Below are 72,089 nucleotides of genomic sequence, written 5' to 3'. Positions count from 1 at the left end.
GTCCACCATGATAGTAAAATGACATATGACACAAATTTTACTTCCTTAAAAGATAACAATCGTAAGTATACTTTAAAGAGAAGTGTGTAAAGTTGTAGTCCCTTGTGGAGCCAGGAATCTGCTGCTGTTCCATTGCGTGCACAGAGGATGTGCCAGGAGCTCCTGAGGGCCTGCCTGGCACACTGCTTTTCATTCTCACAGAAAAGCAACCTATGAGGAATGATTGTTTTTATTTAATAACCAAAAAGTAGGAACAAAAGGGCAACAATTTGAGTCACAATGATATTGCCTAATGTGTATTGTGAAATAGCACTTTTTTTTCAGCATAAGGCTTTGAAATGGTGTATCCTAAGCACATTGTGTCTCCTAATTTTTTCTTCAGTTTTAAAAACCAGACTACCTCCGATGTTGAAATAATAGAGATGTGCTCATTTTGATGGCAAATCATTGGTATCATTTGTTCAGTTGAAGGAACGTAGAGCCTATAGGGCAGCAGGATCTTATTTTCTTACCTGTAGTCAAGGCTACATTCACCCTGTTCATCATGATATGCCATCACAACACTCATTTCTTTCCCAGGGATAGAAAGAAAAGCTCCCTGGCTTTCTATGTAGAGAAGTCAGGTCAAATAAAGCAGCAATAGCAAGCCTCCAGGAACCGAGCTGTGAGTATTGTCATTTCTAACGGTACTAGCTTACCTGACTCCCTCAGTTTTATTGGGTAGTATTTACACATAATAAATTTGTCATCCTTAATGTACAGTGTTATTAGCTGAACACTGAAATAGCCTACTAGGGATCCCTAACAAGGTACTGCAGGCTGGATGTGTTAAATAATGGAAAATTATTATCTCACAGTTTCATGGTTGGTATTAATTTAAAAGAAGAAAGAGAAGTAAGCAAGTTTTCAGTCATTTACTAAATTGTGATCGTATTGGCTGAGGCCAACTACTGCAGACATGAGCATTTGGCCTTGCAGACTGGTTACTTCTGGCAGCTGTGAGCCAGAGTTGTGTATACAGTTGTGATCCTACTATTGCTGGTTTGTATTCTCTGTGACTCGTCAGCTGTGTTAAACCATTTTCCTTTCGAAGGGACTTAGCTATTTTTCATTTGTTATTATAAATCATGCAACTATTTCAACCTGATATAAAAATATTTATGTCAGCAGACATATTTATTGCATGTCAATAGATAGGTGGTTTTCTCTTAACTGCGATTTTAGTTTACCCGTTGTGCAGTTGTGAAACTTCACAGACAAGTGATTTTGAAACCTCTCCTTTCTAAAATATTCACTGATGAAAACTAAGCTTGATTTAATTTTAAAGTCAAATTAAAATCTAGTAGGGCAATTCATGAGCGAGTAAAGTTAGAAAGTGCTCAGAGCAGCCATGACGCTGGTGATTGTCTAAGATCTGCTGGTACTTTCTATGCAGTTCATATGTCACCAAAGGAAAGCTCTGACAGTTAAGAACTTTACAAAACCCCATTAAAAGAACATAAATACCTTTTTAAAAGGTACAAAGTGAAATAGCTATAGTAAGTGCCCAAACAAGAAGAGGATACTTTAAGTACAACAAGAGCCAGAGAAAGAGAAATGAGACACAGACAAGAGATAAAAGGACTTTAAAGTACAAAGGGACAATTGGAGTGAAACAGAATGTAAAGACTGGAGACAATGACGGTATTTTTAAGTGTTAAAATTCAAAAATGCTTTCAAGTGCCCACTCGAGAGCCATTTTGAGCACCGTGAGGTCTTAAGAAAATGGTAAAGCACAGGTTCTAACCTCAGAATGAATATTCGGAACAGCCTTTCCTAGAAATGGCCCCATAAACATCACTGGAACAGTGACAGTATCAGTGAAGGCGTTGATGCACGGGGGGGGGATTTCACGGAGTCCCACCCTAAACTAGGAGCCACAAGTAGGTAATGACTGCTGGGACAAGGGTGTCAGTCTCTTCCACTAATGCACCCCTATTGTTTGTCCAGTACAAAGTGGTTAATCTGAAAGCCATATACACACAAATAACAAAAATATACTCAATAGATTGTTTATATATATTTGTGTGCACACACATATGTGTAACAAAAATAATAAATGAAAAAGAGGAATGAATTTGAGAGTTGGGGGATCATTGGGAAGGGTTTTAGGTAAGAAAGGGAAGGGACAGTGATGTAATTCTATTTCAAATAAAAACATCTTGAAGAAATTTGAAGCTGGGATATGGCTCAGTTAGTAAAGCAGCTGTCATGGAAGGTAGGGTTGTGAGTTTAGATCCTAGCACCTATGTAAAAGATGAGCAAGGTAGAGGATGTCTGTAGCCCCGGTGCTGGGGTCTGGATTGGGGCAGAGACAAGAAAAACCCTGAAGTTCACTGGTCAGAGAACTCATTGGGCTTTGGATTTAGTGAGAGACCTAGACTTACAAAAACAAAATCAAACATACCATAATGGAGCATAACAAAAACATAAAATGAAGTAGAAAATAGAACAAACTTGAGGCCAAGACTCTTATGTCCACATTCTCACATGTGCTGAAAAATCACACACACACATACACACAACAAGCGCACACGCATCCACACAGACACAGATTTATTTACCCATATGATTAGGAAGTTTAGAGGCAAAGCCAGCTTCAGGGTAGGATGACATAGTAGTTGGGCAACCTTAACTATCTGGTGTCCTTACTTTTGTTTTCTCTCCACTGCATCTTTCAGTGACTCAGATCTGTTTCAATGATGTCTTTCTTCAACAGCTTATAATTATCTCAGTAGCTTCAAAAACCTTGTATTATTTTCTGTAGCTACTATAAAAACACCAGGCTCTTAGATTTATGGATCAACTTTAGTTAGTATGCATAAATCAATTCCTCGGGTGAAGGTGATGTGAATATGATAATTCTATATTTTAGTCAGCTTGCATCAGAAGTTCTGAGTCAAGACTCTTTTAAATCAAATTTCAAATATGATGGTTGTACAGTGGGGGAAAAGCTGATTTCTGTCAATTAGATGAAGGAAGTATTTGTTCTGGTACTTGGTTGACATTCAGAAAAAATTCCCTGTATAATCCTCACTGAGAGAACCAATCAAGAACACACATAACTCAATACAAATATGGCAAGTCGTGTAAAATTATGTATGCATGCAAAAGATATTTGATTACATAAAAATATATTTTTTTAATTTCATTGAAGAAAGCCCCCATTCTCTTTGTGTTATTTCTATGCTTATGTAAAAATATTTTGCTTTAATTTCATTGAAGAATGCCTCCATGGTCTTTGTGCTATCTTAGCATTTTACTAACGTTAGATACAATTTTGGAAACAGAAAAAAATATGACCATTATCTAGATATAAAAATGAATACAAGTTGAATGTTTTATTTATGTTATTAATGAGAAAATCACTGATGTGTCACAACTAATTTAAGGGAGAGTCCCAATGCAGAAATTTGTTTAAACGGATGTCAAAGTGAATGTACAAAGGAAGGCAATAGCCAGAGAAATCGGTTGAGCCTGAAAAGACAGAATTTGCATGCATCCACATTATTTTAGATTGCTATCATTTATTCCAGGTTGCATGATTTTCAGAATAACAGAATCACAGTGGATGAGGGAGAAGGGTGAGGAACAGAAGAGCACCATTTTCTGCTGAAGCAAACATTTGTGTTGTAACTGTAACCATATCTTATACATTCAGGTCAAACAAACACAGTCTATCAACTTCTTGAAAGACTATGAAGTATGCTGAATGTCTTTTCTTGCTTTCCCAATAAAGATGTTGATTTTAAGTTTTTTAAATGAAGGTTTAACATTTTTCCCATAAGACATATATATCTTTATGATACAGTAATAAAAACAGCTATTTAATCACTTTGTGTGCACATATATTATGTGTATTTGCGTGTGTGTATGTGTGTATGTGTGTAAATGAGTGTGTCCATGCATGTGTTTGTGTATATGTGTGTTTGCAGAAGCTAAAGGCCAAGTTTGTATTTTTTATAATTTTCTGTAGGTGCCATAAATCCAGAGTCTCATTGGATTGGAATTCACCAAGTTGGTTAGGCTGCCTGGCCAGTGAGACTTCAGGATCTGCCTGTCTCCACTTTCCCTGAGCTGGGATTAAAAGTGTGTGCATATGTAGGTACCACCATGCCCTTATTTTTGTCATTTTATTTTCAAATTTGGTTTGTGGATTTTGAATACAGTGCTTTGAGCTTGCAAGGCAGGTGCTTACTGACTAAGTCATGCGCTTATCTCTTATTTGGTTTAGTTTTAAAATATCAATTTTACATCTTATTTGATGCTCTCCTGTTGACAGAAGTTTCTGTCCACCTAGTCCTGCATCCATTCAGTCCAAAAGAAACAAATAGAAGTCTAATTGAAAACTGGTTGGCTTAGGCTTTCTTATTAACTAACTCTTAAACCTTATATTAACCCGTAATTCTTGTCTGAGTTAGCTACGTGGCTTGGTACTTTTTATCAATGAAGCATTCTCATCTTGCATCCTCTGCGTCTGGGTGATGACTGCAGACTGAGCCTTTTCTCTTCCCTGAATTCTTCAGTTCTAGTTGCCCCACCTATACTTCCTGACTGGCTACTGGCCAATCATAATTTTATTAAAACAATACAAGTGACAAATCTTTGCAGGGTACAAGATTATTGTCTCACAGCATCCCCCCCCCACTTTTTTCAAAACAAGAACTCTGAATTTAATCTCCTTTGTTTAGTTTTTTTTTCCCTGACCATTATCTGTAACAACTTGTAACAAATACTCTAAAGAAAGACAAAGATCCATAATCCAATTTTTATGAATGTGGGCATAGTTTTCTGGGCTACTTCCTGCTAATTGGGGGTGCTGATAATCTTATGGGACCTAAAGAAAATTTAGGATTATAATCAAGTCCTGGCTGGAATATTCTGTGAGGATTGATTACCTCAACCAGCAGTCTTGAGGCTATTCTTGATACAGAACTAAGAGGAAACTCCAACAGAAGGCCTCTGAAATGTTGGATCATCTCAGCCATCTGTTCCTACCAGAGATTTTTCAGGGGGTCTTCGTCCATCCAACCCTATTTTTCTTAAAGCAGAATGAATCCACAGCCTCCCACTGAGCACTTTTAGACCTCTTACAGCTGCCTTTACTGCTCCTACCAGGCTGAGGAAGGATTTTACAAGAATAAGTTTCTTATTTAATTATCAATAATGTTATCTATGATATCAGTGGGAAAATGTGACTCATATTCTCAGACCATCACCATTTTAAATGTTGAAAGTTTTCACTGCATTTATGTGTGACAGGACTTGGTGTCAGGCTTAAGTGAAAAGTGAAAGTGTTTTCGCTTCTATTTGTAAGACACTGGTTATTTCAGGTCTTTAGTTTGTAATATTAATGAATGAATACACACACAATTGATATACAATTTCAAATTAACAGTAAAAGGAGACATTTCAAGAAAATTCCCTGTATGGAGCAGTGCAAAATGATACAACTATGATATCTACACCTAAAATAAGAAGGCAGATCTTACTGTTTGCATTAATGGAGTTCCGTTCAAAAAGTCTTCTCCTGTACCAACAAGTTCAAGGCTATTTCCAACTTTCCCTTCTATAAGGTTCATTGTATTGGCTTTATGTTGAGATCTTTGATTCATTTGGAGTTGAGTTTTGTGCAGGATGAAAAATACAGATCTATTTTCATTCATCTACATGCATACAAGCAGTTTGATCGGCAACATTTGTTGAAGATGCTGGCTTTGTTCCATTATGAATTTCTGGCTTCTTTATCAAAAGCCAGGCATCCATAGGTGTGTGGATCTATATCTGTGTCTTCAATTTGATTCCATTGATCAATGTGTCTGCTTTTAATGCCAATATCATGCTGTCTTTATTACTTTGCATTGTTGTATAGCATGAGATCAGGAATGGGGAGACCTTCTGTAGTTCTTTTTTTTATTGTTCAGGATTGTTTTAGCTATTCTGGGCTTTTGATTTTTTTCTTTCCTTCCTTCCTTCTTTCGTTCCTTCCATTCCTTCCTTCTGTCCCTTCCCCATCTCTGTAATTTCTCCTCCACTATAGGAGTGTGCATGTGTGTGTGTGTGTGTGTGTGTGTGTGTTTGTGTGCTTGTATAACATATATGCACTTTAGGCCTGAAGACATAGGTTTTATACTCTACCTCTGTCTACCTTATTCTTTGAGGCAGGTTCTTTCACTGAAACTGGAGCTAGTCTGACAGTCTCCAAGCCCAAGTGATCTTTATGTTTTTGTTCTTCTTCCAGTGTTGCAGACACACGTGGGTCATGTCTGGTTTTGTATGTGAATGCTAAGAATTTGAACACAGGGCTCTTATGAACTGACACATCTTCTGGTACCTTGATTTTCCTTTTTAAAAAGTGGGATTATATAGTCTTTAAATAAAAGAACAAATAATGTTATCTCTGGGTCTGAAAAGAGAATATACAATAGCAACATTATATTCTCCTGTATGGTTTCTCTCCCTCTTCCTATTCCTTTGTCTGCCTAATTTCTCATCAGGGTTGTGTGTATTATCACAAACTGCCTGAAACCCTGGAAACTTTTATGTAGCTGAGGATAGCCTTGAACTTCTGATCCTACTGTTCTATCTGCCCATGGATGTGGGGGAGTTTATGACCATGTTTATACAGTCCTAGAGCCTGATTCCAGTGCTTCGTGCATGCCAGGCAAGCCCTCTTCCAACTGAAGCACATCCCTAACCCCCAAGCTATTCTTCTACATTTTTACAGCTGTTTATACCCCCATGATCTCTACAGTATTTTCTTTTCATAGGAGGTGATTATATGTGGAAGATATTGATTTACAGGAATACAGTTTCATGTGGAAATGTAGAGAGAAGAAATCTCCTGTCTCATTTCAACTGTTCTTATTTTCTTCTCTTTCTTCTTCTGATTGGCAAATTCATTCATGGCCTTCCTAGATGAAATTCTTCCTAATGGGCTCCCCAGGGTCTACTGAAGAATAAATTAGGGGGAAGATTTTATGACTGATTCACATTGAGGTGAATGAAGATGCATCACTTTGGTGGTCCATGGGACCAAATGCTGGCTTCAATAATTAGCTGAAAATACCCTTCATTTTAAACAAAAGTGGTTGGGGAAGTATAAATGGGAAAAAAGAAGAGTTTTAGGAACATTTACATCCCTTGAAAGATAATTTCCATAGGTATCATCTTTTTATTATTCCATTCTCTCTAGCAAAAGAAAATTTCCTCTTTTTCTACAGTTCTGAAGGGAATTGGTTTTGAATTTCAAACAGCTAGTGCCTACAGCAAGCCCTTGTGAGAAATGATATCAGTGTATCTTAAACCAAGCTCTATTTGGAAGCCCAAAGCAGAAAAAGGCTTCACAAGTAGAGCTAAGAACCTCCCATACACATTAGTGATGTGGTGCACACACGGCTTTTCATCTCCAGAGATGACATCATTCATAGACAATGTGATGAATAATCTTCATTATCCACATGACAGGGTTTAGAATCACCATGGAAACACATTTTTGGGTTTGTCTATGAGAATGTATTCACAGTGCTTTAACTGTGAAGGGAAAGGTATCCTGATATAGGCAGCACTGTTTTATTATCAGTTGTTTCGGACTTAATTTTAAAGAGCAAAGAAGATGAGAAGCTGTGTCCACATCTTTCCACATCCTGGTTACTGACCTGGTGATGACCAGAAGCCACATGGTCCTGCCACCACATCTTCCTTCTTCAGCCTGTGGACTAAGCAAACCGATACTTCCCAACGTGCTTTTGTCAAATAATTTGTTGCAGTGTCAGAAAAAAGTAACTAATATAGATAACAAGAGGTAAATGGGTTGCTCTTGTAGACCAGGCTGGCCTTGAACTCCCAGAGATCCGCCTGCCTCTGCCTCCCGAGTGCTGGGATTAAAGGCACGCGCCGCCACCGCCCGGCTATAAGAAAATATTTGTGAAGCTTGGTTTGGCCATGCATCAGCAGCTGTGTTAGTGCATGAATCTTCAACAGCTGTAGTATCCTCCCTATATTGTTTGTGTGTATCAGGAACACTGAATTCTACAATGCCCGGATTTCCAGATTTGTCGTTATAGAACGGCTGTCTTTCTCCAATGTATAGTTCTTGGCAATCTTTCAAAAACCATTTGCAGATGCATATCCTCTGTATCGCTGTGCATGTTTATCTCCTTTTACACTATACCATACTGCCTAGATTGCTGTTTTAAGGGCAAATTTAAAGTACAATTTGATATTGTAGGCCTGAATCCCCTGGCTTTATTTTTTCCTAACACCTCATTGATTACTTGGAATATTTTATGGCTCCATATAAATATAAGAATTTTTCTTCCTTATGAAAAATTATTTGTATTTTGATATAGAAAATATTGAATCTATAGTTAGCTTTGGGTACTACAAATATTTTGATCCTATTATGTCATGAACATTATTATACTTCATTTGTCTTTCATTTGATTTTTTCTCTAATGTTTGTATAGTCAATGTACAAGTCTTCACCTCCTTTGTTTCTTTGGTTTAAATATTTCAATAAGTTTGAATGTTTATATATAAACATTTGTTTTATTTCTAAAATTTTATTTATGATCCTATTATAAGTGTTATTATTTCATTAATTTTCTTCTCATATACTTCCTTATTAGTATGTAAAAAGTAACTGACTTTTTATATTGACTTTTGTGTTCTTTAACTTTAAGAAACTTATTTTATAAATTTTGTATGAAAAAATTTGTAGTGTTTTCTACAGATGGGACCATGCCATTTATAAACCAAGTCATTTACCTCATTTTATTGTACAATTTGTTTACTTTCTAATCGGTCTAGATTGGATTTGCACAAGTGATCAACAGAAAGTCTCTCTAAAGTGCAACTATCTATTTACCAAAACTTACAACGTTAGAAATTTGGAGCATTTAACTATGGAGATATTTATCATCTTCTTGAAAACTTACTCAAACTAAATATTTTAATTTTATTTAAGTAATACAAGTCTGTATTTAGATCTCCAAAGTATATGAAGAACTCAAGAAATTAAACATCAGAATATCAAGTAATCCAATTAAAAATGAGGTACACATCTAAACAGAGAATTCTCAACAGAAGAATCTCAAATGGCTAAAAGGCAATTAAGGAAATGTTCAACATCTTTAGCCATCATAGAAATGAAAATTAAAATGACTCTTAGATACCATGTTATACCAGTCAGAATGGCTAAGATCAAAGACACCACTGATAGCTAATGCTGAAGAGGATGCAGAGCAAGGGAAAGACTCCTGTATTGCTAATGGGAATGCAAACTTATACAACTATTCTGTAGACCAGTACGGTGGTTTCCCAGAAAATTTTGTATTAACCTACTGCAAGACCCAGCAATACCATTCTTGGGCATATACCCAAAGGATGCTCAGTTTTACTACAAGGAAATTTGTTCAACTATGTTCATAGCAGCATTATTCATAACAGCTAGAATCTAGAAACAACCTAAATGCCCCTCAACTGAAGAATGGCTGAAGAAACTGCTGTACATATACTCAGCAGTGAAATACAATGACATCTTGAAATTTGCGTGTAAATGGATGGAACTAGAAAAAAAAACATCCTGAGTGAGGTAACCCTGACCCAGAAAGATGAGCATGGTATGTAAGTGAATACTAGCTGCAGAGCAAAGGATAAGATGAAGTATAATTAATAAAAGCTCAGAGTCAGAAATTGGGGTTCAACCTGAAGATCTATAAAGCAAAACAGCCAGCCATCGGCTCTTACCTTGACCACAGACTAAAATGGAAATCCTGCCAAGAGATTGCATGTTGAGGCATGTTTCTTCCCATTTTATAATTCTCTCGAGGGCTGGGATAAAGGTGTGCACTACTATCATTAAAGACATGCACCCCCCCCCCCCAGGTTCTATGGCAACAAGTGTGACTACTGAGATTAAATCTGCATATCATTATGGCTACTGGGATTAAAGATGTGTGTCATTGTGGCTACTTGGATTAAAGATATGTGTTACCATAATGTGGTCTGTAAGGCTGACCAGTGGGACTGCTTTATTCTCAGATCTTCAGGCAGTCTTTATTTATTAAAATATAGTTGAAATTCTACTACATTTCCCCCCTTTTTTTTCTAAAAAAAAATAAGAAGGCTGTAACTAATATAAGAAAACTATATAAGATGACTATATAAAATATATACAGGCAATAAATCCATATTCAATGTCTAGTTCATTTACATTTGACAAATTCAGAGAAAATATTTCATAACTATCCTATCTTGGTGAGTCTAAAATCTTATACCTAGCTTTCCACGCTGCCCCGAGATGGGTCCATAAGGCGTTGTTCTTGGTTCCCGACATAACTTAAAGGGAAACTTATACAATGTCCCTTGATGTCCTGCAGATGAAGGAGGAGGATGTCCTCAAATTCCTCACTACAGGCACCCACTTAGGTGGCACCAACCTCGACTTTCAGATGGAGCAGTACATCTACAAAAGGAAAAGCGGCGGCATCCACATCATCAATCTGAAGAGAACCCGGGAGAAGCTGTTGCTTGCAGCTCGGGCTATTGTTGCCATCGAGAACCCTGCTGATGTCAGCGTCATCTCCTCCAGGAACACTGGGCAGCGAGCCGTGCTGAAGTTTGCTGCTGCCACTGGAGCCACTCCATTGCTGGCCATTTCACCCTACGGACCTTCACTAACCAAATGCAGGCAGTCTTCAGGGAGCCACGGCTTCTAGTGGTGACCAATCCCAGGGCTGACCACCAGCCCTTCACAGAGGCGTCTTATGTGAACCTGCCCAACATTGCCCTGTGTAACACAGACTCACCTTTGCGCTATGTGGACATCACCATCCTGTGCAACAACAAGGGAGCTCACTCAGTGGGTCTGATGTGGTGGATGCTGTCCCGGGAAGTACTCCACATGCGTGGCACTATCTCCCGTGAGCACCCATGGGAGGTTATGCCTGATCTTTACTTCTACAGAGACCCAGAGAAGATTGAGAAGGAAGAACAGGCTGCTGCTGAGAAGGCCGTGAGGAAGGAAGAGTTTCATGGTGAATGGACCGCACCAGCTCCTGAGTTCACTGCTGCTCAACTAGAGGTGGCTGACTGGTCTGAGGTGTGCAGGTGCCCTAGGTGCACAGCAGTTCCCTACTGAAGACTGGAGTACCCAGCCAGCCACTGAGGATTGATCAGCAGCTCCCACAGCGCAGGCCACCAAGTGGGTTGGAGCCAACACTGAGTGGTCCTGAGTTCCTCTGCAGACACCTGAGCAAAGGGAAAAAAGGTGGAAGGAAAATAAAGTTCCTACAAGCTGTCAAAAAATAAATAAATAAATAAAATCTTATACCTAATTTACTTTCTATTATAACTTGCTTTCTGTGTGTGATAAACTATAACTATCAAATCTTCAACTCCCTCAGAGGCTCAAGAAGGAAATAATATTTACTGAGTAAGCAGGAAGCACAAGCAAGTGACTTCCAATAAATGTGAGTGATGACAGAAACAGCTGGATGCCTGGACAGTCACTCAAAGTTTCTCTGCAATGTTGGGACATCCATCTTCAGCCTACAAGCCTAGCATATCTGACAGACTTTTCTATGAAAAAGGATATTTTGTGTCCTGCTTGTTTAATTAGGATAGCATAATGTCAGCAGTCACAGCAGGGGCATTTTCTTGCCCAGTGGCTTACTTTGCCACAAAGAAAGTAAACTCCATGTGGAGTTTCTTCAATGCCCATTGTCTTCTCTGAAGTAGATTGGTGTTTCTAGGAGCAGACATGTCTCATTGTCATAAAAAGAAGAACCTAGGTTATTAAAACATCTTAAATGCCATATTCTGTAGATCTCTGAAGTGTTTGAAGATGACTTATCTATCTACATTATATATTTATTTGACCTTGAAACACACCTAATGTGACTACAAGTTTGATTATACTAGGTGATTAGCTACCAACTTATATTTCTTTATTATCCTCCTAAACAGTTGATAATAATAATTTTCAAAGACTAGACATGTACATTACATTGTTAAATGAGTTACAATATCTTGAACAAGATTAGAAATGTATGTATAGTATGTTTTAACAAAACTAATGTCAAATTTGTATCAATATATAAAATATGTATACAATATTCAAAAGTAAAACTAATTTAAAACATTTAAAACTAATAGTTGTTTTTAAAAAGTAGATTCAATAATCTGCCTTTCTATCTTATCATATTTATATCCCCCTTTTACTTTTTTTTAAAAGGAGATCCCTGAGATTACAAAATTTACATCCCAACCCCCAACCCTATGCCAGTCATAATCAACCCCTAGTTGATGTCCCTAACCCAGAGGACAAACTTTGTTGAAAGAGGGGATGTTTTCTTCTAGAATTACTTTCTGCTATTATGGGGGTGATGTTCTTTTTTATGGAATCCTGTAAAACTAAAATGATAGTTAAGTTTCAAGATTACTACCTGGTTTAATTGCAAATAGTTTCTGAGTAGTCAATAGGGTGTTTTTTGAAGTTCTTATTTGAAATTCTGAACAGAAGATTGTAAGAAGGTGCACCATTTCAGCTAAACAAGTTGGAACCATCTTGAACAGCTGGTACCCAATACTGATCTTAAACTAGTGATATCTGCATCATAACATCATAGCAATCAGGTTCATCATTGTTGTGGGGCCCCATCGTCTTACTGGAAACCTCAAAGACTACTGCAGGAAAATTTGTTGTTCATTGTGGAAAACATGTTATTCATATAGAGATATATTTAATTAAAGGTACAATAGAGACAAAAATAGGTGTGGAGAGGTAAAATTTTTCCTAAATTCCTTCTTCTTTCTGTCCCATACCAGCTGGCTCTTGATATGAAACAGAAACTCTGAATTTTTTTTTAACAACATGCTTGGATTTAGAGAAGGATAGCCATTGTCTAACTCCAAAGTCAGTTTTGAATTTTAAGAGATTTATGTTTTTATTATACTGAGAAGTATAATAATTTTTCAGGTTCGGGTAATTAAATTTTACCCTGTAGAAGATATGGTACCATAAGTCAGATTTCTCTTTGCTTGGTGATTCTTTCTGGATATCTATCTTTTCTTCTATAGGCATCTAAATGTTCAAGATCTCTTGACTTTTGGAAGATGAGTATTTTCCTGCAAAGACAAGAACAGAACCCTACCCCAACCCTTATGAGATTTCCTTACCACCTGTATGATTGTCAACTCTGTAGATGAGCTGTCATTTTTCGGTCGCAATGGGTTTCCCATTTTTAAACCAAATCTTTATTAATTTGATGGTATCCATAGGTTTTCTTCTTAGGTGGAAACAAGAGGAAAACTCTTCACCAATGTAGTACATCTCCTGGTTTCCATTGTGAGGTCAGCACATCCTGGAAATATACTGGCTGATTTATCAGAAATTTTTTTCTATTATCCAATGTCTCTCTGCTGCTGTTGTTCCTTTCTCATTAGCATTAAGAAAATTTAAGATTAACAAAGCATTATGTAAACTATTTTGGAGGGTATTTTCCATCCCTTTCTGTTTGTTTAACGTATCTTTTATAGTTCAATTTGATCTTTCTACAACTGCCTGACATGTAGGATTGTTTGTTATACCTGTAATATGTTTCATATTATGATAAGCAAAAAACTGTTTCATTTTCTTAGAAGCATAAGTTGGACATTTGTGAGGGTATACCCATAATGGCCATAATTTCTAATAAATGTATGATTACTAAATCAGTTTTTTCTGAACTCAAAGCAATTGCACATTGAAAACCTGAATTAAGTGTCAGTGGTGTGGTGTACATATTTTAATTTTCCAAATTCTGTAAAATAAAACACATCCATCTGTCAGATTTCATTCCTTTGTGTACCCTTTGAGTTACTCTCTGCAGGTAGTGTGTTAGGTTATAGAAAGAACAAGTAGGACATCTCTTTATAATCTCCTTAGCTTGTTGCCATGTGATAAGAAATTCTTTCTTTAAATCTTTGCTATTGACATAATGTTTTCTATGAAATTCTGAGGCCTTCAATACATTTCCAATCAATAATTGATCAATTTCTTCATTACTTTGTGCTAGAAGACTTGGCTGACCCATATGGGATCAACTTTGTGTTATTCCTGATTAAGTCTTGAACCTGAATGAATAATGAGGTCAATTCTGTATCATCTGGTATAAATTCAGCAGTTTCAATATGTAAGACTAGTCTTTCTGAATATTGCAAATCAGTGACTATATTGAGAGATTCTTTAAAATACCTTAGTACCATGAGAATAACATATAATTCTGCCTTTTGGACAAAATTATAAGGACTTTGTTCCACCTTACTTAAACCTTCTGATTTGCAACCTGCCTTTCCTGATTTATTTGCATCAGTATAGAATGTACATTCTCCAGTTATTGGTAAGTCATGTACAATGCAGGGAAGAATCCAAGTAGTGCTCTTTATAAGGTTAATTCTATTGCTTTTGGGCTAATTGCTATTAATCTCTCCTAAAAAATAGCACAAACTCTTTTCCAGGGTTCACTGTCTTCCCTACTTTTTAAATTACATCAGTAGCAAAAGGCACTATAATCTCTGCTGGGACTATTCCTGCTAGTTGACAAAGTCTCAATTTTTCTTTTATAATTTATTCAGAGACTTTTCCACATAAGTTTTAAATATTTTATTTGGTTTATATGGTAAAAAGATTCATTCTAAGATGATATTTCCCCTCTTCATTAAAATTTATATGGGGCAAATTCTGGAAGGCAACATGACTAGGATGCAACTAAGATTTGGATTCACTCTATCCACATGTGCCTCCTCTAATTAAGATTTAGATTCACTCTATCCACATGTGCCTCCTCTAAGATTTGGATTCACTCTATCCACATGAGCCTCCTCTAACTAAGGTTTAGATTCACTCTATCCACATGTGCCTCCTCTAATTAAGATTTAGATTCACTCTATCCACTTGTGCCTCCTCTAATTAAGATTTAGATTCACTATATCCACATGTGCCTCCTCTAACTAAGATTTGGATTCACTCTATCCACATGTGCCTCCTCTAACTAAGGTTTAGATTCACTCTATCCACATGTGCCTCCTCTAACTAAGATTTGGATTCACTCTATCCACATGTGCCTCCTCTAACTAAGATTTAGATTCACTCTATCCACATGTGCCTCCTCTAATTTCTCTTCAATGGCAGTTAATTCTTTCTCAGCCATAGCTGTTATTTCTGTGGGACAATTTAAGTCTTTGTCACCATCTAAGGTTTTGTTTAAATGAATTATTAGATCAGGTGTTATCCCAACATCTAGTTGTAGACTGGAAATGTCTCCTAACAATTTTTGAAAGTCATTCAGAGTCCACAATCAGTCTCTCCTAATTTGTGCCTTTTGTGTTCTAATTTTCTGTAAACGTATTTTATAGCCTAGATAATGAACAGGATCTCCTCCTTGTATTTATTTGGGGGCAATTTATAATTCCCATTTAGGCAAAATTTTCTTTATCTCTTCAAACATTCAATCTAAAGTATCTACGTTTAAATCAGATACTAAAATGTCATTCATGTAATGATAAATTATAGATTTAGGAAATTGTTTACATTATTTTTTTTCCAGTGGCTGACTTATAAAGTATTGGCACAGGGTGACAATACTGAGCATTCCCTGTGGGGGATGGTCCATTGATATCTCCTAGTAGTTGAGAATTATTGTAAGTAGGCACTGTGAAGGCATTTTTTTCTCTGTCCTTTTCTTGGAAAGGTATATTGAAGAAACAAACTTTTAAATCAATAAGTATAAAAGGCCATCCTTAGGCAATAGGGAAGGCAAAGGAATTCCAGATTGTAGAAGGCTCATACATTGAATTACCTTGTTGACCACTATTAGATCTGTCACCATTCTCCATTATCCAGATTTCTTTTTAACAACAAATACAGAAGAATCCCAAGGACTAGTTGATTCTTCAATATGGTGAACATCTAGTTTTGCCTGTACCAGATGTTCTAAAGCCTGCAGTTTCTATTCTCTTTAACCCATATTGTTTTCTCAGTTAAACATTTTAAAGGAAGGGTACCTCTAAAAGTTTACTATTTGCTTTGTGTTCTTGTACAGCCTGAATGGCTGGTGACTTTTGTGTATAGTACCTTAATATATTCTTTCCAGAAACATGAGTTTCTGAGACTTCAGGAATGTTAATCTGGATAATCCATTGCTGTAGCATGTCATGAGCCCATAAATTTACTGTTCTATTAGCTGCATATGGCCTCAACTTTCTGGCCCTCTGCATTCAAGCTGTCTCTTGCTTTGTTTCACTTGAGATAGGGTTCAAATTTCTAGGAATTGAACATTTGCCTCTTGAAGAGTCCAGTTTGGATGCCAAGATTCTGGAGTTATGCCCACATCTGTTTCTAGTAACCCCTCAATTACAATGTTACTTATAAGCAAGCACTCTTAGCTTTGGTCTTTGATCATTTATAGAAGTTTGGCAAAATGTACATTTCCTATTTCCTATTGGAATTTTTGATTTATCCTCCATGTTTAATGCATTTTCCAGAAAAGTGTGGTTTTTTTTGTTTTGTTTTGTTTTTCAGCAGACACTAAATTTTTTTAACTTTCCTGGTAAGACATGTTCTCCACAGTGACTAAGAATGACTGGACCACATTTGACCTGGGACCTGTAGAGGTCCCCCAGGGAGTTTCCCAATGGTATTGGGTTGCCTTGTTTGTCTTTATTTTAATTGACATTCATTGGTTCAATGTCAGTCTTTGTCACACTTCTATAATCCAGAAGATTGAAACCTATTTTTGTATTCTGCAGAAAGGACATTATTCCTAGGAGTGCCTTGTCTACAATCCCTTCTCAGATGTCTTATTCTACCACAATTAAAATATTTGGTATTTTGATGTCTCCTCATACATTTTGAAACTGTTTTTCCTACCCAAACCTCATTATTATAGTCAAATGTTTCAACCTTCATTTTATGCAGGATCCATCGATTCATCCATTGGTGCTGATCTAACATTTAAAGGTCCAGGTATCCTCTTTCATTCTAAGTTGGCATTTTTCAAATCACTTAGTGATTCAATAAGCACCCATCTATCTCCTGGGTCTGTTACTCCTATGTGTACAGTTAATCTTTGTAAAAAGTCACCAAACTCTTCTCTTTGGCCTTGTTTAACCCTATTATATGGTTCAATTATTTTTGTGCTTCTTGAATACTGTCTCTAGCATTTAAGGCTGCTGTATGGCATAGGAATAAGATGTTCTTCATAAAGACCTTGATCTCATGGGTCAACATAAGTGCCCTTGACAAGAATTTGATTTGGAGAAGCCTCAAATCCTTTTACTCTTCTCTGTTTTTCTAAAAATTTTGCCTCTCCTCACAAATAGCATTTCCACAGTAGTTGTGGCATGTCTTCCAGTACCACTGAAACTAATTGAAGCAAGACATTTTGGTTGGCCTTTTTCCTTGAAGCCCACATTTTTACCAGCTCCCCAACAAGTGGTGAATTCAAGTCATAAGATACTACTACTTACTTGATTTTCTTTGGATAATTCATACCTATAGATAGCCATTCATATTCTTTGAAACCTTTTGGGTATTTAGTACTGGATGGTTTGTCAGAGGAGATTACAGGGTAGGTAGCCAGAAACCCTGGTAAGTCATCTCTGACTCTGACATGTACTGGCAAGTCTAAATCTTTTCTTGTACCTCTACCCCCTGCTCAACAGTTCTGATAATTTTCTCAGTCATTTCAAATCCTTTTACCACTGCCTTTTGTGAAGACTGAATCTCCTGATCTGTGAATATTTCTAATGATTTCCTCAACTAACATAACCTCTGGTTTTTGTGCTACACATATGATCCCAAGGTATAAAATTTTTCATTAATGATAACTTCTCATCCTTGGAAATTATTTGGATAGCATGTAGAGTACCTTCTTGGAGAGATATTCTATCTGCTAATTTATCATAACTTTTATACTCATTTTGATTGTTAAATTCAACAGTGAATTCTTTCAGATAATTTTTTAGCATCCTTTGACATTGATTGAATTTTTTTCTGTCAAATTAATTTTATCCTTTTCAATGGCATTAATTTTTTTCAGGTTTTGATTTTTGGTAATATAAATCTTGTCAGCTAGCTGTTCATTATTAGTCCATAAAGACTTATCATTTCTAAAAGTGCCTCATTCATGGCTCTGTTATCAAACAATTTTTAAGGATGTAATATGAAAAACAAAGATAAGTCCCAATATTAAATAAACGGATCCATCAGAAAAATCATATAAGCCTTGCAGAATATCATCCATAATATAAGCAAGAAGGTTATTAAATTCCTGAATGGTGATATGGTCTATAATTTTATAATTTTCAAATTTATTGATTTATTTATTAGTAAAATGAACTTACCTCCATGAGGAGATTTTGGTAAATTGTTATCTGGGAACACAAACTGTAAGCTGTGCAAGTCATTGTGCAGCAGGGAAAGCAGCAGGTGGGGGGAAAGTGAGTGTGAACTGGAGAAATTGCCAAATCACTGTGTGGTGGGCCCCCCAAAGGAGTAGCTCTGCGGTGGTGGGGTTTTGGGGAAAAAACACTTATTAAGTGAAATCAAGTGAGGCAAGTGGGGGGTGGGAGACCTTTGGCCATGGATCTTTTGAGCTGGTCCTGATAGGCATGGACTTGGGGTCCACATGAATTCATACTCTAAAATGCTGGGCACCAAATGAAGCATGATTAATGAAAGTTCAGGTTCAGAAATTGGGGTTCAACCTGAAGATATGAAAAGCTAAAAAGCCAGCCACTGGCTCTACCTCAGTCTGGTGATCCTGCCTCCTGGAATCTCAGAAGGAGATTGCATGTTGAGAGCTGTTTCTTCCCATTATATAATCCTCTCTAGTGCTGGGATTAAAGGAGTGCACCACTGTCATTAAAGGCATGCACCATCCAGTTTCTATGGCAAATAGTGTGGCTACTGAGATTAAAGGTGCATGTCATTATGGCTACTGGGATTAAAGGTGCATGTCATTGTGGCTACTGGGATTAAAGGTGTGTGTTACCATAACCTGGTCTGTAAGGCTGACCAGTGGGACTGTTTTACTCTCAGATCTTCAGCAAGTCTTTATTACAGTTGAAATACCACTGCAATGGAGCCTATAATCCATGACCCTAGAGAAGCTAAATAACAAGGAGAAATCGAATGGAAACATAAATAGATCCCCCCTGGGAAGAGGAAATAGCAAGATCTCCTAAGAAAATTGGGAGTCTGGGGGTGGGAAGGAGGGAAGGCAGAAGGGAAAGAGGAAGGAAGAAGGGAAGGAGAGAAGAGACCTTGAGGGAATGGGATGGTTGAGATAGGGAAAAGACAGAGAGGGAGAGCAAGGAAAGAGATATTTTGATTGAAGGAGCTATTATGGGGCTAGCAAGTAACCTTGCACAATAGAAGTTCCCAAGAATTCAAAAGGAAGTCACCAGCTAAAACCCAAAACAATATTGAAGAGGGTTCCTGAACTCGCCTTGCCCTGTAGTCTCATTGATGACTATCTTAAATTCTATTATAGAACTTTTATCTAGTGACTAATGGAAGCTGATGCAGAGGTCCATGGTAGAGCATTGGACTGAACACGCAAAGTCCAGTTGAATAGTAGGAGGAGTGAGAATATGAACAAAGAGATCATGATCATGGTGGTAATACACAATGAAACGGTTTACCAGAGCTAATAGGAGACCACCAACTCTGGTCTGACAGCAAAGGAACCAGCATATGCTTAGCATAGATATAGTGGGGAGAATCTTGTTCCCACCTCAAAGCAATGTGCTAAACTTTGTTTACTCCCCATGGGAAGCCTTACCCTCTCTGAGGAGTAGATGTGGCATGGGATGGGAGGTACAATGGGGAGGAAGGTGAAGGCAGTGGGAGGAGAGGAGGGAGCAGAAGGGGGATTTGGAATGCAAAATGAAAAAAGAAAAATTAGTTTTTTAAAAAATAATTAATAAAAAATGAATTTAATTTAAAACATATAAAATAAAAGCCAGTTCAGCCACACTTAGTTACCTGTCACTCTTTCAATCTTCTGGAGTCTGACACCAGATCATTTATTTTAGTCCTATTTAAGCACAGCACAATTTTGGGAAAAGTTTTCTGATGCTATATTCAGTCCTATGTGTATAGCAAAACTCAAGACATGTTTACATTAAAATCTTTAGAAAGTATACCTGACTCTTTCATAAAGATGGGCAATACTGACTTAGCAACAATGCTTAAAGTTTAGGGTCTAGGGAGAATGACTGAGGTAAACGTAATACCTGTGGGAGTCAGCATTGACCTGGCCTATGATAGCATAGAAGTCACCTGACTCTTGTAAACAACAAGTGATGTCTCTCATAAGGATGAGTTTTCTGGCCTAGAAGCAATGCTCATGATTTAGGGGTAAAGAGTCTGGGGTAAACAAAGCATAAATTCTGGGGGATAAAGGTGAAGCATGGATCTACGGAAGGCAAAGGATCACCAGGTTGTAAACTACAACTTTTCCCCCAGTTCTGGGAGAACAGGTAAGCATATCCTTCCTTTGAAGAAATAAGCCGGGCGGTGGTGGTGTACGCCTTTAATCCCAACACTTGGAAGGCAGAGACAGGCGGATCTCTGTGAGTTCAAGACCAGCCTGGTCTACAAGAGCTAGTTCCAGGACAGGCTCCAAAACCACGGAAAAAAAAAAAAGAAGAAGAAATAAGCTTGCATGTTTAACTTTTCCTGTCTTCTCCAGCTTATCTATGTGCACAAGGACCTCACTCTCTCTAAAGAAAGTTCATAACATATCAGCTAAAAAGCTCAGGCAAAGAATATAAATAACACACTTTTTTTTATGCAAAGGCTGGATATTTTCTGCTAAGTCTTATTGAATGGTTGCTAGTTTTAAAAATAAAATTACTTCTAAAACAATTTGTTTTCATGTAATAATCATCATCAACTAAGTGAAAGATTTAGAGCATAATGACATCTATAGTAGAAAGCTGACTTTGAGAAGTTTAAAAAATATACTATTTTAATATTTATCTTTACTTTCTGTTTAATGAAATTGGTAGTGACTTGTTTATGTTCTAGAATCTGAGAAGAAATCAAATAATTCATTTTGGGAATGATTCATCTTAAAGTAATAACTATCTCCCAGGATATTCAGAAATAAGACTGGATAATTAAAGGACTAACTTGAGGCTAATTCATCACAACAGCTTTGTGGCCAAAGTATATGAAAGCAGAAAAGGAATAATTCAATGGTTTTGAGTAACATATGGTAAAAATACAGCATAGAAAATGATAAGGAGTTATTAAAAATTTAAAGACATTTAATACTCCATTCACATTTATATGTGGATTATTGTACATAAAATTATAAAATAAAACTAAAGAAGTAGCATATTATTAATGACAATACAAATCAAAAGGACATGAAATACGGGGAGAGATGGAGTTGTAGATATAAGGATAGTTGAAGGGAGTTAGTGGTAGAAGGATGTAATCATATTTTGTATACGTGTATGAAACATTCAAAAAATGAAAAAATTTCACAAAGATACACGTAACTTATTCTGTCAAACCATTTATACAGCAATATGTAATGAGGAGTATTGTTGATGAATGAAAACATATAATGTTACTTGACTCAAAAGTTACATCACTTGACCTGAGGATATTTTGTCTGCCATATATTTATTTGTAAAAAAGAAATAGCTTTGAAAATATTAAAGACAAAGTATTAGTGTTAATTAATATTTTAGAGATGTGGTGAACTAAATAAATCTCTTACAAATACTTAGGCAGATAGCACATTTTAAAATTTTTATTGGAAAATCAGTTTCACTTTGTTGTTTGTTGACTGAAGTTTCTGTCCCACCCAGTCCTACAGCTGTTCAATTCCAAAGAAATACACAGAGGTCTACATTAATTATAAACTGATTGGCATATTTGCTCAGGCTTCTTATTAACTCTTACATCTTATATTAGCCTATTATTCTTGCCTGTGTTAGCCACGTGGCTTGGTATCTTTTTTTGGCAAGGCATTTACATCTTTCTTGCTTTGTGTCTGGCTTTCTCGGCGTCTGACTGACAATTGCAGACTGAAACTTCCCTCTTCCCAGAATTCTCATTGCCCCACCTCTACTTCCTGAATGCCTACTAGCCAACAGCATTTATTTAAAATGCAAGTGACAGTGTACAGACCATAGTCCCACAACACCCCTTCCCCCTTTCAAACAAGAACTTTGAATCATATCTTCTTTGTTTAGCTTTTCTACTGACCATATCCATAACAAGTTGTAACCAACACTCTAAACAAAGACAAACATCCATAATCCATTTTTTGGGAATGTGGGCATAGTTTTCCAGATCCCTGTGTGCTGATTGGGGTACTAATAATCTTACAGGGACCTAAAAAGTTTAGAATTATGAGCAAGTCCTGACTGGAGTATTCTGTAAGGCTTGATCATCTCAGGCAGCAGTCTTTGAACTGCTCTGGATATAAAACTCAGACATCTGGGCCATTCCTCCTCCTATTGGGGATTTCTCAGGAAGTTTTTCTTAGTCAAGCATGATTTTTCTTACTGCAGAATGAATCCACAGACCCTCATTTCCTGTGTAAACAAAACCAAAACCTCTTTTCCAAAGTAACGTATTTTTGACTTAAATTTAAAAGTCAAAGCATATATATATATATATATATATATATATATACATATATGTGTGTGTGATGGATTAATCCAGCAGCATTTATAATCAAATGTCTTTTAACAGCTTTTGTTCCTTCCTCAGTCATAAAACAATTTAAAGACAATACAATAACATACAGTATCCAGACTCTCTGTGTATTTTTTTTTATCTTTAAATAGCTTTATTTTTAGCTCTGTTTCTTTTATTTTTATTTTTGGCTTTTGGAGACAGGTTTTTCTCTGTGTATCTTTGGCTGTCCTGGAATTCATGCTGTAGACCAAATTGTCCTTGAACTCACAGAGATCTACCTGCCTCTGCCTCCCAAGTGTTGGGATTAAAGGTGTGTGCCACCACACCCAACTACTCTCCTTTTTTCTTTTAAGGACTTTACCCTTTCCCCCCAAGCCTACATATATTTTTAAACACACAGTAAACCATTTAGAGGGATTTTTTTTTGTCTTTGAATCTATCTTTACTGTATATCTCTCTTTTTCTAACCACATGAGTTTATAATTTGCTAAGCAATATGACTAGGATTGATGCTGTGGTTTTGATAGCTAGATCCAGCCCATTCCTTAGCTTTTTTCTGAGAGTCTAGCCTTATAGCAGAAGTACAGTCTGGAGCCATGTTTATTGCCACAACTCTATGGTGTTTCAAGGTTCATGCATGCCACCACCAAGAAGCATGCTGTAGGCTATTCATAAACACCATTTTAGTGTTTTGTGGCAGAGCCTCTTAAAAGGACTGCAAAGTTTTCAGATAAAGCTGAGTCAGGAATCCTCTCTTAAATGAGATGCATTTGCCTCTAGCAAACAGAGCCCACCTGAGAAAATGCTGCTATCAATAAGCCATGCTGAACTCTATTCTTTTCTGTCTCAAATTATTTCCCAAGCTCTCTCAGGCTTTCTGTGGATGCAGTTGTCCACATGTTGGGCACCATTGCTGACCGCGGTTTCTGTCCCACCTGTTTCTACAGCTGTTCAGTCCCAAAGAAACACACAGAGGTCTACGTAATTATAAATTGTTTAGCCTATTAGCTCAGGCTTCTTATTAACTCTTATATTAGCCCATAATTTTTGGCTGTTTTAGCCATGTGGCTTGGTACCTTTTTAAGCAAGCCAGTCACATCTTGCTTCCTCTGTGTCTGGCTTCCTCTGTGTATGGTTGACAACTGCAGACTGAAACTTCCCTATTCCAAGAATTCTTGTTGCCCTGCCTTTACTTCCTGCATGGTTACTGGCCAATCAGTGTTTATTTAAAATGCAAGTGACAGAGTAAAAACCATTGTTACACAGCAAGTTTTCCAAAAATTTAGTCATTGATTACTAAATGAAGAATGAGAAAGACCTGATGTGCATTAAAAACTGATTTTGATTCCAATTATTTATTAGTTCTCAGTAAATGTCATGCTTATCTTCCATTAAGAAGTTAGCTACAAGCAGGTAAGAGATATATTACAGATATATTTACCAAGTTTTATAATTAAATGAATATATTTTAAAATGTGTCATTTTAGGCAATGTGGTGGTATGAATAAATAAAAATGACCTCCATGGGCTCACATAGTTGAATAGTTTGGTGAACTATTAAAGGAAGGATTAGGAAGTGTGGCCTTGTTGGAGAAGGTATGGCCTTTGAGGTGTAAAAGTCTCCAATTGGCCCATTGTCTCTCTCTGCCAGCCTAATGCTTGTACATCAGGATGTAAAACTCTCAGCTACTGCTCCAAAACCATGCCTGCTTACCTCCTGCTATGATAAAAATGAAAACCCTCTGAAATGGTAAGCAAATTCCCAGTTAAATGTTTTCTTTTATAAGAGTTACCTTGGTCATGGTGTCTCTTCACAACAATAGAACAGTAACTAAAGCAGACACAAATATATCGATGCTTACAAGGTTTCTTTCAAGAGAGGAAATACAGGCAATGCATATCCCTACTTAGGATATAATTCTAGGCTTGATACATATCTCCTCACAATGCCATCACTTAGGAGGCTGAGGCAGGAGGACTGGCATGAGTTAGAGGCCTACATTTCAGATTGAGACTGTGCTTCAAAAATATTTTCTGAATATTTTAAATCCCCCCTTCCCAAAATGCATTCCCAGTGCCTTTTAGAGACACCAAATAAGAGGATTTGAAAATGAGTCAAAAGATGATCATTAATGTCTTTTTATTGTGACTTGCTTTTGTGCGTTTATGTTGAATATTTTCTGCTTTAGTGTCTAAGTTAGAAATCTCTATAATTTTTGTGGCTGTATACATGTGAGCATACATGCTTGTGTACATACTCCCACAAGTATTTTTATGACATTATCTAACTTAGCTTCAAATTCTTTATCTGAAAAAAAATGAGTATGTTAAGGTCCACTTTTCACAGTTGCTTAAGATGGTAATACATTATTTTCTTTCTTAAAGTTTTATTGTAAGCAGAAAGCCATAACAAGTGATACAGTGATAACTTTTACATTACCAGTCTTCATATGTTCAATGGATGTAGTCTGATGAACGCAGTCCTATTTGCACACCAATGGTACAGTCAGCATAATGCAGTAATTACTATTCTTCCCTCCATATATTTTCTTGTGTTCTTTTTGTGTATGTATTGGCAGAAAACATCTCAAACAATAAACACAGCATTAAATCCCTTCTCTTACAAAATTTGAACATAGATTTCCATATTGCTAACCACAGGCACAGCTCTGTAGCAGTCTTTAGCTTATTACCACGGTTATCAAACCTTTGCACACAAGAATACAATTTTTCTTCTTCCATTAGAGCCTCACAGCCACCATTCCTTTTTCTGATTTTTATCAGTTTGAGGATTTCGATACTTTTTACAAAAAATAATGTAGTTTGTCCTTCTCTTATGAGCTTATTTTACTTATCATAGTACTCTCCTGGTCCAAACATGTTGGAAATTGCAAGGCACATGTTGATTACATTGTCCTTTAACATGAGTAAGGATACTTCCAAAACTAGCAAACAGACATGCTGGTTGAGCCATTATATCTCTAATGTGAGACTCATAAGATGAAATGAATCAATAAAACTGTAGCCCACACTTAATGTGTAACACTGATGATGTTTGCTGTTCTAAATCAGGTTTTATGTGTGTATACAACCAGATTAGAGAGAAAGGACACCAGTTTTCTGTAATATAGCTCACTGATTTGATAGAAAGACTATGCACCAATGAAAATTTGGGAGGGGTGTAGGATGACTATCCCTTTTCATAGATGACTCTTTCAGATCCAGTCTGATCCCTTGAGTGAGTGTCTCACAAGCAGTGGTATAACAACCCAAATTAGGCCATAAATGATTTTTCTGGTCTCATATGTATGCATTCTAAAAGGGATTTAAGGGCCTGGAGAGGATAAGCCTAAAGGACAAGAGTGAAGAACACAGACAAGGGTTGAAAAGAGTACAAAGTGATTCTGCTCTTCTCTTTCTATAGAACACCAAAAAGCTTTCTCATCTATCCTTTAAGCAAATGGTGTTAAAGTGTTCCTAATTAGTTGAAACAGGATGAAACGAAGAGAGAATTGTGAGCAAGTAGTCAGAATCTGCTCCAATATAACTTCAGTCTCTTTTAATAATGGTGAAAGTTTTGTAACTCAAGGAAGCATTTATATTGCATTGACTCTGAGTCATTGAGAATCAAAATACAAATAATGTAGCTACAGAGGGAAAAATCATTTGTTTATTTACAGAAAAATTCTTTCCCCAAGATTATTTTTCTGTCCTTTATAGACATGTAACTTCATGAAAAACAATTTGATAAGTTAGATGTGTTTTGACTGATATCAATGCATTTTTCTCCACTGAGATTGGGAAACAAAATGAACAACAAACACCTATAGTATTTCAAGTGCACTTGTCTTTATGCACAGTGGGTTTATTACAGTACATGCACATTTCCCAGAGTCCCCAAACCATGCATTATAGATAGCTGGAAAAAGCTAGTGCACTAAGCTACAATCTATGTGTTTACACACAAGGACCAAAGCTTTGAGTAAAGGAAAGGTGAAAGTCATGTACTTTGAGAAGGTGTTTCTTTTATTCTAGAGTAGAGTTCATTAGGTCTTTATGAAGTTTGAACCTGTCTTTTGGTGTTCATGGTCTTTTTATTCTTCTGGATAATAAGCATCCAGGACTCCAGATCAGAGAGTCTCAAAATTCAGTTCAAGCTGCTATCACTGGGCACATGGTAGAAAGGAGATTCCAAGGCCTCATCCCAGGCCAAGTCAGGAACTCTGGGGATAAGGCCTGGGAATCTATGTTTTATCCAGCCACTAAGAAAGGCATTCTGATATACATTGAAGTATGAGAGTTGCTGCGCTTGACATGATTAATTGAAAAACAGTGATGAACAAGTGCAGCAAGTGAGGACCTGGGATTGGAAAAATGGCTAAAGAGTTATGAGCACATGCTTCTCTTGCAAAGGTACTGGTGGAAAAGGAGACTGCTCATTCATTTCCCTGCCACCTAGACCCAAAAAATCACACAGAAGCTATATTAATTACAACACTGCTTGTCCAATAACTTAGGTATTTTTCTAGCTAGCTCTTATATCTTAGATTAACCTGTTTCTTTTAATCAATGTATCTTCACAAGACTGCAGCTTATCAGTAAATTTCCTGCCTAGTGCCTTTCTTTTTAGGTAGGTACATGGCATTTTCTTTTTTCCACATACTATCTATCTCTTCCAGTCTGGCTATATTCTGTCCTGCCATAGGCCAAAGGAGCTTCTTTATTAACCAATGGTAATAAAACATATTCACAACATACAGAGGATTATCCCAAATCATCTCCATTTTTCTGTCTAAATAAAAAGAACAGTTTTAACTTTAACATAGTAAAATTACATATAACAAAACAGGCATCAAGTAAAAATTAAAGTTACCGTATTTCTTTGTGAGTCTAAAGTTTCACATTTAATTTATCTTTTATCATAACCATGAAAAACTATAATTATAGCTATCTGTCTTCAATTCTTCAAAGACCCAGAAGGATATAATATTATCTAAATAAACAAGAAGTGCATTGTAAGGAACTTCCAAAACTATAGAATTGACAGAGACAGTGCACTGTCTGGACAGTCACCCAAAGTTCTTCTGTAATTTGGGGACATCCATATTCAGCCTACAGGCCCAGAGTATCTGGAAGACTTTTCTAGGAAGCAGGAAATTTGAAAGGCTGTTTTGTCCATATTGGCAGTTTTTCAGCCACTTTCTTCTACATCCTGCAGAATGTCTGACAGACTCTTTCATGAAGTAGAAACTCTGAAGGACTGTCTCATCTTTTGGCAAGTTCAGCAGTTGTTTTTCTGTGGGTCCTGCATGTCCAGTTCATATACCATACCACCAAGCAGTCCAGGCAAGAGTTGTTTCTTGCCTGAATGGCTAGCCTTGTCACATTGAAGGCAACTTCCTTAACTAGTTTCTTCAGTTCCCATCAACATCTCTGAACTAATTGATGCTGCAAGAAGCAGACATATCTCACTGTCAAGAAAAGTCTAAGTTTTTAAAAGCTTTTAAATGCCATATTCCATATATTTTGAAGTGTTGAAGATTATCTATGTAACATCTTTTTGCATATCTAGAAATCATAACTAACATGACTACAAGTTTAACTATTAAAATGACTATTAATCTATATTTCTTAATTATACATTACATTTTAAATGAGCTGCACAAACACAATACCTTAAACAAGAACAGAAATACACTACACAGTGAAAGAAAATAGACCTTATATTCGTATCAATAGACCAAGATCCATATCAATGTAAAGTATTCATCTCTATATCCAATTCCCTTTTAAATGAGTAATCATTTTGGGAATTTGGGCAGTGTTTTCTCCAAACTGCTTCAGACTATTTGTTGGATGAAGTACTTTTAGGGTTCATGTAGACCTTTTGTGGGGCTTTGTTGCATCAAATCATATTAGCCTGGAAGGAATCCATAGTTTCTCATCTTCTGAGGAAACAAAAGCAGAATTTCTTTCCAAAGTAACATATTCTTAGACTCAAATTTTGAGGTGAAGATACCTTAAAATGTATGTATTGGTTTAGTTTAGCAGCTGTACAATGAAATGCCTCTTTGTACTTTTCTCACTCACAGTCAAAATAATTCAAAGAAAACACAATAATATGCATAATTCAGGCTTTCTGTGTGTTTTCCATCTTCATGTGGCATTTTTTACTCTATTGCTTTTTAATATTCATTATCTTTACTCTTCTAATCTATGTCTGTCTGTACTATTTTATTTTACTTTTACTGTCTCTTTAAAGACTTTGTTTTATTTTTTAAAACTATTTCTTTTTATAACTGTCTCTCTCCCAAGCCTAGATATATTTTTTTTATTTTTTAAAAAGACTGTGGCCCATTCAGAGGTTTATTTTTGTCTGAATCTGTCTTAATTATATATCTATAATCTTTTTCTGACTAAGAGCGCCTTTTTATTAAATGTTAAACAGGTATAGCTAGGACCAACCCTGTGGCCCTGTTGTTGGCTCCACCCCTTCACACATGGTGAAGGTATGCTCACCTCCTCTGCGAGCCATGCTCACTATTCCAGCTCCAGCTCCAGGTAAGCAGTGGTCGGGTCTAAGTTGCCATTAAGCAATTTGTAACACTCTGCAAAAACAAACAAACAAACAAACAAAAAAACCAATAAACCAAAACAAAAACAAAAAACAAAAAACATTTAAATGTAGGACCTCCAGAAAGAGCCAATCCTCTCATCTTTTAAAGAAGCCATGCAGTTTTTACTGCTAATGTTGAGTCAAGAAGCCTTCTCATTAAAAAAAAAAATCATGCTTTTTGCTTCTAGCAAACAGAACCCACCTGAGAAAATGCTGCTACCCAGAAGCTGTGCTTGACCGTTCTTTCGTGTCTAGAATTCCTTCCCAAGCTCTCTCAGGTTCTATGTGGATGTAGTTGCCCCACGTTGGCATGCCATTTTGTAAAAGGAGACTGCTCATTTATTTCCCAGATGCCCAGATCAAAGTAATCACACAGAAACTATATTAATTAGAACACTGCTTGGCCAATAACTTAGGTGTCTTTCTAGCTAGCCCTTATATCTTAAATCATTTCTTGTATTCTATGTATTGTCACGAAATTTTGGCTTACCCCTAAGTTTCTAGCTTGCCATCTTTGTCCTTAGAGAGCTACATGGCTCCCTAAGCCTTGACTCTGCCTACTATCTCTCTCTATCTCCTCCAGCCTGGTTGTATTTTGCCTGCCATAGGTCTAAGGAGCTTCTTTATTAACTGATGGTAATAAAACATTTTCATAGCATGCTGAGAGAAATCCACATCATACTGGGTTCAGTTCCCAGGACCCACAATGGACAACTTACAGCCATTTGCAACTTATTTCCAGGATGCTCTCTTCTAGACTCTGTGGGCATTTCATATATATATTCACATAAAATAAATATAAATAATGTTTTTAAAAAGAAGTGAACACCTAGATTGCCCCTACAGAGACAAATGGTTTTTTTTTTTGCATTACAGAAATCCTCTCTTTCTCTTTTATTAGCATTTTAGAAGCAATACTGAAAGATCGTATCTAAGTTTTTCCATTTTACTAGGTCAACTTCATTAATTTCACAACTAGCAGGAAATTTATGACATATTGGGTCATTAAGACCTTGTTTTCCCATCCATAGCCAAACTGTCCAATGTTAATGAGTGCATTTATTTTCCTGTCCTTCTAACATGTGTTAATTCTTCCATCTCTTCTGATTTATGGAGGAAGTATTTTGCTGTTGTTTGCTTGCTTCTTTTGCTTTAACCAATGATGCCCAGTTGCCAAACCAGAGAGAAATCTCTTCCTGAGTTTAGATGCAAGGAATTTCTCTAGGTCTACGGGTAGATTTCAGATCAAGTGAAAATGATATTTTTAGCCTTTGTGTTACTGTCTTCACTTGCAGTAATGCTCTCTCAAGTTTACTTGCTTTTTTATTTCTGACTTATTATGATCATTTGCTTTTCTACATACATTAATTCCTTTTAATTTTTCCTATTAAAATTAGTCAATTTTACTTCCCAAATTATTCTTCAGTTGCAAATATAGCACACATAAATTGAGGGCTGTAAATTAATTTATTATATTTAGCATAATAGTCAATGGCTCTTGCATGTAATGTTTTTCTCTCATTTCTAGTATTTTAATATTCTAAACACACTGTACAGTTGTATTTTTGTTACTTATAAAAGACAAGTATATTTTTCACTGCTGAGTAGTACTCTAATGTTGGTGGAGCGGCAGGGCTGTGTCCCCGGCACCCAGCCGTCCGCATGGCTAGCTTATGTCCCGAAATAATTACACGGAAACTGTATTCTTTTGAACACTGCCTTGCCCACTAGTTTTGACCTCTTATTGTCTAGCTCTTACATATTGATCTAACCCATTTTTAATATTTTGTGTAGCACCACAAGCTGGTAGCTTACCAGGGAGGATCTTAACCTGTGTCTGTGTCCGGTGGGAGAATCATGGCGACTCACTGATTCGGTTTCTTTCTCCCAGCATTCTGTTCTGTCTACTCTGCCTACCTAATTTTCTGTTCTATCAGGGCCAAGCACTTTTCTTTATTAATTAACCAATGAAAGCAACAGATAAATACAAGACCCACCTCCATCACTCTAATGTATAAATGTTCCACACTTTCTTTATCCATTCTTCCACTGAGGGACATCTATGTTGTTTCCAGGTTCTGGCTATTACAAATAATGCTGCTATGAACATAGTTGAACAAATGCTTTTATAGTATGATTGAGCATCTCTTTGGTATATTCCCAAGGGTGGTATTGCTGGATCCTGAGGTAGGTTGACTCCCAATTTCTGAGAAACCACCACACTGATTTCCCAAGTGGTTGCTCAAGTTTGTATTTCCACCAGCAATGGATGGGTGTTCCCTTTACTCCACATCCTCTCCAGCATAAGCTATCATTGGTGTTTTTTTATTTTAGCAATTCTGACAGGTGTATCTCAAAGTTGTTTTGATTTGTATTTCCCCGACAGCTAAAGAGGTTGAACATGTCCTTAAGTGTTTCTTGGCCATTTGAAACTTTTCTGTTGAGAATTCTGTTTAGTTCAGTACCCAATTTTTAAATTGGGTTATTTAGAATTTTGATGTCTAGTTTCTTGAGTTCTTTACATATTTTGGAGATCAGACCTTTGTCTGGTGTGGGGTTGGTGAAGATCTTCTCCCATTCAGTAGGTTGCCTTTTTGTCTTAATGACTGTGTCCTTTGCTTTACAGAAGCTTCTCAGTTTCAGGAGGTCCCATTTATTCATTGTTGCTCTTATTGTCTGTGCTACTGGGGTTATACATAGGAAGTAGTTTCCTGTGCCCATGTATTGCAGTTTACTTCCCACTTACTCTTGGTTCAGTGTGGTTGGATTTATACTGAGGTCTTTAATCCATTTGGACTTGAGTTTTGTGCATGGTGATAGATATGGATCTATTTTCATTCTTCTACAGGTTGACATCCAGTTATGCCAGCACCATTTATGTGAAGATGTTTTCTTTCTTCCATTGTATAATTTTATCTTCAATGACATCTTGAATTTTGCATGCAAATAGATGGGAATAGAAAACACTATCCTGAGATAATCCAGACCCAAAATTATGAATATGGTATGTACTCACTCATTAGTGGCATTCTAGCATGTACAGACATTGAGCGATCCAAGAAAAGCTAAGTAATAAGGTGAACCCAAAGAAAACATATATAGATCCCCCTGGAAATTAGAAGCAGACAAGATCGCCAGAACCTTCGTCTGGTGACAGATGGATATAGAGACAGAGACCCACATCAGAGCACTGGACTGAGCTCCCAAGGTCCAGTTGAAGAGCAGAAGGAGGGAGAATATTAGCAAGGAAGTCAGGACCGCGAGGGGTTGGTCCACCTCAGTGTCCACGCTGAGACAGTTGCCTGATGTAATGGGAGTGCACCAAAGCCAGCTGAACTGGGACTGAACGAACATGGGATCAAACTGGACCCTCTGAATGTGGCTAACAACTGAGGCAGACTGAGAAGCCAAAGATAATGGCACTGGGATTTGTCTTTATTGCGTGTATCCTAGTCTATTTGAATGCATACCTTCCTAAGCCTGGATGGAGGTGGGAAGGCCTTGGACTTCCCAAGGGCAGGGTACCCTGCTGTCTCTTTGGACTGGACGGGGAGCGGGAGGGTAAGCGAGGGAGCGGGAGGGAAGTAGGAGGAGGGGAGGAAGTGGAAATTTTTAACAGTATTATTTATAAAGCAATAAAAAAAGACAAGTGTATATGCTCTTCAGCCTCAAGCCTGAATTTGAGCTAGCCTCTCTAGGAATAAGTGCCCAGACATTAAAACTTAGAGAACTCACTAACTTCTGGGGATATCACTAGAATAAGTTCAGGAATTACAAAGAAATTTTTTCTTCTATTATAGCTAAGTTCATAGCCAATATGATGACTTCCCCAGTTCCATAATCTTGAGTCAGATAAGCTAGATTGTTTTTAAGGATCGGGTCAACAGCTAATCGTCAAACTCTGTCTCTGTTATGTAATAGATTAACCTGTTTCTAATATAACTATTTGTACTAAGGTAAAGGAAATGGAAGGATTCATGTTCACATAGAAAATATGTAGGATTCATATTTCATTAAGAAATAAAAAGATTTAAGTCACTCATAGTATGGTTTGAGAGACAGACAGCTAGGATACTATTTTTTTTGTATAGGTAAAATTCTCTGTACCTTCACTTCATCTATAAAATGTAAATATAGATATTATTTAGTTCGTTAGGTTGCCATGATGGTGAAGTAACATTGATGTCCAGATGTTTTCACTGTTGCTTATAAACTGTTAATTCTCTCTTTTTTTTTTTTTTTGGTTTTTCGAGACAGGGTTTCTCTGTGGCTTTGGTGCCTGTCCTGGAACTAGCTCTGTAGACCAGGCTGGTCTCGAACTCACAGAGATCCGCCTGCCTCTGCCTCCCGAGTGCTGGGATTAAAGGCGTGCGCCACCACCGCCCGGCTAAACTGTTAATTCTCAATAAATGGCAGATACTTTATACATCTCTCCATGTTAGCAAAACAATAAAATCATAAAATGGTCTTGTATTTTTTCTTTGTTTTTAATGTCTCAATTCTTTTTCTTTCTCTCTTTTTTTTTCCCTAAGACATGGTTCTCTGATTGCCCTGGGACTCACTTTGAAGACCAGGCTAGCCTCAAATTCACAGAGATCCTTTCACCTCTGCCTAATGAGTGCTGTGATTAAAGGTGTGTGCCACTACATGAGACTTTGATCTTAACTTTTCAAACTTTAAAGAAAAGTCTAGCTTTGCCAGATTCTCTCTCTCTCTCTCTCTGTTCTTTTTGCATGCATGCATGTGTGTATAAATGTCTGTCGTTTGTATGCATGTATGCATGCGTGTGTGTGTGTGTGTGTGTGTAGAAGCATGCAGGAGTGTGAACAGAAGTGCAGGAAGCACAAACAGTGACAGTATGGCAATGGGAGAGTCTCTGGAGTTGGTGAGATTAGAGTAGCAAGCAGGAGTAGAACAATGGACACTTGAGTTTGTATTGTTTGGGCTGTGGCTCCTCCCTCCAGAAATAACAGGGAGGAACTTGAGTTGTATGGGAATTTGTTATAATATTATTTTCATTCTTTAGAATGGCTGATCATTTTCATTCCTTAGAGTTACATTTCTTTCTTTACTAATGGGAAACACACCATCAGTTTTCCATTTTTTAAAGACAGAGTTAAATGGACATGCCAAATTTCTGAGTTTTACTTACAGTATGGTGAAAATAATCATCCTAAAACTTGAAATTTAAAAACAAATTGTATGTATCTTCAGCTTAAAAAAAGGTCGGATGTGTGTATATGACCTAAAAATCAAAGGTTGCTAATTGTGTATTCTTTATCATTGCTCCCTAAATCTCAAAATGAGTGTAGGGTTTTCACAACCACTTTAATCTAAACTGATGCATTTCTCCTACAAAAATATTTCTAGCATAAATGGTATAAAGTTCCAAACCAGTTAGTCAGTGTTCCCTTGTGACTCATGCATTGGAAATAGAAACTGAAGAGATAGGATACTGGCAACATTGGGTCTTATTGATTTTGTTCTTTATTTAACGGAACATTCTTGATCATATGGGTACATATGTGATCAGTTGATGTAGGTATGGCTGTTTGGAAACTCTGAAATGATAGCTTGTTTTCTAAAAAATTCAGCACAAATGGCAAGTTGATAAGAATTTTATAACATTATGGCAGAGGATTGTCAGGTGGTGGTGGTGCACGCCTTTAATCCCAGGACTCGGGAGGCAGAGGCAGGCAGATCTTTGTGAATTTGAGACCAGCCTGGTCTACAACAGCTAGTTCCAGGACAGTCTCCAAAGCTACAGAGAAACCCTGTCTCAAAAAATTGAAAAAAGAAAAAAAAAAAGAAAAGAAAAGAATTTTATAACATTATGGCAGAGGATAGTCGAACCATTGCTTTAGCCCAGTTTGATGAAATTGCAAGGAAACACAATACAAACAATTTATTCAGAACTTGGGAATCTATATCACCAATATGTAAAATACACCAATAGTTATAAGAGATGTGTTGTTTTCACAAAGATTTCTTGCAAAATTCAGCCTGTGGTTTTTAAGATCTGTAAAAATAACAGGAAACACAGCGAAAGCATCAGCTACAGAGATGCCAGGGCCTCAGCACACAGATGTCTGGTAATTGTCATGTAAAGTGACAAAAAGTGAAAGGGAACAAAAGAGACAGAGGGGTACTCAGCTTCCAATATGGGTGAGGTTTTGTGTTGGAGGCTATAATTTCTACTACATATGTTAATTCTAAAATAACCACTGAAGTGGGTATTAATATCATTTAATTAGGTTCAGAAAATTAGTGTGATTATTCTAAGGTCATATATCTAATAAATTCAGTTCTTCTAAAACACATTATAAATGGAATCTTACAGAGTGTGCTCTTTTGTGTCTTCTTTTTTCATTCAGCATAATTTTATTATAATTTTATAATTTCTCATAACCTCATAGGAAATAAAAGTGGTTCCATTTTATAAAAATCAAGGCCACGATTCTAACCCAAATTTGTTACCTTTCCAGCTTTACACCAGTTTTCTTGTATTACAGAGTCAGAAACGAGTGTAAGGCAAATCTTAGCCCTTGTAAGAGCTCTGTAATAGAGAAAATGTTCCATAGCAATAACCATGAAAAGAACATTTCAACCAGGTACTGCAGCAACTCCAGAAGACAAAAGTCATATTTCAGCAAGTGTACTGACAAGAGGAACTCATATCTGACAATGGGTTGGTAAGTTGATATAGTGGTTTGAAAAGCATTTTGACATTATATAGTTCATTAGAATGTTTGGAGACTATGGAGTCTGCAAACCAGCTGTTCTACTGTTAGGGCATGTGAGTGTGTATACTTAGAATAATGCTTGCGTATGACTATCACTAAATACAAAAGAATTCCAGAGATTACTGTGGGCCAGTGAGACGACACAGTGAGTAAAGACACTTGCCACCAAGCCTGATGACATGAGATCAAGCTCCGGGTCCCACATGGTGAAAGTTTTTATCTGACTTCCATTGAACATATACCATGGCATAATATATCTTAACATATGTAATAAATAAGTAAACATAATAAGACTTTTTCATATTATAGATTGCTTGTAATCATTCCAAACTAAAACTTACCCTCAACTACTGTGGCTCAGGTTTGAATTAACTTAAATATCTATGAAAAGAAACTCCATATAAAATATACATGATTTTCACAAAAGTGCTGACTTAGTAAGATCTAAACTAATTTGCATGTTCTTCTCTTTATCTCTTATTACCAGAAATACATTGTATTACTGAGAGAAGCATCAATATATGGTAAGCTGAAAGAAAAGGCTATAATATCAGTACTCATAAAGCTCGGGGGAGATATGGGAATAGAGAAAGATAGGAGGAAAGATATAGTGACTGAGAGAGAATTTGGAAACCTCATCCTCATCCTAGGTATTTATAAATTTCTATGTTTTATATACACATACACACAATAAATATATTCAGACACATGTACATATATACACACATGCATACACACGGCCACATGCACACACACATATACATATACACACATATATAAATTTTTATTTTTTAACAAACGTTTTATTTAATAAGAAAATTTTTTGGTAATGAAAGACAGTCTAAGCATAAGAATGACAAGTTTTCCATCTGGAGACAAAGATATATTTTTTCACAAAAAATTTCTATCAAAAACACAAAGAAAAATGTATTTTTGAAGGAAAAGAAGATAGATATCAATAACAGGGAGGAAAAACTAAAATCTTCCTACTTGTTTCAGGATGGCAGAATAATCACCTAGAAAAATCAAGTATTAGTTACGGATACAAATCTAAAAGTTCAAGTAAACCCCAACAACTCAAATTACATATTAAAACTGATTCATTTAAAAAACAAGTTTGATTAAGTTTATTTTAAACACCACACTTTATGTATAGCAATACAGTTTACATATGAAATAGCACTGTAATAAAATGATTTGACAAATGATTGTGAAAGATGGATTTTCTTTAAAATTCCACTGACAATGCAATAGGAAATAGACATGCCCAGTCACTCAGAATGACTGATTGTCACTTTGATCCACTTTAGTTTCTTTTAAAATTTGTTTTGGGGTGAGGGAGTCTGTGATATGACAAAAAGTTTCTCTTTTCTTTCAATTAATTTCCAAAGTGAAAGCTAAGTTGAACATGAGAAAATCTATTCTAGGGTAAATAAATAAAATGAAAATGAACTCTAAGCAAGCAAAGACCAGAACCACAGTCTTCTAGATCAGACCAAATGAACATTGGGCAAGTTAATAAATATGAATAATGTGAAATAGTTCTTCATCAAATTCAAATATAAATTATGGATTGCTGACCTTATTGTTTTCATGTAGTTAAATGTGAAGGAATTTAAGTTGGATACATCAACAATGAGAGAGGAAATCTATCATAATAGCACCTTTCTAGATAATTAAGATGACACAGCCTTTTGAAAGCCTTTTTAGGAGCTGAGGGTGTGACCCAATGGATAAAGCACTCATTATGTAAACCTGATGATCAAAGTTTGGGTCTCCAGAATATGCCACTTGGTAGAGGAGGTGGTCTCCTATAATTTGTCCCTCTGGATGCATACAAGGGGTACTCTAGGGTCAGCCATATAGCTAGAGCAATGATTTCCTGTCTATCCTGGACAGGAATGAGAGTCTCCTAAAAAATAAAAATAAAAAATAAGAAACAAATAAATAACATGTATTGAAACATCACATTGTATCCATAATTTTATCAATTATTATATGTGATTTAAGTATAGTAAAACTTTAAAAGTATGGCTTATAAGACTGATGGATTGGCTTACCAGGTAAAGGCTCCTGTAGCCAAACTTGACCACCCAAGTTTGATTCCCAGGACACACATGATGAATGGAGAGAACCAACTTTCACAAGCTGTCCCCTGACGCCCTCCGTCCCTCACACACTAAAATATATCAAATCTACAGAACAAAAGTTATTGCTTTTATGACACAATTAAAGTACATAAAAACCAAGAGAATTCTTCTAAAAATGTTATATTTAACAGGCATAGTTCCTTACCCTCTCCTTCAATTGTGTAAAGGATATTCATAAAACTTATAGTAGTCATTTAGAGTCATAGTTTTCAAAACTAATTACAGCACTTAAAAACTACTTTCCAAGTTAACAGAAACTACTTTACAAGTCAATAACTATCTGAGTGTTTTGTTTTAACTTCCCAGTGTTCATAGTGTCCTGAAACACCCAAGACAAATTTAGCCATTTTTTTTTGCACTGTAACTTCATATTTGATGACTATATAGGTCATGTAAACTATCCACAAGACAATTTCACAGTTAGTATAGTGTGTGAGAGCAAATAAAAATAAGTCAACACCGGAAAAAATTCCGAAATGTACCTTCCTTTATAAAATAGTAAATGAATAAACCAAAATGTTCTTATATTTACCTCCTTTGATGTTTAAATGAAACAAAACATGAATCTTTAGAAACCAAATTCTCAAGAACAAGAGTTGAGAAGTGAAATCAATCGGGTATATAAATTCAGACACTGAAGACGGCAAATGTGTTTCTGAAACAAATTTGTATGACAGCAATAACTTACAGGCAATGTAACCAGGAAGAAAATAAAATTAAGTGGTGATAACTCTAAAGCACAGAAAAAAATCCTGCTGTTTGCAGGTGTTACAATTGCCCACAAAGTAGCCAGTGTGATCTATTAAGAGCATATTAGAACTTCTAAAAGAGAATTCAGTTATTGCATGAAACTAGAGATCAATAGTAAAACACCAGTAACTTTTCTGTGCAGAGGCAGTGTTCTGTTAGACTATATACTGTGGAACATTGTCTACAGTTAGAGTAAACACACTGCCAGGGAACTCTGGATCTTTAGGTAGTCTCCAAGTACTTTTACTTAAAATAATAAATGTCATCTCAAGCAAACCTGTGAGTGATATAATATTTTCTTATACTGGAAGTCGTTATGAACTTTTTCAGTTGAACTTGAAAAAAAAGTTGTGAGGAGGAGGGAGTCCAATAAGGAAGGAGAGGAAGGGAGAAGGGAACACGTAGCACTGAGGATGATTGATAGTGTCTTAAAGAAACAGTTCATTTTGTATTTACCTAACATGACAAAAACTATACATATATGTATTAAATATTGCATGAAATTTTGACACTTGGACTGACAATGCTTCTCACAAGAGCAATATATTAGGACCAATACCAGGCATGAGAGGCATCCATTTGAATTTCTTGATCAGAGTAGTCCAACTAGCTCCCAAAACAATGAAGGCTGATGAGGTTGGTTTTGGTTGCCTCTCAAAGGTTGAGGGTAAGTTCTTATATGAAGATACCGCACACACTGGACACAGAATGATTTGACCTGGAACTAACTTGAAAGTCTCTTTGCCGCAGTCTAGCCTTTATAATCCCAGAAAGTACTATGTCAAGTACTATGTTGCCAAGGGAGGGAGGTAGTCAGTGGTTCTACCCAACAGTTACACCAATGAACTATAATAATTAGAAGAATGACTAAACATCTCTACAGGTGCAATAGTGACACCTATAACTTGGTGGTAATGAACATCTGTCTAATTTGACTTAATACCCACTCCACAGGAGGGAAATGATGCCTGGACTAGGATCATAGCCAACTACCTGGGGCTAGTTTGGTCATGGCTCTTTGAAGAGAATCTATTATCATCACTTTACTAAACTAGCACAAACCTGAACCACATTCTGAAACTTATCCTTATTCTCACAGATAAGTATAGTTCTTATCATAGCTCTTATTAAAGAAGCTTCTTTTCATCATTACAGAAAACCAGCAGGTCATGATTCAGAGATCAATGGTTCCTGTGGAGGCCAGTCCCAAGGATACACCTACAACACAATTCCTGTACATAAGGACCAAAAAACATCACGGAAGAGAAGGTAGATCCTGTGGAGGCCAGTCCCAAGGACACGCCTACAACACAATTCCTGTACATAGACCAAAAAACACCACGGAAGAGAAGGTAGATCCTGTGGAGGCCAGTCCCAAGGATACACCTACAACTCAATTCCTGAACATAAGGACCAAAAAACACCACGGAAGAAAAGGTAGAAAGATTTGTGGGGGGTGGAGAAGAGGAGTGGGGATAGGGGGAGGGGAGTGGGGGGAGGGAGCATTATTTGGGAGGAGGGGAGGGAAATGGGAAACAGGGAGCAGGTGGAAATATTAATTAAAAAATAATAAAAAAATAAAATAAAATAAAATTGGCTTAAGAAAAGCAAAAAAAAAAATCACACAAAAAAAAAAAGATTGTAAGAGCCAGAGGATCAGGTAGTCTGTCGTGAGATCTTGTCTCTTAGAAATGGCAGGGAAGCTACACCCATGATATTTCAACAACATGGTGCCTAAATAAGACCTGAACATTGATAATGTGAATAGACATGCAAGTTCAGAAGCAGTATTCTCACAGGGTCCAAAGCCTCGGCAACTAAAGACTACCAAGAGAGAAAATGAATGTCTCCCAGGGATGAAACTTTACATTTGTTATCCAACACAAAGTGGTCAGGTCTGAAATCATATACACACAAAACCACACTAAACTGATCTAGCAGGTTGTTTTTGTATGTTTATGCATAAATATGTGACAATAATAATCATATAAAGGAAAGTAATTTGAGAGGAAGAGGGGGGCATGGGAGGATTTGGACACAGGGAAGGAAGGCGGAGAGGTAATGTTTGTGGAATCTCATCCATGCACAAAGAAATATGGGGAAGTCATAGATGCTTGAAGAAGGAGAATTTATTTTCCCTTTTCAGGAATGAGCCCCCTTGTTGGGTCACCCCCAGTGATGGGTGATCAGTCATGAAACCATATACATACAAACAACAAAATAGACTTAACAGGTTGTATTTACATATTTATACACACTTATTCATGTAAAAATAAAGAAAAAGGGGGTTATCAATTTGAGTGGTGTGGCATGGGAGAGGTTGGAGGGAGGGTATCTGGGGTTGCTGGAGGGAGGAAAGGGAGGAAAAGAGATGTAATTCCATTTTACTTAAAGCATTAAAAAGATACTAAATCCTTCATGATAAAAATTATAATAAGAAAAAAGAAAAAATAGCACAAATGGTAACAAAAAAGTTGTAATCAATTTTTCATTGTGTATTTTCACCAGAACTGCATGGACAATACCAATGATATCGTGGTATTTTGATAATAATCACATTTTTGTTGGGTTCATTAGCATTTTAAAGTTTAGTTTCTTGAGTTCTTTATATATTTTGGTGATCAGACCTTTGTCTGTTGCAGGGTTGGTGAAGATCTTCTCCCAGTCAGTGGGTTGCCTTTTTGTCTTAGTGACAGTGTCCTTTGCTTTACAGAAGCTACTCAGTTTCAGGAGGTCCCATTTATTCAATGTTGCCCTTAATGTCTGTGCTGCTGGGGATAAACGTAGGAAGTGATCTCCTGTACCCATATGTTGTAGAGTACTTCCAACTTTTTCTTCTATCAGGTTCAGTGTGTTCAGACTAATATTGAGGTCTTTAATCCATTTGGACTTGAGTTTTGTGCATGGTGATAGATATGGATCTATTTTCATTCTTCTACACGTTGACAACCAGTTCTGCCAGCACCATTTGTTGAAGATGCTCTCTTTTTTCCATTGAATACTTTTAGCTCCTTTATCAAAAATTAGGTGTTCATAAGTTTGTGGGTTAAAATCAGGGTCTTCTACTCGGTTCCATTGATCGACTTCCCCAGCTGGTACCTTGGGCAACTAAGGAGAGGGAACCTGAAATGACCCTATCCTATACTGATGAATATCCTGCATATCACCTTAGAACCTTCATCTGGCGATGGATCAAGGTAGAGACAGAGTCTCAATTTGGAGCAACGGTCTGAGCTCTTAAGGTCCAAATGAGGAGCAGAAGGAGGGAGAACAAGAGCAAAAAATCAGGACCACGAGGGATGCACCCACCCACTGTGACAGTGGAACTGATTTATTAGGAGCCCACCAAGGCCAGCTGGTCTGGGACTGAATAAGCATGGGTTGATTCCGGACTCTCTGAGCATGGCGGTCAACGAAGACTGATGAGAAGCCAAGGACAATGGCACTAGGTTTCAATCCTAATACATGAACTGGCTTTGTGGGAGCTTAGCCTGTTTAGAAGCTCACCTTCCTGGACGTAGATAGAAGACCTTCGTCTTCCCGCAGGGCAGAGAATTTGGACTGCTCTTCAGTATCGAGAGGGAGGGGGAATGGTGTGGGGGGAGGAGAAGAGGAGTGGGGATAGGGGGAGGGGAGTGGGGGGAGGGGGCAATATTTGGGAGGAGGGGAGGGAAATGGGAAACGGGGAGCAGGTGGAAATTTTAATTAAAAAAGAATAAAAAATAAAAAAAAAATAAAAAAAAAAAAAAAAAAAAAAAAAAAAAAAAAAAAAAAAAAATAATCACATTTTTGATAAATGTTTTTCTCAATGCTAGGAGTTTATTAGTGAACTTAGTCTTCATAGTTCAAAATTTTTGCCAGAAATTCTACCTAGGTGTGAATTTTGGTCCTTGTTTCAAATGTGAAAATCAGGGGACTAGAGAGATGGCTCAGCAGTTGAAAGTACTCAATCTCTTTGAGAGGACCTAGGTATGAATTCCTGTGCCTACATGTTCTGGTTCTGTGGACTCTGATACCCTCTGGCCTCTGTGAGCACCGCACACATACTGTGCATAGGTGCACAAAGACAGAAAACCCATACACATGAAACAAAAATAAATCTCTTCCCCTTTCTAATGAAGATAAATTCTTTTCCCTACAATATATCCTGATTGCAGTTTCTCCTCCCTCTACTCCTCCCAGGTCCTCCTCCCCTCCCCTCCCATCAGGATCCATTCTCTTCCCATCTCTTGGAAAAGAGCAGGCTACTAAGAGATAACAACAAAACAAAACAACATAAAATCTAATAAGATAGAACAAAATCTAACACATTGAAGTTGGACAAGGTAAACCAACAGAAGAAAAAGAGCCAAGTGAAGGCGCAAGAGTCAGAGACCCACTCATTCTCACAGTCAGGAATCCCAGAAAAACGCTGGGCTGGAAGCCCTAATATGTGTGCAGAGGACCTCTGCAGACCTTTCAGTCCTCTACATGCTACTCCGGTCTCTGTGCATGCTGATGAACTTTGTCTACTTGATTTAGAGGACCCAAAGGGTGTTCTTAAAAAAAGAGGTGATAAAGTAGTGATGAAATGACTCCTGATATTTTGCTACACTCATTGATCTGTTTCATATTCAACTACCACAGAGAGGCTTCTCCTTCAGCAGATGAAAACAAATACAGAGACTCACAGCTGGGCATTACACAAACGCATGCACGCATGCATGCATGCGCACATACACACACGCGCGCGCGCGCGCACACACACACACAGACAGAGGGAAGAGAGAGAGAGTTCTATTCACTTTTTTGTTTTGTTTTATTTTGTTTTTCAAGACAGCATTTCTCTGTGTACCTTTAGAACTTGTCCTGGAACTCACTCTGTAAACCAGGCTCACTTCAAACTCACAGAGATCTCCCTGCCTCTGTCTCTCAAGTACTGGGCTTAAAGCACACGACGCCACTTAATGGGAACATGGAGCTCTAAATGTGATGTCCCCATCAAATCTCTTCCCTCACCTTCCTGGACATAGATAGAAGACCTTCGTCTTCCCGCAGGGCAGAGAATTTGGACTGCTCTCCAGTATCCAGAGGGAGGGGGAATGGTGTGGGGGGAGGAGAAGAGGAGTGGGGATAGGGGGAGGGGACTTGGGGGAGGGGGCAATATTTGGGAGGAGGGGAGGGAAATGGGAAACGGGGAGCAGGTGGAAATTTTATTTAAAAAAGAATATAAAAAAAAAAGAAAAACATTTTGTTGCTTTCTATTTTTTTTTAAATATTTATTTATTATGTATACAATATTCTGTCTATGTGTATGTCTGCAGGCCAGAAGAGGGCACCAGACCTCATTACAGATGGCCGTGAGCCACCATGTGGTTGCCGGGAATTGAACTCAGGACCTCTGGAAGGAGAGGCAACGCTCTTAACCACTGAGCCATCTCTCCAGCCCGTTGCTTTTTATTTTTGAGTGGATTTCCTATCTACTTCTTCAAATTTTGTATATTTTCTATTTCTATTCTTGGATTCCAGAGTTTTTCTTCTGTCCCTTATGTTTCCAATTGGCTCAATTTCATTAAATATTTTCTAGATATTGTTCTATCATTATCAGTTTTGTAGTTGCATTTATCAACTACTTTTGTTTAGACTCTAGTTCAAAGCGCTTTGGTTGGCGTAGATTCTCTGCTGGCTTTTGTGTGAATCGACCTTACTTCTGTTTTCTGTCTATACAACTAATGCTTATTTTCAAACTAGTTCACTGTCTTCTTCCTTTTGCTCTTATGCTTTTATTTTCAGCACTGCTACTTCAAACAGCTTTCAGTACCAGACTTGCACTTGTCCTGAGGCAAGAGAATAAACGACAATGTGAAAATCATAGCATTCTGTTCTCTGGGCTTCTCAGTAAACACAGAGGAAGATAATTTTGACTGGGTGGTGAGGGGGAGAACTTGAGTTGCAGTCAGCACTTTGTTTCACTCCCTGCTATAGAACTCAGCATTTGGAGACTACATGCATCTCAAATCTCCAGTGGTTAGACAAGTACTTCTCCAAATTTCTAATTGTTGGAAAATGATGGCAGTGTGGCAAGCTATGCATTGAGGGACTGTGCAAAGCTTCTCAAGAGGACTTTAAACATGTGAAAGGAACAAATTCTAACTTTTAGAATTTTAATTTAAACATTTTGAGATTATAATGTAATTACATTATTTCCCCCTTCCCTTTTCTCCGTCTAAACCCTCCCATGTCCTCCTCCTTGCTCATGTTAAAATTCATGGCCCATTTCTTGTATAATGTTCAGTCTGTATAATGTTACTTCTATGTATATTTTCTGGGCCAAACACTCGGTATGGGATAACAAACTGGTGTGATTTTTTTATGGGCTATTTCTCCTGCTCTCAGCATTTCTTAGTTTCTTATAGTTCTTTCTCTAGGGTTGAGGTCTCACGGTCTTTTCCCCATCTGCTTGACAGTCTATTGGTGTTGTCCTTTTTAGCTCATGTTTGTGGTCATATTACTGAGATTTTAGAGATATAGCTTCTGACATTAGTAGGAGAAAACCTTAGAGGAAACTCTCCTTTCTTCTGACTCCTACATTATTTCTGTATTCCACAATGATCTTCAAGCCTTAGGTGTGGGCATTGTGTTGTAAATGTATCCATTGGTACTGAGGTCTACAGCTCTGGGTTTTGATCAGTTGTTTAGTGGTCTCATCGTTGCAAAGAGAAGTTTCCTTGTTGAAGGGTGAGGGCTATACTTGTTTTGCTAGATCTAGAAGGATGTGAAAGATCTGGTTGGTAGGGAGGTTCTAAAACTTTTACTTTTAAGATCGTCAAAGATTATATTTACTCATGAATAATACATTGCTTTGAAATATGTGTACATTGAAGAGTGGCTAAGTGGAGCTTATTGGCATGTGCATCCCTCCAGGATATTTCTTTTATGTGTGGTATGAATGTGTAAAATTTCTATATTCAAATATTTTAAGAACATAGTACATAGTGATTATTAATTGGCCAACTTTGTCCATGATGCTGGAGACTAAACCCAAGACTCCATGCTTGTCAGGAAAGTGCTCTGCTCTTGAGTCAACTCTCTGGCCTCGGGTATCCAATTTTTAATAGTGTAGATAGAGACCACATTTGTAATATTGTTCTGTGATTTGAAACTAAACTGTTCCTTCAGTCCTTTCCAGCAGCTTTGTAATGTCAGTTCTTTTCAGGTGATAAGATTAAAGTCTAGAAAAATCTAGAGGTTTTTTTTTAAGATTTTTATATTGTTAATAGTTGTCATGTTAAGGAGATTTCGAAAAAGCTGCATTAAAGATTGCTACCTTCGTGTCTTATTAAAGTTGAAGCCTGTGAACTTTTCTTATTAACCCTCTGTCAAACATGCTAAGGAAATATATGTGATACATGATAAGAAAGTGTTGAAGGAGCTGCGGGCTGCGTTCCTGCCATCCAGCTCCCGGTCGCCTGGATAGCTCATGCCCCAAAATAACAACGCACAAACTGTATTCATTTAAACACTGCTTGGCCCATTTCTGTTCATGTGTGTAGCACCCCAAGGTGTGCTTACTGGGAAGATTCTAGCCTACGTCCATCCTGGGTCGGAGCTTCATCACGTCTGCCCTGGAGAGCAGCTGCATTGGCATCTAAGCTCACTTCCTATTCCTCCCAGCATTCTGTTCTGTTTACTCCACCCACCTATGTTCTAACCTATGAGGGCCAAGCAGTTTCTTTATTAATTAAGCAATGACCTTCCTCCATCAGAGAAGGTCTGAAATTTAGAGTGGATGATAGAGAACCACTTTGTGCTGGTTGAATGGGTATTTGTGCCATTTTTTCTTTTCAAAGGAAGCATTAGCCTTTTACATGAAAGACCTTCTAATCCTTTTACTTAATAAACTTCAATATCATATTTTACATAATGAGGAATAAGGTTCTAATTTATTGCTAGAATTCTAGCACACCTCTTCCAAGGCTCAGGGAGTCTTAGGAAAGAGAGATTAGAGAGATGGTCTGAGAGTATGCTAACACTGAAGAGGTAGCTTTAGGGACTGATACCTGCAGGTGGTTGAACCTGTCACCATTCATTATGCAGACTGAGTGGCTCATCAGACCCCGCCCTTCCCTGAGAGATATCAAGGGCACAGAAGCGATGCTGGGAGGAAGGAGGTGTCATTGTTTTTAGTAATGTAGCAACTGATGAGTTGCCCATGTTCCAGCAAATATGTCTCAGTCACACATAGAAGTAATGACAATAAAATTCAATTTCTCTCTCTCTCTCTCTCTCTCTCTCTCTCTCTCTCTCTCTCTCTCTCTCTCTCTCACACACACACACACACACACACACACACACACACACACCACCACCACCACCACCACCACCACAGTAAAGACTGTAGACTCTGTAGAATTTAGAAATAATAATGTACTTTCTATTTCTGGTGAGTTAAAAACCAGACCACCACACGATTGCTTACACTACTCATTCATTTCACTTTTTTAAATCACTGGCCCATGTGGGCATTCATATTTGTGATTCCTGCTAGATTCTCTCTTAGCAATAATATAATTTTCAAGAAATTCTCCTTGAAGTTTTAGTTTTCTTTCGAGATTTTTAAATTCCCACACTTGTTTATTAAATCTACACATATAAAAAGTCATATAAATTTAAAAGGTTCAAAAATAAGTTTTTCCATGTGATCAAAATGGTAAATTAGGTTGTAATTAATTATGAAACTCATGAAAATATAAATTGTTTTTATATTTGAACATAAAGCATATGTCACATACCTTTCTTGCTTCAAATTCATGATATTTACTTATTAACTTTGTAATTTTACAGGAAAGTCATTCATAGTTCTTGCTAATCCTTTACCCCTGTATCTATACTTCACTTGTACCTACCTGACCTATATCATCTATAGCTTTGATTATCTATTGGAAAACAATTTTAACAGCATTCTCTCATTAGCTCGTACCAGATGGTGAGGATATCCATTTTCTCCTTTTGTGGTTACCCTTCGGACAGTGGTTGGCTGTCACTTGACACAGGTCAGATGGTTCTGGGTTCTGTGGTCTTTAAACATGTACTCTTCCCTTTTCCTTCTGAGACCTAAGTGACTTTAATAAGAAAAGTCTGTAAATAAGCAAATTAAATAAAGACTCCAATAATAATGCAAACTTATCCCTAATAATTTCACAGCCTAGAATGATTTTTATGTATTTTGAAACCAATGAGGGCAGATATAACATGTTAAATGCTGTAGGGGTTATGTTTATGTAATATATATAAATATATATATATATATGTTTATACATACTAAATATACAGCATACATTATATATACATAAAGTATTGTGGTCATCTCCAGAAGTGGTTTTCATTTGTGTTATTTCTTAAATATCTATGCCTGCGCATTCATCATCTTTATGAAACTCATGATATTTTAAGATATAATGTCTTTTACATGCCAGGATTACAGAGATGATAGGCATTGAAAATAATTTCTGGAAGGTGCATATATAATGAGTGAAAGGCATTCCATGTATCATTTATAGTTGCCTCTCTAGCTTTTGTCTATAAAATGACTTATTTAAAATAAGACGGTTTTTACCCCAGAGTTCTAGAATACTGTGATGTTCTTTGTCCTGTAGTGAAAGCCAGTGTTTTGTTCAGAAGAAATACATAACTATGACTTAAAGAGAACTTTGTCATGATAAGGCACTCTTGAGCAAGAATTGTTCATCAGGTAATGACTTTCCAAATAAAACTAAGAAATGCTCACATCTTGAAAGCGGAATTTGTTCCGTAAAAGCTGTGAATGAACTGTGTGAGGCGTTATGCTGGTTCTTGTCACTCGGCTGTCCCTCTCCAGGAGGCAGGAAATTTCATCTCTTTGAAATTATGGATGGAAAAGATGAGAGACAAAGTAACACAGGTGCTCTTGAGGCCGCCATCAATGAATCATTCTTCATTAAACTGGATCCTGGGAAATCAAAGTCCTTGTGGACTTTAATAACAATACTATTTTCCTTATTCAGGTACAGTTTTCCAGTCCACCTTAAAAATCACCTTTCTTGGAGTAATTTTAGAAATGACTGCAGCATTTCTAAATGAAGTATAGTGAGGTATGGTTACCATAGAGGAAACTTTCCCACCTTAAAGAGACATTTAATGATATTTGACAAAATTGTACACTCAGGTAATTACCAGCATATTGAAGATGCCAGGTATTTTAGTGATGATGAAAATTCATAATCACCAAAATATCCCCTTGTGTGCCATCCTTGGCAATTACAATCAAGCTGTTATAGATGTTCATGTACAAATTTTTGTATAAATGTAAGCTATATTTCAGTTTGACAAAATCCTAGCAATGAATTTCATAAGAGATATGTAAATGGATGATGAAATATATAAAAAAACTATTGAGTTACTTTCTTCAATTATTATGCAGTTTTGAATATATATATATATATATTCTGTTCTCAAAAATATGGATTGTTAGCACTCAATATAATTAGTAGCTCAGTGTTGAGTGAAAAGTGGGATTATACACATATTCTTCAAGACTTCCACACCTCTTAATCCTTCCCAAACAGTTCTACTAACTGGGAACCAAGCATTCAAATATATGAACCCATGGGAACCATTTTTATTCAAACCATTACATTCTGGTTTTAAAATCAGATAGATACTTCTGACTTTGTGCAACGTATATGAAAATATTCCTTTTCTATTAGAAGATAACAAAGACCAAGAAGTTGCTGTGTATGATTTTTAAGACTTAAAATAAAGCTGCAATAATAAGGACAGTGCAACATGAGAATAGACCTAAAGATTATTATAATGTATGCAGAGCCCAGAAACAGGTCATTTCTGGGGGTATCTACCAGAAATTCTACTTAAGATGAATCTTAACATATGAAAACTTCAGAAAAATGCAGGTTTAAGTTATAGATTATGCTATGGAAAGGCAACCTGCTGATGCCCTAAAATATTCACTCCTCATTAATATCTTCAAACCTCATGTCCTACTAGGGGTGGATCAGATTTGTTATTGCAAAAACACATAACAAAAGCTGACTAAATTTGGGCATATGGGCTCAGAAAACCAGAAAATTTATTTAATACCATAATCAAATGGTATTCTTGTGGGCCATTTTCCCTCATAACTTCAGTTTAAAGTTCCTCTTGTGGGCGCCCATTTGTCTGCTTTTTACCTTGTGTTAGAGTGTTTTACTGCTTCGGCTCCTTGCACAACACAGATGTCTGCAAACACAGCCATGAGGAAAGTCACAGACCCTTTCCTCCAGAGGTGAAACGGATCACCACTGTGCATGCCCTCATTCCCTTCATTCTCATATTGTTTGTTGTTTGCTTGTTTATTTGCTTTTTGAGGCCGCTCTAGCTCTTCCTGAAATGTGAGGTGAAGAACATGTGTAAACTTAATGAGTGTTTTAGGCCAAGCTCTCCAGTGTATATGGTTCTAAGTCTCTGACTTTAAATCCTGTCCAGAGTCTGGATGCTCCCAGGGCCTCTGATATGGGATGCTTGCACAGCACAGGACAGGACAGAACTCTCTTTTGCTTTTTCCTGATGACACTCATCAAGTTTACACATGTTCTTCACCTCACATTTCAGGAAGAGCTAGAGCTGCCTCAAAAAGCAAATAAACAAGCAAACAACAAACAATATGAGAATGAAGGGAATGAGGGCATGCACAGTGGTGATCCGTTTCACCTCTGGAGGAAAGGGTCTGTGACTTTCCTCATGGCTGTGTTTGCAGACATCTGTGTTGTGCAAACAATCTGTCTCAGATTTCCTTGGCATTTAAAACACAAAACAATAGTGATTTTTCATTAAAAAATGTTCAGTTTAATTATGCTGAATTCTGTGTGATTTTAATGGATTTTTTTTTGCAATGGTTGGTTGGTTGCTTTGTATAATTTTAGCAGTTTCCCCATATGTCTTTATCTAATAGAAACAGCTCCAAGGGTCCCTAAGTGGTAAGATTTAGATTTGCTTCTCAGTTCCTAATACTTCATGTGTCAGCATTCCCTGCATCTTGTTTCTAGGGAATCACTGACAACATTTACTTTTCATCTATTATTCATACTATAAATAAACATTTTAAGAACACTTATTTCTCTGAGTCCCTTTTGTGGCATGGCCAGCATGGGCGTCACTCTGAAGATTTTACAGAATCACTGTTATCATCCTTTTCATCAACACTACCAATAGCAAAGTGGATAAAGTAGTAAGAAAAATATCAGTTACAATTTTACAATTATTGGTATAGCAAATAATATCTGCTTCTAAATATTATAAAATAATCAAGATTTGAGACTGAATAAAGAAATATAGAATGTACCCGAAGTAACTGTAGCTAATAAAGTCCTCATCACTGTGGATTAAATTCTTTATTTCTACTTTTAAAGAGTCATGTAATTATGGGCTAGAGGGATAGCTCAGTAGGAAAGCCCTTACACAAATCTGTTGATCTGAGTTTGATTCCCAGAATCCATGTGAAAAAGTTGGATATGGTTGCATGTATCTATGTGCTATGAAATGGTTATGCTATACTTTCTATGATTTCTCATATTGTACAAATGTGTGCTATCAACCAGTTAAAGAACCCAAAATGGAATGTTATAATATTAAATGTATAGCCTTGAGTGTAGACATAGCAGTCCCTAAATGAGCAATAGTTAGGTAGATAGATGCATAGGTAGAGATAGTCTCCTTTTATGGTGGCACATATTTTTTAAGGAGAAGAAATAGGTAGATGATCAGTGCACGAACCCTAACTTGTTGAAGGAGAGAACCAGGTGATCAGGTGAATGGCTGAAGTTTCCTGGGAGGCCGGAAAACCTCTCTACATAGAGGAGATAGAAGTAACACCTCCAAAGGCTCATGAAGTCAAATTAAGATCAATGCCACTGCCATTTACCACACCGATACCTCTACCCTGAGCAGAGCTGATCTCGAGGGGTGTGTCCCGGTGATCTTGGGACATGAAGATGCTGGAATTGTGGAAAGCGTTGGTGAGGGGGTTACTAAACATAAGGCAGGTGATAGTGTCATCCCGTTTTACTTTTGTCTAAGTCCTAAAACAAACCTTTGCCAGAACACGAGAGTCGTTCCAGAGTAAGGATTAATGCCAGATGGTACTGGCAGATTTGCCTGCAAAGGAAAGTCCTTTTGTCATTTCACGGGAACCCGCACTTTTTCTGAGTACACTGTTATGGTTGACGTCTCTGCCGCTAAAACTGACCCTACAGCCCCTCTAAATAAAGCCTGCCTTCTCGGTTGTGGCATTTCAACTGGTTACAGTACAGCTGCAAACACTGCCAAGATGGAGACTGGTTCTGTCTGTTCCATTTTGTCCTGGAAGCAGGGGAATTGGCGGTGATCATGGTATGTAAAGTGGCTGATGTATTCCAGATCATTGACATCACATCAATAAAGACAAATTCTCAAAGACCAAAGCATTTGGGTCCTCTGTCTGTATTAACCCCCAAGATTTCTGTAAACCCATCCAGGAAGTACTCACTGAGATACCAGATGGGAGGAGTGAACTACTCCTTCAAACCTATTGACAGTATGAAGGGCATGAAAGCAGCCCTCCAGGCACCCGCAAAGGCGGGGTGTGTGTGTGTGTGTGTGGGGTGATGGGGGGTGGGGTGGTGGGGGTGGGTGGGGGTGCATGGGTGGAGTTTGGGTCAGCGGGTCAGTGTGGTGGTTGGCTTAGCTGCTTCAGGTGAAGAAATCCTCACTCGTCCCTTTCACCTGGTGAAAGAACACACATCACCTTTAGAGGATAGAAGAGTAGAGAGTTTCTCAAAGCTGCTGTCCGAATATATGACCATAAACATAGAAGTTGAGTTCGTGCCTGGCAATGAGTTCTTGGACCAAATTAGCAAATTCTTTTACCTGATGAATAAGGGAAAAAGCACTGGAACTCTTCTAAAAATGCTACCTTGAGAAGAGAACGCTGTCCTTCCTGTACTTTCTCCTGTGATCAGATAGGAACAGAGACAGATTTGCAGGAAACCACTAGAAGGAATGTGTGCAATCATGGCTGTAATCAAAACAAGGCAAATAAATAGTCACAAGTTGATTTTCTTTTCTTTCCTTTTTTTTGATTAATTTTTTTTAATTAAAAATTTCTCCCCGCCTCCCTTTTCCCTCCCCCTATCCCCACTTCCCACTCCCCTCCCCCTCCCTCTCCAGTCCAAAGAGCAGTCAGGGTTCCCTGCCCTGTGGGCAGTCCAAGGTCCTCCCCCCTCCAGCCAGGTCTAGGAAGGTGAGCATCCAAACAGACTAGGCTCCCACAAAGCCAGTACGTGCAGTAGGATCAAAACCCAGTGTCATTGTCCCTGGCTTCTCAGCAGCCCTCATTTTCCACCATATTCAGAGAGTCTGGTTTTATCCCATGCATTTTCAGTCCCAGTCCAGCTGGCCTTGGTGAACTGCTAATAGATCAGCCCCACCGTCTCAGTGGGTGGGCGCACCCCTTGCAGTCTTGACTTCCTTGCTCATTTTCTTCCTCCTTCTGTTCCTGATTTGGACCTTGGGAGCTCAGTCCATTGCTCCAATGTGGGTCTCTGTATCTATATCTCCATCCATCGCCAGATGAAGGTTCTATGGTGATATGCAAGATATTCGTTAGAATGGCTATAGGATCGGGCCATTTCAGGCTCTCTCTCCTCAGCTGCCCAATGGCCTAGTTGGGTACATCTCTCTGAACACCTGGGAACCCCTCTAGAGTCAAGGCTCTTGCCAACCCTAAAATGGATCCCTTAATTAAGATGTATACTTCCCTGCTCCCATATCCAACCTTCCATTATCCCAACCATCCCATTCCCCCAAGTTCTCCCTATCCTCCCCTTCTCACTTTTCTTTCCCCATCTCCCCTTTCCCCCATCCCACCCCAGCCCCCAGTTCCCAAATTTTTGCCCAGCAATCTTGACTACTTCCAATATCCAGGGGGATAACTATATGTTTTTCTTTGGGTTCACCTTCTTATTTAGCTTCTCTAGGATCGCGAATTATAGGCTCACTGTCCTATATTTATGGCTAAAAACCAATTATGAGTGAGTACATCCCATGTGCATCCTCACTCAGGATAATGTTTTCTATTTCCATCCATTTGTAGGCAAAATTCAAAAAGTCATTGTTTTTTTACCGCTGAGTAGTATTCTAATGTGTATATATTCCACACTTTCTTTATCCATTCTTCCGTGGAAGGGCGTCTAGGTTGTATCCAGGTTCTGGCTATTACAAATAATGCTGCTATGAACATAGTTGAACAAATACTTTTGTAGTATGATAAGGCATCTCTTGGGTATATTCCCAAGAATGGTACTGGGGTAGGTTGATCCCAAATTTCCTTAGAAACCACCACACTGATTTCCATAGTGGTTGCACAAGTTTGCATTCCCACCAGCAATGGATGAGTGTACCCCTTACTCCACATCCTCTCCAGCAAAGGCTATCCTTGGTGTCTTTGATTTTAGCCATTCTGACAGGTGTAAGATGGTATCTCAAAGTTGTTTTAATTTGCATTTCCCTGATCGCTAAGGAGGCTGAGCATGACCTTAAGTGTCTTTTGGCCATTTGAACTTCTTCTGTTGAGAATACTCTGTTCAGTTCAGTGCCCCATTTTATAATTGGGTTAATTAGCATTTTAATGTCTAGTTTCTCGAGTTCTTTATATATTTTGGAGATCAGACCTTTGTCTGTTGCAGGGTTGGTGAAGATATTCTCCAAGTCAGTGGGTTGCCTTTTTGTCTTAGTGACAGTGTCCTTTGCTTTACAGAAGCTTCTTAGTTTCAGGAGGTCCCATTTATTCAATGTTGCCCTTAATGTCTGTGCTGCTGGGGTTATATGTAGGAAGTGATCTCCTGTACCCATATGTTGTAGAGTACTTCCCACTTACTCTTCTATCAGCTTCATTGTGTTCAGACAGATATTGAGGTCTTTAATCCATTTGGACTTGAGTTTTGTACATGGTGATAGATATGGATCTATTTTCATTCTTCTACAGGTTGACAACCAGTTTTGCCAGCACCATTTGTTGAAGATGCTTTCTTTCTTCCATTGTATACTTTTAGCTCCTTTATTGAAAATGAGGTGTTCATAGGTTTGTGGGTTAAAATCCGGGTCTTCTACTCAATTCCATTGATCTACTTCTTTGTTTTTTATGCCAATACCAACCTGTTTTCAATACTGAAACTGTGTAATAGAGTTTGAAGTCAGAGATGGTAATGCCTCCAGATGTTCCTTTGTTGTATAAGACTGTTTTGGCTATCCTGGGTTTTTTGTTTTTCCATATAAAGTTGAATATTGTCCTCTCAAGGTCTGTGAAGAATTTTGATGGGATTTTGATGGGTTTTGTGTTGAATCTATAGATTGCTTTTGGGAGAATTGCCATTTTTACTATGTCAATCCTCCCAATCCAAGAGCAAGGGAGATCCTTCCATTTTCTGGTATCCTCTTCAATTTCTTTCTTCAAAGACTTAAAGTTCTTGTCAAATAGATCTTTCACTTCCTTGGTCAGAGTTACCCCAAGATATTTTAAGTTATTTGTGGCTATTGTGAAAGGTGATGCTTCTCTGAATTCCCTCTCTGCATCCTTATCCTTAGTGTATAGGAGGGCAACTGATTTTTTGGAGTTGATCTTCTATCCTGCCACATCACCAAGGGAGTTTTTCAGCTGTAGGAGTTCTTTGGTGGAGTTTTTGGGGTCGCTTATGTATACTATGATATCATCTGCAAATAACGACAATTTAACTTCTCCCTTTCCAATTCGAATCTCCTTAATCCCCGTATGTTGTCTTATTGCTATTGCTAGAACTTCAAACACTATATTGAAGAGGTATGGAGAGAGTGACAGCCTTGTCGTGTTCCTGATTTTAGTGGGATGGCTTTGAGTATCTCTCCATTTAATTTGATGTTAGCTGTCGGCTTGCTATAAATAGCTTTTATTATATTTAGATATGACTCTCATATCCCTACTCTCTCCAAGACCTTTATCATAAAGGGATGTTGAATTTTGTCAAATGCTTTTTCCGCATCTAATGAAATGATCATATGGTTTTTTTCTTTCAGATTATTTATATGATGTATTACATTGATAGAATTGCCTATGTTGAACCAGCCCTGCATCTCTGGGATGAAGCCTACTTGATCATAATGAATAATTTTTCTAATGTGTTCTTGGATTCAGTTTGCCAGTATTTTATTGTGAATTTTTGCGTCGATGTTCATGAGTGAGATAGGCCTGTAATTCTCTTTCTTGGTTGGGTCTTTGTGTGGTTTTGGTATCAGGGTAACCTGATAGCTTCAAAAAAGGATTTTGGCAAAGACTCTTCTGTTTCTATATTGTGAAATACATTAAGGAGTATAGGTACTAGCTCTTCTTGGAAGTTCTGGTAGAATTCTGCATTGAAACCATCAGGTCCTGCGCTTTTTTTGGAAGGGAGGTTTTTGATAACAGTTTCTAATTATTCGTGACTAACAGGTCTATTTAGATTGTTCACCTGGACTTGGTTTAACTTTGGTATATGGTACTTATCTAAAAAGATGTCCATTTCTTTTGCATTTTCCAATGTTGTGGCATACAGGCTTTTGTAGTAAGATCTAAAGATTCTCTGAATTTCCTCTGTCTGTTGTTATCTCCCCCTTTTCATTTCTGATCTTATTAATTTTCGTGTTCTCTCTCTGCCATTTGATTAGTTTGGATAGGGGTTTGTCGATCTTGTTGATTTTCTCCAAGAACCAACTTTTTGTTTCATTGATTCTTTGGATTGTTTTCTGTGTTTCTATTTTGTTGATTTCAGCCCTCAGTTTGATTATTTCCAATCTTCTACTCCTCCTGGGTGAGTTTGCTTCTTTTTGTTCTAGAGATTTAAGGTGTGCTCTTAAGTCTTCAATGTGTGCTTTTTCCGTTTCCTTTAAGTGGGCAGTTAGTGCTATGAACTTTCCTCTTAGCACTGCTTTCATTGTGTCCCATAGGTTTGACTATGTTGTCTCCTTATTGTCATTAAATTCAAGGAAGATTTTAATTTCTTTCTTTATTTCTTCCTTGACTCAATTGTGGTTCAGCAGTTGACTGTTCAGTTTCCATGAGTTTGTCGGCTTTCTGGGTGTAGCCTCATTGTTGAATTCTGACTTTAATCCATGGTGATCCAATAAAACACATGCGGTCGGTGAGTTTGTGACCAGCGGTGGCGGAAGCAGCCCTGGACAGGGAACTCTGAAGTTCCTCATCCCCCACCCTATACTCCCTGGGCTCCCTGCAGGGGCTCTACACCCTGCATACTGCCTCTCTCTTCTTGTCCCACCCAGCTTGCATCCAGAACCCTTCTTCCTTCTGCCCCCTTTCCTCTTTGGGCACATAACACCATCCAGCTCAGTCTGTCTGGCGCTGGGGGCAAATCCTCAGGGCAAGTAGGCAGGCGAGACTTCCTTTGTTTCACTGGCCTGCCTGCACCAAGCAAGGTAAGGGCTTTGTTTACGAACTACCCAACCTGCACGGAGATCTGATCTAGGCACCAGGAGAGACAGCAGTGGGGTGAGTTTGTGACTGGCGGTGGCAGAAGCAGCCCTGGACAGGGAACTCTGAAGTTCCTCATCCCCCACCCTATACTCCCTGGGCTCCCTGCAGGGGCTCTACACCCTGCATACTGCCTCTCTCTTCTTGTCCCACCCTTCTTGCATCCAGAACCCTTCTTCTTTCTGCCCCCTTTCCTCTTTGGGCACATAACACCATCCAGCTCAGTCTGTCTGGTGCTGGGGGCAAGTCCTCAGGGCAAGTAGGCAGGCGAGACTTCCTTTGTTTCACTGGCCTGCCTACAACAAGCAAGGCAAGGGGTTTGTTTACGAACTACCCAACCTGCACGGAGATCTGATCTTGGCACCAGGAGAGCCATCAGTGGGAGAGCTAATCTCGGTACCAGGAGAGCCGTCTTTGGGCACGGAGATCTGATATTGGTACCAGGAGAGACATCACTGGAGCACCAGGAGAGCTATCACTGCAGAGTGCCATCACTGGGAAGGTACATCAGTAGGCAAGGAGACCTGATCCGGTAAAAGAAGATCCATAGGGGAGCATTCGGAGAAAAAGATGGGCAGGCGCCAATGCAAGAATTCACCCAACAACCTGAAAAACTATATGAAACCACCAGAACCCAGCGACCTCACAACAGGAGGACATGAACACCTTAATCATGAAGAAGTAGATAAAATTGACTTTATGAAAGTGATTGACGCCCTTAAACAGCATGTAAAAAATGCCCTTATAGAAATGGATGAGAAGTATAACAGAAAGTTTGAAGAATTGAGTAAATCAGTGAATGATACCCTAGGAAACCAAGGAAAAACAATCAAACAGATAGTGGAAACAGTTCAAGACTTAAAAACTGAAATGGAGGCAAAGAAGAAAACACAAACAGAAGGCCAGATGGACAGGGAAAATCTAGGTAAACGAATAGAGACTACAGAAGCAAGCATAACCAACAGAATACAAGAGATAGAAGAAAGAATCTCAGATTCTGAAGATACCATAGAGAAAATAAACACGCTAATCAAAGAAAATGGCAAGGCCAACAAATTCTCATCACAAAACATTCAGGAAATATGGGACACAATAAAAAGACCAAACATAAGAATAATAGGAATAGAAGAAGGAGAAGAAGCGCAGCTCAACGGTCCAGAAAATATATTTAATAAAATTATAGAAGAAAACTTTCCCAACCTAAAGAAAGATATACCTATGAAGGTTCAAGAATCATACAGAACACTGAATAGGCTGGATCAAAAAAAAACATCCTCTCGCCATATAATAATCAAAGCACAAAGCATACAGAATAAAGAAAGAATACTAAGAGCAGCAAAGGAAAAAGGCCAAGTTACTTATAAAGGTAAACCTATCAGACTTACACCTGACTTCTCTATGGAAACCATGAAAGCCAGAAGGTCCTGGATAGATGTACTGCAGAAACAAAGAGTCCATGGATGCAAGCCCAGACTACTATACCCAGCCAAGCTATTGTTCACTATAAATGGAGAAAACAAAATTTTCCAGGATAAAAACAAATTTAAACAATACGTAGCCACAAATCCAGCCTTACAGAAAGTAACAGAAGGAAAATCACTAATCAAGGAGTCCAACAATGACCACAATAACTCAGACATCTAGAGACCCTTTACCAGCGCAACTCAAAGAAGGGAAACACACAAAATCTACTACTAAAAAAGTGACCGGAGTTAACAACCACTGGTCATTAATATCATTTAATGTCAATGGACTATAAAAAGGCACAGACTAAGAGATTGGATACGAAAACAGGATCCAACATTCTGCTGTTTACAAGAAACACACCTCAACAACAAAGACAGGCACCTACTCAGAGTAAAGGGTTGGGATAAGGCTTATCAAGTAAATGGACCTAAGAAACAAGCAGGTGTGGCCATACTAATTTCTAAAAAAGTTGACATCAAACTTAAATCAATCAGAAGAGATGGAGAGGGACATTTTCTACTCATAACAGGAACAATTCATCAGCATGAAGTCTCAATCCTGAATATCTATGCCCCTAATATAAAAGCACCCACGTACGTAAAAGAAACATTGTTAAAACTCAAGGCAGCCATCAAACCACACACATTAATAGTAGGAGACTTTAATACTCCTCTTTCACCAATGGACAGGTCAATTAGACAGAAACCTAACAGAGAAATAAGAGAATTATTGGAGGTAATGAATCAAATGGACTTAACAGACATCTATAGAATATTCCACCCAAATAGGAAAGAATATACCTTCTTCTCTGCAGCTCATGGAACCTTCTCAAAAATCGACCACATACTCAGTAGCAAAGCAAACATCCACAGTTACAAAAAAATATCTGTAACCACCTGTATCTTATCAGATCACCATGGATTAAAGCTAGAATTCAGCAACAATGCTACCCCCAGAAAGCCTACAAACTCATGGAAACTGAACAGTCAACTACTGAACCATACCTGGATTAAGGAAGAAATAAAGAAAGAAATTAAAGTCTTCCTTGAAGACCATGAAAATAAAGAAACAACATACTCAAACCTATGGGACACTATGAAAGCAGTCCTGAGAGGAAAGTTCATAGCACTAACTGCCTACTTAAAGAAAACAGAGAAAGCGCACATTGGAGACTAACAGCCCACCTGAAAGCTCTAGAAAAAAAAGAAGCAGACTCACCTAGAAGGGGTAGAAGACTGGAAATAATCAAACTGAGGGCTGAAATCAACAAAATAGAAACACAGAAAACAATTCAAAGATTCAATGAATCAAAAAGCTGGTTCCTAGAGAAAATCAACAAGATTGATAAACCCCTATCCAAACTAATCAAACGACAGAGAGAGAATTTGCAAATTAATAAGATCAGAAATGAAAAGAGGGACATAACCACAGACACAGAGGAAATTCAGAGAATCATTAGATCTTACTACAAAAGCCTGTATGCCACAAAACTGGAAAATGTAAAAGAAATGGACACTTTTTTAGATAAATACCATATACCAAAGTTAAACCAGGACCAGGTGAACAACCTAAATAGACCTGTTAGTCGTGAAGAATTAGAGGCTGTTATCAAAAACCTCCCTTCCAAAAAAAGTCCAGGACCAGATGGTTTCAATGCGGAATTCTACCAGAACTTCCAAGAAGACCTAATACCTATTCTCCTTAATGTATTTCACAATATAGAAACAGAAGAGTCATTGCCAAATTCCTTTTATGAAGCTACAGTAACTCTGATACCAAAACCACACAAAGACCCAACCAAGAAAGAGAATTACAGGCCAATCTCACTCATGAACATCGATGCAAAAATCCTCAACAAAATTCTGGCAAACCGAATCCAAGAACACATTAGAAAAATTATCCATTATGATCAAGTAGGCTTCATACCAGTGATGCAGGGCTGGTTTAACATATGCAAATCTATCAATGTAATCCATCATATAAATAAACTGAAAGAAAAAAACCATATGATTGTTTCATTAGATGCTGAAAAAGCATTTGACAAAATTCAACATCCCTTTATGATAAAAGTCTTGGAGAGATTAGGGATACAAGGATCATACCTAAATTTAATTAAAGCTATATACAGCAAGCCGACAGCTAATATCAAATTAAATGGAGAGAAACTTAAAGCCATCCCACTAAAATCAGGAACATGCCAAGGCTGTCCACTCTCTCCATACCTCTTCAATATAGTTCTCGAAGTTTTAGCAATAGCAATAAGACAACATAAGGGGATAAAGGGGATTCAAATTGGAAAGGAAGAATTTAAACTTGCATTATTTGCAGATGATATGATAGTGTACATGAGTGACCCCAAAAACTCCACCAAAGAACTCCTACAGCTGATAAATGCCTTTAGTAATGTGGCAGGATACAAGATCAACTCCAAAAAATCAGTCGCCCTCTTATACACAAAGGATATGGAAGCAGAGAGGGAAATAAGAGAATCATCACCTTTCAGGATAGCCACAAAAAGCATAAAATATCTTGGGGTAACTCTAACCAAGGAAGTGAAAGATCTATTTGACAAGAACTTTAAGGCATTGAAGAAAGAAATTGAAGAGGATACCAGAAAATGGAAGGATCTCCCTTGCTCTTGCATTGGGAGGATCAACATAGTAAAAATGGCAATTCTACCAAGGGCAATTTATAGATTCAATGCAATCCCCATTAAAATCCCATCAAAATTCTTCACAGATCTTGAAAGGACAATAATCAACTTTATATGGAGAAACAAAAAACCCAGGATAGCCAAAACAATCTTATACAATAAAGGAACTTCTGGAGGCATTACCATCCCTGACTTCAAATCCGATTACAGAGCTACAGTAATGAAAACAGTGTGGTACTGGCATAAAAACAGAGAAGTTGACCAATGGAATCATATAGAAGACCCGGATTTTAACCCACAAACCTATGAACAACTGATTTTCGATAATGGAGCTAAAAGTATACAATGGAAGAAAGAAAGCATCTTCAACAAATGGTGCTGGCACAATTGGATGTCAATCTGTAGAAGAATGAAAATAGACCCATATCTATCACCATGCACAAAACTCAAGTCCAAATGGATCAAAGACCTCAATATCAATCTGAACACACTGAACCTGATAGAAGAGAAAATGGGAAGTACCCTACAACATATGGGCACAGGAGATTGCTTCCTATGTATAACCCCAGCAGCACAGACATTAAGGGCAACATTGAATAAATGGGACCTCCTGAAACTGAGAAGCTTCTGTAAAGCAAAGGACACTGTCATTAAGACAAAAAGGCAGCCTACTGACTGGGAAAAGATCTTCACCAACCCCGCAACAGACAAAGGTCTGATCTCCAAAATATATAAAGAACTCAAGAAACTAGACTTTAAAAGGATAATTAACCCAATTAAAAAATGGGGCACTGAACTGGACAGAGAATTCTCAACAGATGAAGTTCAAATGGCCAAAAGATACTTAAGGTCATGCTCAACCTCCTTAGCGATCAGAGAAATGCAAATCAAAACAACTTTGAGATATCATCTTACACCTGTCAGAATGGCTAAAATCAAAAACACCAAGGATAGCCTTTGCTGGAGAGGTTGTGGAGAAAGGGGTACCCTCATCCATTGCTGGTGGGACTGCAAACTTGTGCAACCACTTTGGAAATCAGTGTGGCGGTTTCTCAGAAAAATTGGGATCAACCTACCCCTGGACCCAGCAATACCACTCTTGGGAATATACCCAAGAGATGCCCTATCATATGACAAAAGCATTTGTCCAACTATGTTCATAGCAGCATTATTTGTAATAGTCAGAACCTGGAAGCAACCTAGATGCCCTTCAATGGAAGAATGGATGAACAAAGTGTGGAATACATACACGTTAGAGTACTACTCTGCTGTAAAAAACAATGACTTCTCGAATTTTGAATGCAAATGGATGGAAATAGAAAATACGATCCTGAGTGAGGTAACCCAGACCCAAAAAGAAGATCATGGGATGTACTCACTCATAATTGGTTTCTAGCCATGGATAGGGGCCACTGAGTCTATAATTTGTGATCTTAAAGAAGCTAAACAAGAGGGTAAACCCAAGGAAAAACATATAGATATCCTCCCAACTATGGGAAATAGACAAGATTGATGGGCAAAAAATTGGAATCTTGGGGGTGGGGTGGGATGGGGATGAGGGGTGATGGGGAGAGAAAAGTGTGAAGGAGAGGATGAGGGGAACTGGGGGAATCGGGGTGATTGGGGATAAAGGAAGTTTGGATAGGGGAGCAGGGAAACTCATACCTTAGTTAAGGGAGCCACCTAAGGGTTGGCAAGAGACTTGAACTTGGAATGGCTACCAGATGCCCAGGGCAATGTCCCCAGTTAGTTCATTGGGGCACCTGAGGATAGGGAACCTGAAATGAACTTATCCCATAATCATACTGATGAATATCTTGCATATCGCCTTAGAACCTTCATCTAGCAATGGATGGAGATAGAGACAGAGACCCACACTGGAGCACCGGACTGAGCTCCCAAGGTTATAATGAGGAGCAGAAGGAGAGAGAACATGAACAAGGAAGTCAGGACCATGAGGGGGTGCACCCAACCACTGAAACAGTGGGGCCGATCTATTGGGAGCTCACCAAGACCAGCTGGACTGCTACTGAAAAAATATGGGATAAAACCGGACTCTCTGAACATGGTGGACAATGAGAGCTGACGAGAGGCCAAGGAGAATGGCACGGGAACCTTCATCTGGCGATGGATCGAGAGAGAGACAGAGACCCAATTTGGCGCAATGGTCTGAGCTCTTAAGGTCCAAATGAGGAGCAGAAGGAGGGTGAACATGAGCAAGGAAATCAGGACCACGAGGCGTGCACCCACCCACTGTGACAGTGGAACTGATCTATTGGGAGCTCTCCAAGGCCAGCTGGATTGGGACTGAATAAGCATGGGTTGAAACTGGACTCTCTGAACATGGCGGACAATGAAGGCTGATGAGAAGCCAAGGACAATGGCACTAGGTTTCGATCCTAATACATGAACTGGCTTTGTGCGAGTTTAGCCTGTTTGGATGCTCACCTTCCTGGACCTAGATAAAAGTGGGAGGACCTTGGTCTTCCTGTAGGGCAGGGAATTTGGACTGCTCTTCAGTATCGAGAGGGAGGGGGAATGGACTGGGGGGAGGAGAAGAGGAGTGGGGATGGGGGAGGGGAGTGGGGGGAGGGGGCAATATGTGGGAGGAGGGGGAGGGAAATGGGAAACGGGGAGCAGTTGGAAATTTTAATTAAAAAAGAATATAAAAAAAATAAAACACATGCGGTCACTAAAATTTTTTTTTGTATCTGTAGAGATTTGCTTTATTACCGAGTATGTGGTCAATTTTCGAGAAGGTTCCATGAGCTGCAGAGAAGAATTTATATTTTATCCTATTTGGGTGGAATGTCCTATAGATGTCTGTTAAGTTCATTTGGTTCATTGCCTCTATTAATTCTCTTATTTCTCTATTAGGTTTCTGTCTGATTGACCTGTCCATTGGTGAGAGAGGTGTGTTGAAGTCTCCTAATATTAGTGTGTGAGGTTTGATGTCAACCTTGAGTTCTAGTAATGTTTCTTTTACATAAGTGGGTTCTTTTATATTAGGGGCATAGATATTCAGGTTTGTGACTTCATCTTGATGAATTGTTCCTGTTATGTGTATAAAATGACCATCTCTATCTCTTCTGATTGATTTTAGTTTGAAGTCAGATTTGTTAGAAATTAGTATGGCCACACCCACTTGTTTCTTAGGTCCATTTGAGTGAAAAACCTTTTCCCAACCCTTTACTCTGAGTAGATGTCAATCTTTGTGTTTGAGGTGTGATTCTTGTAAACGCAGAATGTTGGATCCTATTTTCGTGTCCAATCTCTTAGCCTCTGCCTTTTTATAGGTGAATTGAGTCCATTGATATTAAGTGATATTAATGACCAGTGATTGTTGACTCCGGTTGTTATTTTTTTTTTGTAGTAGAGTTTGTGTGTTTCCCTTCTTTGAATTGTGCTGGTGAAGGGTCACTAGTTGCCTGAGTTATTATAGGCAGTGTTGGCAATGTTGGATTCCTTGGGTTGTGATTTTCCTTCTATTACTTTCTGTAAGGCTGGGTTTGTGGCTACGTATTGTTTAAATTTGTTCTTATCCTGGAATATTTTGTTTTCTCCATTGATAGTGAACAATAGCTTGGCTGGATATAGTAGTCTGGGCTTGCATCCATGGTCTCTTAGTTTCTGCAATACATCTATCCAGGACCTTCTGGCTTTCATTTTTTCCATAGAGAAGTCCGGTGTAAGTCTGATAGATTTATCTTTATAGGTAACTTGACCTTTTTCCTTTGCAGCTCTTAATATTCTTTCTTTAATCTGTATGTTTTGTGTTTTGATTATTATATGGTGAGGGGATGTTTTTTTTTGATCCAGTCTATTTGGTGTTCTGTATGCTTCTTGAATATTCATAGGAATATCTTTCTTTATATTGGGAAAGTTTTCTTCCATAATTTTGTTAAATAAATTTTCTGGGCCTTTGAGCTGTAATTCTTCTCCTTCTATCCCTATTATTCTTAGGTTTGGTCTTTTTATGGTGTCCCATATTTCCTGAATGTATTGTGATGAGAATTTGTTGGATTTGCTGTTTTCTTTGATCAGTGCGTTTATTTTCTTAATGGTGTCTTCAGAGTCTGACATTCTTTCTTCTATCTCCTGTATTCTATTGGTTATGCTTGTTTCCATAGTCTCTGTTCGTTGCCCTAGATTTTCCATATCCCGTTGGCCCTCGGTTTGTGTTTTCTTCCTTGCCTCCATTTCAGTTTTCAATTCTTGAACTGTTTCCATTACCTGTTTGATTGTTTTTTATTGGTTTCCCAGGGTATCATTTACATATTTATTCATTTCTTCAAACTTTTTGTTATACTTCTCATCCATTTCTATAAGGACATTTTTTACATGTTGTTTAAGGGACTCTATCACTTTCATAATGTCAATTTTCCCCCCTTCTTCTGGATTAGGGTGTTCAAGACCTTCTGTTGTCTGAACACTAGGTTCTGGTGTTTTCTTTTTTCTTTTTTTTTCTTTTCTTTTTTTTTTTTTTTTGGTTTTACGAGACAGGGTTTCTCTGTGGTTTTGGAGCCTGTCCTGGAACTAGCTCTTGTAGACCAGGCTGGTCTCGAACTCACAGAGATCCGCCTGCCTCTGCCTCCCAAGTGCTGGGATTAAACGCCTGGCGGTTCTGGTGTTTTCATGTTGTTTTTCAGTTTGGTGGAGGAATTCTTGCCTTGGCGCCTGCCCATTTCTTCCTTCAAATGCTATCCTATGGATCAACCACTCTGATGGGTTCCCCGGAACAGGATCAGGTTCCTTTGGACCTGGCAACCACTCTGATGGGTCCCCCGGGAACAGGATCAGGTTCATTTGGTGGCCAGTAACCTTGCTAAGAAAGGGCTTACCTTGCTGCAGACAGGCTAATGGAGCAAAGCAATTCCCGCCGGCTACTTTGCCCTCAGCACCCTGTCCCAGAGCCCAAACAGGCTGCTACAAGTTGATTTTCTGAACTCTCCACACAAATACTTGCTGCTCATCAAAGAATATTTTAACCTAATAAAAATACTTTCTACAAAAAAAGAGAAAAAATAAGTTAACTAGACTAGTGTGTGTGTGTGTGTGTGTGTTTGTGTACACACATACATGTATATCGAGGCCAGAGCTTAGTATGTGATGCCTTCCTATAGTGCTTTCTACCTTTTACTGTTTTCGTGACATGGTCTCTCACGGATCATGAAGATTAGCAACTCAGCTATGGTTAATTAGCCAGACCCAGAGAGCCTCTTGTCTGCATCTCCAAAACCTCCTTAAAAGCCAAACTTTCTTTAATAAGTTAATAACATATAACTTATAGCCTTGTGCCGTTACACCGAAGACAAACCTTTGTAACATTAAGTGCCTTTGTGGACTGCAGTTCCTGTGATCATATTGGTTTCTTTCCACTGCATTTCATCACGTGCTTTGGCTTTAACTGAGACCACTGGCTAACCTAAGCCTGCATACTTGTTTATGGGCCTGTCATAGCAGAGTCTATGAGGTGGCAGAATCTGTTGTACAGAGAATGATGAGTAATGATAACTATTCACACCCTCAATTTTGCTATATTCAAGTCTCCAAAGAGAAGAAAGGGAAACAGGATCAGAGACACTGACACCTGCATTTTAAAGTAAACAAGCCTGTCCTTCATTACAATGAATTCAAATGAACGCAAGAAGCAAAAGGTGGCTTCCGAGGAAAGCTGTACCAGTGTCCAATAGCTCCTAAGGGTCTCCATAGTAACTAGAATGGTTTCAAATGTTGATTTATTCCTCCAGGACCCAAGCAGATGTTTGGGTTTTCTAACTTTCTTATCACCTGAGTCATGTTCTGTTCTCCATAAGATAAGGATGCCCGGTATACAATCTGGGTATTATTTTTATGAATGGGCGCCCTGCTGTTGCATCCTGACAGTGTTATCAGCATAGTTTTATGCTTTTCTTGATATTTTCCCATCAGGGATGCTTATGCTTTTTGGTAGTCATGTGAATCCTGCTTTATTCAAGTATACTGTTTGAAATTCTGACCTTTATGCTGGGCATGATAAAATATATTACAGTACTTTAAAAGGAGACTAACGTTATTCTCAGAATGTTTTGAAAATGCAGATTCTTTTAGAGTAGTTATAATTTAAATGGCAACATCTGCTATCATTTCTAATGTATTTCTTATAAAATAAAATTACTGAGTTAAAAATAAGATTTTCATGAGATGAAGCCCTGGTAATTGGAAATTAAATATGTTTGTAAAAACTTGTTTTAGTGCACTTAAGATTTTATGTTTTCACATGAATTAGTCATTTGAAACAAAATTATAATATATAAATTTATTTTAGGGACATCTATGAAAATTTAGCTATTATATAGGGCACTCAATCCCCAAGCCACAAAGGCAATTAAGTAGCTATTAATATAAAATGGGAACCCTTATGTGAATCATCTCTTTAAATTGATGTTCCACTGTGTGGCAAAGCATGTACTTTTGGCATTTTTATGTTATCTAGCTCAGTGCCTTGATCCTATTAATGTTTAATTAGTGTGGACCGTGTTTAATTTATTTTAAGATCCCTTTGACTTTTCCTGTGTTATGTACTCCTATATCCATCATCAATCTTCACAGAATCCTATGTTGAGAAAAATGCATCCTTTGCTCTGTCAAGGGACACTGAGAAATTTTTGCTATCAATTCCTAATAATCCTAATACACTTGATGACCATCATTATCTATACAAGAAAACCACAGCTTCAAATTAAAATGGGGAAAATAATTGCCCAATTATGCAGGTATTTGACATCATAGCACTGGTGGCCATTTGTAAAATGCTGGCTGACTAGATCCATCACATATGATCTCTGCATCATTTCTTTAGGTTATTCATTACTTAACAGATCAGGTGAGCACATTGTTCTTCCAAAACAAAACTGCTTTTTCAGTTCTTGAGGTGATGGAAGCTAGTTTTCTAACTTGCAGTGTTTATCCAAGTTTTTAACAAATGTGACTTCAACTCCTAAACAGAATGCTGTTACACATTGACTGTGATGAGAAAGGCAACATTACTCTTAGAAAGTTCATGACATCTTCATTTCAAGTTCACAAATTAAACAAAGAAGTTTGGTTATGGGAACAATAAGAAAGCAGAGAAAAGAGAAACCGGTTAGTTTTAGGATTCTTTCAGATATATACTGCATTTGTAATGTACAACACAGCTCATTGTATGGTTATAATACCATGATTTCTTTAATAATTTGTGGGAGTCTTCCTTTAACCTTTCGTTTCTGCCCACCTATTTTTTGGAGCTGTGTAGTTACTAGATAACAACCTATTCAAAGTCATGTTTTTTATTTTGATACTTCCAAGAATGAAGTCTGTTTCCTAATAAGTTAATGATAGCAATGCCATCTTGCCATCTGATACAGAAGTAAAACCCACAATATATTTCAGTGGCATGGTCTTACTTATCCTGTTTGGACTTTATGGTTTTGAGTTAGCTTGGAGCTTAAGCTCAAAAAGGAAAACTTTGTCTGGATTTTGCTGACCACTACAATGCCCCTTTGATTGAGAAAATGAATAAGGATGGTAAAGAAAAAAATCCCTCAGGGAAGCCAACATTTATACTATCAGTTTATTAGTTTTCAGGGGTTGTAGATTTTTCTTTGGTCAATGATAAAACTCTGAGATTTTAGTCAGGCACAATCAGAGCATTTACTTCTAGTGAAATTTTAGTGTAACACAGCTTTATGAGAAAAACAAAATTCAAGAAATTCTCAAAGATATGTACTGCAGGATACACAATTATAACATTCTGCTAGTTTAAACATTGAGCAAATTTATATAATGGTTTTCTGAAAAGGAAGTTGTATTTATTTTAAACAAGAGAATAGAAACAAGGCTTTTTCACTTTCTTCTAAGAGTCCCCTGGGAAACGGAACTTTTGGTTCCCATAAACTTTTGCAACACATTTTTAATAATCAAGAAAGTCATTTATTGTAAGAATTCAGCATGATAGGAGATAGTGTATAAAATTGTAAAGTTTTTCAACGGTATAAGCAAAATACAAATGACCAGAATCATCACAGAAGTAAAGATAGTCTAAAGAATATTTAATACAGAAGTGTTTTCAATAGTTACTTTCTTTAAGGATCTGTGATGCATTTTTATCTCTTCAGACATCTCATTTCATGCTGGGAGAACATGTTTGAACTGAGAAGACCTGAGATGTAACCTCAGATACACATCGCAGTTCTGTGGTTGCCCTAGTTAGCCATGAACTTCGAGGTACCCAGATTTACTCTTTTTTTTTTTTTATTTTTTTTTTTATTTTTTTTTTCTTTTTTTTCAGATTTACTCTTTTAAGACAGTCATGTCAGTCCGTGTTTTGTGGAGTTACTTTGGGTTAGGCACAAAATATATAAACTGAGTAAACATAACATGGATGAATATATAGCAATTTGAAAAGAAAAAAAGAAATGAAAATTAGTGAAACATACTGAACTTTTTAATACAAAACACTTTTTCTGGAAGTTCCCCAAGAGTGACCATCACAATTTACTCCATTGTTATTGAAATAGTTACTTCTTTGGGGACCATCAACAATAGTACAATTCATGTGAAACTATGCCTTTTTTTTGCCCCTGAGATGATAATTATGGGTTTTATGGCACAAAGAGGAAAATGAAAAGATAAATATATATAGTGGTGACCCAAGAAATTATCTGCTGATTTCAAATGATCAAACGTATCTTTGAGTTAGATGAATAATCACTAATTAATTCAGCATTCATTCTGTATTTTCCTCCAGGTAATCATGGTAAAGAATCACAACTAAACTACCTATGGGGAATGTGCCTATTACAGAAAAATCATTAAAATTCAAAATAATAAAGGCAAATGTTTGCATGAGCAAATATAAAAAACTTGGTTTGATAGTTTAGGCATCCTAATGTTTAGAAATTAATATTAATGTATGTATATCAATTTAAAAATTAATAATAGAAAATGTTGTTTAAATATTCTGTGTCTGAGAGTTTTAGTGATTTGCTTCTGGCATGGTGAGAATTCAGAGTAATGTGATGATCTCTAACCAATTTCTCCATCTCCCTGGCATTCCCAATGTTGCTTATATTAACTATGCAAATTGTTGCATGACTTTTCTGAGCCCAAGATTTACTTGTTAATTTCAAGGATGTTTCTGAAGATTAAAAGAATATGAAAACCTGAGTTTTCAGCCTAGAGGTTTCCAATAAATGTGATTTTTTTTTCAGTGAGCTCTTAGTTAGTCTCACAGCTTAGCTGAAGAAAACCTACAGTGTTTACAGTGAGCAACTCAAAGACACAGAATGGAATAGCTAACTTACACAGTATTTCTATGTGACTTATAATTCCTTACTTTTGTAAGTTGTACAATACTTTCCAAAGTGCTTTTATCTTATCTCTTATTTCATATAAATTCCTTGTGAATCTGACAATAATCTGCTATAACACATTTAATTTTTTTTTAAAAAAAAAAACTTGTCTCATGGGAATCAACATATACAGATCCTGTAAAAACTGCCACCACCTTATGCTCCTGGTGAAACATATCTCTTCTTCTGACTTCCTTCACCACTTTTTACTCTTATACCTCTCAAAGAAAATGTGTAACATACCTAAGTTTTATGATGGGTTGAAACTTAAATACAAAACCAAAATTTGGTAGAGCCCCGCCCATCTTTTCTCTCTTTGGTGGAGAGAGATTCATTGAAATTTATCTAGCTGTTTTAAGACTTAATCTGATTTCACTTTTACCCCTAGGATAACAGTTGGTACCCCATTCTTCTCCAGTCCCACGTTTCTCTCTTAAATAGGTAAATAGGTTGAGATATTAGTAGAGAAAACTATACTGACTCTGTTCTCTATAAACTCTGATATAACTTCAGAAATTGAACTAAAATAAAATTAAGGGCATAGTGAATACTTTGATTCAAGAAACAAATCCACAACTTCAGACGTATTTTTTAAAATTACTTCTTTTGAAAACCTAAGAAATCTTACTTATTGGGCTGGGACTCACATGCTCTGTGATTTGCAAAAGTTACTTTAAGTTTTCCTTGCCATTGTGCATTCCTGTCTGAAATAGAGTTGTAATACATTATTAGATTAATTTGACAATTAGAACAATGAACACAAAGTATACCCAAGCTTCATATATGCCACCTATTAAGTGTTTCAAAATTCTCATATGTTGTAATAAGAGCGGCGGGGCTGTGTTCCGCCACCCGGCTGCCCGCACGACTAGCTTATGCCCCGAAATAATTACACGGAAACTGTATTCTTTCAAACATTGCTTGGCCCATTAGCTCCAGCCTCTTATTGACTAGCTCTTACATATTGAGCTAGCCCATTTCTAATATTCTGTGTAGCCCCACGAGCTGGCTTACCAGGGAGGATCTTAACCTGCGTCTGTCT

At 37.6% G+C, this 72,089-nt stretch overlaps 2 pseudogenes; both read left to right on the top strand.

Annotated features, from left to right (window-relative positions):
- The first annotated feature begins 10,400 nt into the window (after positions 1–10,400).
- On the top strand, positions 10,401–11,276 carry LOC130869312 (40S ribosomal protein SA-like; annotated as a pseudogene).
- Positions 11,277–20,498: 9,222 nt separating this feature from the next.
- LOC130869311 (alcohol dehydrogenase class-3-like) lies at positions 20,499–52,977 on the top strand (annotated as a pseudogene).
- The last annotated feature ends 19,112 nt before the right edge of the window (positions 52,978–72,089 follow it).

Source organism: Chionomys nivalis, chromosome 2 (genome assembly GCF_950005125.1).
Source record: "Chionomys nivalis chromosome 2, mChiNiv1.1, whole genome shotgun sequence".
NCBI classification, from domain to species: Eukaryota; Metazoa; Chordata; class Mammalia; order Rodentia; family Cricetidae; genus Chionomys; species Chionomys nivalis.
Note: the sequence above shows the minus strand (reverse complement) of the source record. Positions and strands in the feature narration are given on the sequence as shown.